We start from the raw sequence: 72,089 nt of genomic DNA, 5'->3' as shown, positions 1-72,089 counted from the left end.
ACTTTAGAACTTTTTTCTGAACCAGGGAAAATCTGATCATGTTTCTCTATAACAATAATAAAAAACTTTATTTTACATATCGCCTTTAAAAGTGGCATCTCAAAGCAATACAGTAGATCGAAAAACAGTTAAAAGGGACCAAATTAAATACCAGACAATCGCAAACGCGTTTTCAATAAAATTATTTTATTCATTCAGCAGTTTGTGAGAGGGACATCCAGCAGGGAGAGACACACACACCGGTTTTCATTGACAAAATTGTTTTTTTTCAATTCCTCTTGTCTAACAGGAATGTTTTGTTTGTGGACAGACTGTTAGACAAGAGGAAAAGACCGCCTCCTCCTACGAAGCATTAATCGCGTATCTAAGGAAAATTGCAGTATACCTTTGTTCATGCACATCATTATACAGTACAGTATCTCAATTTGTATTTCGATTAAAAAAAATCATTTGCCCAGCCACTACTGTTGTTATTGTTTTTATCCTGTAAAGCGTTTCCTTTTTCTGCGTTTTCCATTTCCTTTTTCTGATCACTCGCTTTCTGGATACACATCTCACCTGTCCTGTTCTTTGTTTTCCTGGTTTGCTGATTATGCCTGCTGCGGTCCACTCCTACCCTCACACCTAAAGAATACTATTTTAAATTTCTTGGCGCAGTTCATTAACCCTTGTATGTGCTGTCCGCGCCGAAAATGCAATTAAAAAAAAGTCAAAAAACGCGCTCAAAATACAATTTATAGCTTAATAAGATACACTCCACAGGCAAAATTAAAGACAAAATTAAAGACGATTAAAATCTGTAATCTTTCCACTTGTACTGTGAGTCATCGGACAGTTTCTGCTTTGTGTAAGGATGGTGAGAAAGCTGTGCTCAATGTATTTAAGGGACTTAAAAGTTAAAGGAGATGCTTCATATTGCTTGACTAATTTTAAAAACCAAGTTATAAATGCAGACGCTCCCTCGGTGCCGCGCCGGGTGTAAATATCAAAGTATACATTCCCAACAAGAATTGTACCCATCTGTCATGCAAATAAAACACCTTGAATTGAATTGAATTGAGGGAGAGAGGGGGGTAGTGGGACAGAGATACTGTAGACAGACTCAAGGCAAATAAAATACTTATGGGTACGCAGGCATTCACGACAGCAACATACGAAACGTTTGCATGTACTGTATAGTTAAGTTATTACTTGGTTTTCAAAATGCAACGACATACAATATTGTTGTTGCTGCTGTTCTGGTTGTTTTTATCCCGTAAAGCGTTTTGAGAAGCCACCTTTAAAGGCGATATATACTGTAAAACCGCTGATTCTTATGGAATGTGTTCCGCAGGAGATTCAAATTTTTATTTATTTATTTTTTAATCACGTATCTTAGGAAATCTCAGTATAACTTTGTTCATGAACAGTGGCATGTTACATTATCATTCGTTTTTTAACAAGGCTCGCCAGCTAATGTGAATCGAAACCTGTCTTGCTAGCTTTTAAAGTCGTGCATGTGTAAACTGTACTAGAGGGCATGCAAGTTACTCTGCCCCTTTCAGCTGCAGGGAGTCCCTCTGCTGCAACACACAGCAGACAGAACGGGAGACTATTGCCTTTCATATCTGACTCCAGTGAAGTAAAAGGGGTGTCTAAAGGGGTGATTTCAGACCACATTCTAGTTACTTTATTTTGTTTACTTTTAACATTTTTGTAATTTACAGTAGATGTCACAATAGAAGCCCGAAGCCTATTATACTCAGTCTAGCCTTGGATCCTCTGAGTCCCATGACTCAGTCTTGTCTGCTTTCCTAGAATAAAACCAGTTAAGTCTTGTGTACTATGCAATTTATATTTTCCGATTCCATGCATTCCCTTAATGTTTAGAGTTTACTATATTCTCCAGACTCAAACACATAAGTACTAATAGCTCTGTCCCTTTAGGAGACTCTTTGCAGTACTGTGTCCCACTACCCCCATGAATTCTTTAGGTTGGGTCTAATATTTTCCAGTAATATACTGAATGGGATACAAAATGCTGTCAGGCAGGTAACAGAAAAGAGAAAAATATAAATATTTCCATTTTACAGACGTTCACACATTTATAACATTTTGGCTCAATAAAAAGCTAACCCAATAATTAAATGTGATAAAGTATAGTTTGGATGTTTATACATTCATGTTAATCGTATTCTTGATTTATTTCATGTTTCATTTGCTAACTTAGAGCATATTGTGCAATGAAGAATAAAATAGCTGCATGACAAGTGACTTCCTTCTCTCAGTGGAAATTAAAAGATAGCCTGATAAATTATAATAAGACAGTAAGAAAGGTTCCAATCAGGAGGAGACAATTCTTTCCATTTTTTTGTTTGATTGCTGGTAGCAAACTGATCTGAGGATCTACTCCAGCTCTTTCTCTTTTTATCATACAGTAAATCTTATTTTCTTGCTTTCTGAAACACAATATAACAAAAAATAACCTCACAAAATCAAAGAAAAAATCCTTGCTCCCCCCCCTTCCCTTGGCAGTACTTCCTCCCATGCTTTTGTAGTGTTTCATAGCCGTTCAGAGACGCCAAATATGTAATCATAGTGGCTCTCTGAAGGCACCAGTTCTGTAGGGTTTGGGCATTTACTGAGACAATTATCAATTGTAGCAGTAAATCACAAAGTTGATTCTTTTGATGGCTTTAGAATCCAACCATGCGATATAACTCAAACAACGCACACACACAGGTACTAATACACGAGGATACATTTATTAATACATAGAATATGCATGTAAACCTAACAGATCTTATCGAGAGGGTTATCAGAATACAAAAGGTATATATTCAATCAGTTACGAAGTGTTACACATCAAGAGGACATACGTTCAGTATATCATTCATTAAGACCGTTTCGTAAAGTGAACTTGGTTACAACTTCTACATTAGATACTCAAAACAAGTACATAACTCTTAGGAATTAAATTGATATCAACTGGTTGGGATAACAATTGAATTCTCGAGCTGTAATGCATTGAAGTTGAATACTCATCCAATTTCTGGGGATTCAGATCTCCTGCAGGCACAAACAATCAGCTGCAGGCTTGTTGCTGTCCAATCCGCGCTCTCTGGCTCCGTGCCAGGCTGTGCTGTGCGGCTTGCGACGGTGCGCTGCTGATGCTCACTGACCGGCTAGTTAGTGTTGGCTTTAACTAGCAAAGTTTGTGCACAGGAGAAAAGATGACTGTGGATCCCAGCAAGTCAGGAAGAGGACCGGTTCGTTCCTGATGAAGAGCTAGTTCTGAATAGTGATTCAGCTGTCCACAGTTCTGACCTGTCCACGAGGCCTGCTGCTGGTTACTCTCTGGCAACCTCCACTCTAGACTCTTAGAACAAAGGAAAGTTCTGGCACTCGGACACACTGGCCGTTCCGTGGTTGTCCGGGCTGAGTCTCAGGATGGTCAGGAGGCGCGCTGCGTGATTGTCCTGCCCTTGGGAGCCTTCTGCTCCTGGGCCGTCCTGCCCTGGAATTCTCCTTTGAATTCCCTTTAGAACAGTCCACAGAATCCTCTCCAGAATCTTACTGAATCTCCCGAATCTGAATCTTGTTGAATCTTACTTACTGAATCTCCAGGCCTGTGTTGCCTGTTTTTACCTGGAGGAACTTCAGCTTGTTGATTGGCTGAAAGTTCCATGGGCATCAGAGTCCCACGTGGGTTACTCAGCCCTACCAGTCCCTGATTGGTTGACCACGGTGAGATATGAGTCACTTACTCCTGACACTTAGGAATGCAGTCCAGATGTCCATCCGGCACTCCCTAGACTGATAGGCGCCAGTGGATGACCATTGATCATGATAGCCAGACTTAGCTAAGTGCATCCCCCTTTGGGAGCTGTCCTAGGAAACCTTAAATCATCTTGCATGAATAGTTTCTCTGTGGCTGCACCACAGAGATGAACAGAGAAATGGGGCCTCATTTGGGAAGCTCAGAAACACTTAATTCTGCCTTATTATTAAGCCTCGCCGCTACATATCCCCCCTTTGAAGGTCACGAGGTCCTGAGGCGTTGTTGCCTTCAAAACAAAACAGAGTTAAGTGATGTCCCTTGCCATTAGAACATTAATCTTAAATGTCTACATTACTCCTCGAGAATTCATACCGGAACCAGCATTGGATACAAACAGGATGAATAACATCTGGAGTATGTATAAACACGGTAGGAGACATTATCTAAGTCTAGGAATTACACATCAGGAAGTTCACTGTCAATATCTGATACCTCTGTGGTAGATATTTGGGGAGAAGTCACTTCCTTTCTTTTGGCATGCTACCTTTGACTCATTCATGCTACCCGGAGTACATCTTGATGTAAGAGTACATCATTCAGAGTACACTGTCAGTCATGATCCAGCTACCCGGCAGCAGTGTTACAATAACACCAGTTCCTGTTCCCAGCCCCCCGATAAACCAGAACACCTGTGTTGGGTATCTGCTAGGGTGGTTTGGAGGTTTGTTCCATTAAAGCAAACTAACTACCTGTACCTCTTCAGGGCTTACTGTTTCTTGGATTTCTATCCAATTCCTTAGTGTGGCACCTGAAGGCATCCATGACCTCAAGTTTGGTCTTATGTTGTCTGGTTCTAGACCGTACAGTGTTAAGTTACCATGCTGTACTATGGCCTCCTCAGGAACTTAAAGGAACTGTTTTATTAGGTAGCTGCATCATGCCTGTCACAAGTCACAGTGTCAGTTAAACGTGGTGTGCTGACCAGCCATTTACTTCCCACCTGCTCTTCATGGGGTTCATTAACCTCCCTCTGCCCATTAGTAGCTTTACACCCTTCATTGGTGAATCGTTTAGACACAGCCAATGGATAGCTTTGGTAGCCATACCCATCTCAAGATTTGGAACCGAATTCAATCTTGGTTTGCCTTCTGGGTGAGCTATGAACGATGGGGTTAATGTCACACACTCCTCTACTGAGAAGAGTGGAATCAAGTGGGTTGGGAATTGTGCCGTGGTTAGACTGGCTACAGTGGCACTAAGCTCCCTTAACAGGTCTTGTGTCAACATTCTGGCCTGTTGCACACAAGCATAAACCCACTGTATAACACCAACAATCATGTCCACTGGTTGGGGAATAAGGTTTAACCCTGTTGCATAGGAAATTGCCTGTAGGGTTTTCCCTAAGCTTTCCAACTTTTGCTGCTGTCGATACAGTCTGTCACTACCCTCTGGTATCTCTGACACCTGCCTTCTTGGGGCAGTCAGGGTGAGAGTGCCAGTAGCACACAAACCTACCAGAAAAAGCAAACGTGCAACAGTGGCGGCAGCGATCAGTCCTCCCAAAAGTCTTTTCGGGTGGCTGATCCCAGTCATCTCCTTCTGAGTGACTGTCGCCTTTCTAAGCTGGCGCAGCGTGTACATGGTGTCTTTCTCAGTATGCCATGTGGCATCTTGGGCACCAACATCCTGGAAATCTGAGGAGATCTGACGCAGCTGCTGATGCTGCTCCTCCTTTTCCAGGGCATCTGCTTTTTCGATTTGTTCATGCCTGTGCTCTAGGAACCCTGCAGGGGGCGGTGCAGCGGTGGACCATGCCTGACCCTCGGCTGAGTGGTCATCTGGAGCACCTGAGTGATCTGGGATTGTTACCCCATTCTCACTGTTCAGGTCCACCCTGCACCCTTCCTGATTGAGGAATCCCTCTATCGGCATGTTTACAATCGTTCGCTGGGGGTAGGTGTAGGACACCTGCTCGCTCCCCCCTTCCCTCGCTAGGGGTTCAGGGAGCTGCCCCAGCACTGGGATAGCTAGTTCATTGTCTTTGAACTTACTATCACCCACCAGGCCCATGTCAGTGCAGGCGGGGATTCTGACACCCCTCTTTGCGATGTCCTGCACTGACAGGCGGGTGGCTTGACCATCCAGCTCCAGTCTGGGTGAACCACTGTTGGTCAGACTCAGACTGACAGACTGAGCTGGTGGCTGTAAGAAAACCGGCTCGGCTTTCATTCCCTGTCCCTTCTGGGGGACTGGGTGTGTTGGCAACCCTGCTGTCGAGGCAGGAACAATCAGGTCAGTCTCACTCACTACCTGGTAGTTGTGAGAAATAATGTTACCTGACTGCAGGTTCCCTGGGTCACAGCAGAGGGAATCGGCATCTGGGATCAGGTGTGTCCACAGCGCAGTAGTCTCAGCGTCCAGCTGGACCTCCTGTCTAACCTGTGAATGTTGCACCAGGGGCACCTGGCGGTGGCCCTGTGACAGCTGCTCAAGCAGATCCTCACTAATAGAGGACCTCTCAGGGCTAAGGGCGAGGGCTACATCACCAACCTGCTCTCCTGCCATCTGGATCCCTTCCACCACTGCAGGGTGGTGGTCCTGACGCCTCTTGGGTGCCAGGGTGCACAGGGAAAGCTCCTTTTCATCGCCAGGTGGGGAGATCTGCTCCTCTTTAGGGATGTAAAAGGTGTGTGCTTTACCTGGTGGATCAGGCGGCTGCTCGGAGCACCGCTCCTGTGGCATGGAGGCTGTTGGGACCTTGGCCAGGGCACGACTTCCCTGTATATCCGGGGAACAAGAAAATATTTTTATTTCTTGTCCAGAGGGAACAGAAGGAATCTCCGCATAGGCTTCTGTGTTCGGTGGGCACTGTGTAAGCACAGTCTGCCTCTTGGCCCCCCTTTCCTTCTGTACAGAAGGCTTAGGAGCCTTGACCTGTTTCCACACTTTGCCTTTCTGGTGATCCACCAAAGGTTCCACTCTGAGTCGCATACCCTTTTCTTTTTCTACCCGTTTGAGCTTGCCGTGTGACATCAAACACCTTTCAACCTCAGTGTCAATCAGTGTCTCACTGGGTAAGACATCTCCCATGGCAGCCTTGAGGTAAAAGCTTCCTGCTTTTCCTCTGTGTTTTACTGCCTGCTCTGTGACTTCAGGGGTGGAGTCAGCACTCGCTTGGGAGTGGCCGACCTCATCCAGGCAGGAACCCTTCCGCTCAATCAGATAGACTGAGGGAGGGAGAGGGGGCGGGTCTCCGCCTCCTCCAGTGGAGAGTATCAGCTCATTCACGCTTCCGGCAGCCTTGGGGAGCGGTTGTCCCTGTCCTAATAAAGCTTGTTCAAGCCTGGCCAGGCGGGCGGCTACTGAATCCTTTTGTTCAGCCTTTTCTAGCCCTTTCCCTTCCCCGGTGTTCTCATGGCACTTAGGACGCTGGGTGCGGTCCTGTGTGAGTGCTTTGGAACGGGGCTTAGCCAGCTCAGGAGCCTGTGCTCCTTCGAGCAGGGGGGAATTAACCCTGCTGGCTCTGACGGCGAACACAGTCGCTTTAGCAGCTTTTTGCTCAGAGCGACTTTGGACATCATACTCCCAGGCTTTCTGCGCGAATCTCTTAATATCAGTCATTTTCATGGTCTGTGCATCTGTATGCATTAAGATCATCTTTCTGACTGACGGGTGGAGATTCGCAATGAATAAACCCTTGAAATGTGTGTTCTCTTCGCAACCCTCATAATTTCGCCCTGCAAAATAAGTTCGTCTAAGTCTCTCGTAATATTCGCGAGGGGACTCTGCTCTCTCGTGCTTAATGTTAAGGGCGGCGGCTATCGCGGCAGTCGGGTCAATAAACGCACTGTATTCTTCGATAAGTGCTTGACATAGCTGCTCAAAGTCATTACAGACTTCTTTCATCTGCCTAGCCATCCACTCATGTACAGCTCTGCTGGTAGTTTTCCTGACCAGAAACACTTTCTCCTGTTCTGTGGCGTTTGGCAGGTACTGCAGGGTATACCTGAGGTCCTGAATATAACTCTCGATATTATTCTCTGACACTGCGGGGTCAAATCTCTCTATGTCCTTCGCTAGCTCTCTCAGAGAATGGAGATTTATCCTTCTAGCTTCTCCGCTGACGGAGATATGGAAGAGATCGTGGTCAGACTTGTCGCTGCTAGAGAGAGTGCTTAATAGCGACTCGAATTCAGACCTTTTAGCAACCATCGTTAAACTTAAAGAGTATTACTTTTAAGTACGAAATCACAGTTTTACCACAGAAAACCACAAGATCAGGTATGCAATCAACCCTGTAGATTGCAAAAGATCACAAAACAATCAAGCACTGCTTAAAGAGCAAGGGGAACTTTTTCTTTCGGCTTTCAGCACACTGTATTATCGTGTATGAAACCCGCGGCGTTTTATATGAATTATTCCGCTTGGTTGATTCATTTCAGTCTTGCCACGCCCGTGCCAGGGACGCCATAAAAATGTAGTGTTTCATAGCCGTTCAGAGACGCCAAATATGTAATCATAGTGGCTCTCTGAAGGCACCAGTTCTGTAGGGTTTGGGCATTTACTGAGACAATTATCAATTGTAGCAGTAAATCACAAAGTTGATTCTTTTGATGGCTTTAGAATCCAACCATGCGATATAACTCAAACAACGCACACACACAGGTACTAATACACGAGGATACATTTATTAATACATAGAATATGCATGTAAACCTAACAGATCTTATCGAGAGGGTTATCAGAATACAAAAGGTATATATTCAATCAGTTACGAAGTGTTACACATCAAGAGGACATACGTTCAGTATATCATTCATTAAGACCGTTTCGTAAAGTGAACTTGGTTACAACTTCTACATTAGATACTCAAAACAAGTACATAACTCTTAGGAATTAAATTGATATCAACTGGTTGGGATAACAATTGAATTCTCGAGCTGTAATGCATTGAAGTTGAATACTCATCCAATTTCTGGGGATTCAGATCTCCTGCAGGCACAAACAATCAGCTGCAGGCTTGTTGCTGTCCAATCCGCGCTCTCTGGCTCCGTGCCAGGCTGTGCTGTGCGGCTTGCGACGGTGCGCTGCTGATGCTCACTGACCGGCTAGTTAGTGTTGGCTTTAACTAGCAAAGTTTGTGCACAGGAGAAAAGATGACTGTGGATCCCAGCAAGTCAGGAAGAGGACCGGTTCGTTCCTGATGAAGAGCTAGTTCTGAATAGTGATTCAGCTGTCCACAGTTCTGACCTGTCCACGAGGCCTGCTGCTGGTTACTCTCTGGCAACCTCCACTCTAGACTCTTAGAACAAAGGAAAGTTCTGGCACTCGGACACACTGGCCGTTCCGTGGTTGTCCGGGCTGAGTCTCAGGATGGTCAGGAGGCGCGCTGCGTGATTGTCCTGCCCTTGGGAGCCTTCTGCTCCTGGGCCGTCCTGCCCTGGAATTCTCCTTTGAATTCCCTTTAGAACAGTCCACAGAATCCTCTCCAGAATCTTACTGAATCTCCCGAATCTGAATCTTGTTGAATCTTACTTACTGAATCTCCAGGCCTGTGTTGCCTGTTTTTACCTGGAGGAACTTCAGCTTGTTGATTGGCTGAAAGTTCCATGGGCATCAGAGTCCCACGTGGGTTACTCAGCCCTACCAGTCCCTGATTGGTTGACCACGGTGAGATATGAGTCACTTACTCCTGACACTTAGGAATGCAGTCCAGATGTCCATCCGGCACTCCCTAGACTGATAGGCGCCAGTGGATGACCATTGATCATGATAGCCAGACTTAGCTAAGTGCATCCCCCTTTGGGAGCTGTCCTAGGAAACCTTAAATCATCTTGCATGAATAGTTTCTCTGTGGCTGCACCACAGAGATGAACAGAGAAATGGGGCCTCATTTGGGAAGCTCAGAAACACTTAATTCTGCCTTATTATTAAGCCTCGCCGCTACACTTTTAACTAAGGGCATCTAAAATACTGTCAAACAGCTACAATGGTATCTCTGTACAAGGCTTTGACTGTGTCAATCACAGCACCTACCATTCCCTTACCAGCAACAACATGGATTCTAACACTCAGACATTAAAAAAAGTCAGGCCAAGAGAGAAAATACCGAGCTTTACAACATGCGGTACCAGTAACATTTTACCCACAGTAGACTCACCAACCAGATGTGTTTCAGTTTCTGTGATAAGCCTAGATTAATCATATCCTCTCCTCTAGTAGGAGCACCAAGTGTAAACATGTAACGCCCCTATTAAAAATAATGGCAAAACAGAAGTTCACTCTTTCTAGAACATACCTTCCTATGGACACTCCTAAAATGTATAAAATAGTGTCCACAGCATCTCATAATAGAGGCAAATGGGGAACTTCAAACTCATTTCATACAATGCCATCCATGAGGGGTTAAATACACCCTGAGAGAAATTAATTTCTGGATAATTCAACGGCTGTGATTTCTGGAATATGTATTATCCCAAATATTTTCAAAAGAAATTGAATCATTTAAGGGTTTATATGAAGCTTGCATTAAAAGACTTTAAAAAAATGTCATGTTCCCATAAAAAAGTCATGCCTTGGAGTATAGACCCCCAAAGGAATGCCATAGACTCAAACTGCAAAATAAACACATACAGAAAGAAAGTATTTGTATTGTGATTGCAAATCCTGGTATGAGTGATTGGTATGACTTTCCTCATTACAAATCTCTTATTAGAATTTAAATTTCTCTGTAACTCCAGGTCAGAACAGAGAAAATGTAACTGCCTTAAGGAGTTTACAATTATGAAAAATAGAAGGATAAGCATGATACGTATGTCTTCTGTCAGTTTCTAAGTCATGTTACTGAGCACCAAATCTTATTGAGAATATGAATCCATTTAAGGTTTATACCATTAAAGTAAAGGTTTATTCCATGCTGAAAATGTTTGTACCAGACTTTTTTGAGCCCTGTTTAATTGTGTCTGAAGTCTGATGTTGTAAATTTTATTGTTAAAAAGATCCATGAAAATGTCACTACTAAAGTTAGCTGGTACTGTTGGTATTGTAAGTGGCAAGTAGAGCTCATATTTTAGATTTTGTGTAGTTGCTAGCTTTGAACTGTGTGTTGGATGCACATGAATTGAAGGAATGGGCAAACATAGCTGATGCGGATCCACAGAGCCAGCATATTAAGATGTTTATAATTAGAGGCAATTTGTTTAAATAACTAGGTATGGATACTGATGTGCAAGAGAGGTGGAAAGGCTGTTTCCTTAAGCCAGCCCTATAAAATGTTTTATTCTCAGTGAGATGCTGCCATTTCATAGTGGGTTTCTAACACTGTGTATAGTTCCATCCACACAGTGCCTTTACTTCCATCCATTTCTAATCTCTTTATCCAGTACAGAGGATTTGGAGCCTATCCCAGTAAGCGACGGACACAAGGCAGAATACACCCTGGACATAGCGCCAGTCCATCACAGGACAGACAGACACAAACACACACACACCAGGGCCAGTTTAAATCTAACCTCAGAACCTTTCTTTTCAGAAGACTTAGTGTCTGTATCTGCTTCATTTTCGAATTTTGGTAGCACCTCTAACTGCTTGTCTTTCTTATATGCATTTACTTTGTAATCTGTGGTCCTTTTATCTGTTTTTACATCTACTGTATTGCTTTGAGATGCCACCTTTAATGGTGATATATCAAATAAAGTTTTTTATTATTGTTATAGGGAAACATGATCAGATTTAAAAAGATCTAAAGTATACTAGTTTGTCACTCTTCTCATTCCCTTTGCTAAATGACTTTTCATACTAGTCTGATCAATCTAACTGCCAGTTTTCTGTGCTTTCTCTATCCTGCTAGATTTGCAATTATTCTGAAAATTTTCATCTTGAAATAACTCATTTCTAAATACCTTTTTCACTGTTAACATCTTGCAGCAACTCTGCGACAAAATATACACTCTGACAGTTCATCCTGCTACCAACATTAAATAAAACAAATCTTAAGATTTCTAGATTTATGTCTTTATTTAGTGGTTTCATTAGTGACAAAGGCTAAACTTTCTTGGAAAAATGTCTTTTATGTGTTGCGGAAAAAACTGACTCGCTTTAACAAAATATGTTTACAAATCCTTTCACCTGGCATTTTCGTAGTTAGAAATTATGGAACGCTCTGTTAAAGGCAAGGGAGTTTTTATGTCCGTTGCAGTTCTTTTGCAACATGAACATAATTATATCGTTATTAATTTCTTGAGATATGCGATTCCATATTATATTCCCTTTTAATCAAATTCTAAAAGTATGCTTGTTGACTCCGGTATCGCGTTAGTTAAAGACTTCGATGCTTAAAATGTTTAGGGAGAAATGGAATACTGGTGTGTATGTTTTCTTTAAAGTACCGAGACCAGCCATATACTGTATGTTTAAGTTCCAAAATTAATATCGTTTATGGACTTCACACGCGTTGCAGTATGCTCCTATTCTTTTTATGCTTAGGCACTAAGATCTCCCTTCTGCTTTGTGTAAGGATGGTATCAAAAGGTACTGTGTATAGTTCCATCCACACAGTGCCTTTACTTCCATCCATTTCTAATCTCTTTATCCAGTACAGAGGATTTGGAGCCTATCCCAGTAAGCAACGGACACAAGGCAGAATACACCCTGGACATAGCGCCAGTCCATCACAGGACAGACAGACACAAACACACACACACCAGGGCCAGTTTTCCCATAAACCAATTAACTTACCAGTATGTTTTGGAGTGCGAGAGGGAGTCATATCACACATATGGAGAAAAACCATGTAACCCAGAGAGAACATGTAAAAACCCCACACACACAGGATGGCAGGAATTGAACCTAGGACCCCAGTGCTGCAAGATAGCAATGCTAACCACTTCGCCACCATTATAAAGGAATGGATATCTTAGTTATCTTTCTAGTTCACAGGTTTGCATGCATGATTTAATTTTGAAAGCCACTGAGACATCAGGTACTACTGTTGTATTTATGAAAAAGAAACAAAACAAAAAACATACTAACAACTGTGCCATCCTACTCCTTAGTTAATACATTTTATTATTCATAAACAGTTAACATTGTTAGCAAAATATTTTGAATTATATTTAACCCTATTTTTTCTTTAGTTTTGTATTTAACTTATTATATGATAGTCAGACTTAATGTATATTTGAACAATGAAATTATATTTTTACAAGATGCGGGGGAAAGTGCAACAGCTTATTACAGTGCTAAATTTAATATTATTGATTGCTAATAGTTTATGCTAACACCTAACTTTCTTAATTAGATGTATTTAAAACAGTGAACTAAGTGTAACATACTATTCAGAAATACAATCGAAAATAGTTTTGTGGTCTTTGTATGGATGAAACGTTTCTAAAATGTATAACGTAACAAAATTAAAGACGATTAAAATCTGCAATCTTTCCACTTGTAATGTCATTACACAGAACAACACGTTTCTGGTTTGTTTTAATTAGTATTAGTTAGTAGTTAGTAGTTTTAATTTAATTAGTATTGCAATTCGCACTGATTCCCTTGCGAAGATATGGACTTAAGAATATTCGTGCCTGGTCAAAAAATGGCATTAAGCACTTAAAATTAATATGGTTAATAATAGTAAACTGTAACATGCTGTAACAAGATCGGTTAAACTGCGAAGAAAATGCTTTCAGAGAAAATGTTTCAGGTGTGAAGAACATAGATCTCCAATGCAATTTCAACCAAACCTGTTCCCACACACCCTGCCCCCACTACCATTAGAATATACACAAAGCACTGAAATCTTTCGAGCTAATGATCAGGTGACCCGAGAGAGAGCGAGAGAAACACCAAGGGGTGCGGAACCAGGGAACTATTTACATGGAAAACGGGCGATCTCCCCAGACTGTCCGCCCATTTCACTGTTACCTGGATACCTCTTTATTTAGAACTCACTAACACTAATTTTTAGTTTAGAAGGATTCAAGTAGGGTTTTAGATGAAAGGCAGCGACCTTAATCAAGCCCAAATCATAATTGAACCCATTCAGAGCCTACATTACATTTTAGCGTTTCATTCTGAGCAGAAGACCCTCACACCTGAAGAAGGCTTGCGTTTTCTCTCTTCTCTTTTAAGCATGTGTACAATGTGTAATACAATTACAATGTGTAATTACAATGCGAATCGTATGAGGGTGGGGGGGAGGTGTCTTTCGCTGGAAATCTCGCCTGCTTCTACTTTACGAGCACAACCCCCTCTCTGCCGGAGTGCTGGCTGTGACGAATTAAACCGGTTTCACAGGTTTCAATCACAGACCATGTGACATGGGAGTCAGGAAACTAACACACAGCGCCACCGGATTTGATAACACTATAAAAACGCTATAAAATAATGTGACTAGGCACAGAACAAGTTTACAGCACAGTACAATAATAAATGCTGACCATGACTTTAGAAGCATAAATTGCCTTACACTCAATTTAAACACAAGCTGTCTTTAGCCCTCTAAGCTGGTTCATACAGAAATGTAGAGATCCAGGCTCAGAACACACAGCTTCATTAGCGAATACATATGCAGGACAACTAGAGAAGACGTTTTGCAGAGGATGGATTTTTAGAAACATCCCATCAGTGACATCACTGAAGTCAACTCCTAGGTACTGTAACTGTCGTGTGGATAGTTTCACAAGAATCAGACAAAGGTTTAAGCATCGCTTGTTCTAGATAAAACTGCAAAAAAAACAACAACAACCCATAATGTACTTCTTTGCGGCTCTGTTTGCCCAAATCATATATTCACAACGTGAAATCTAGAAAATAATATTACGTAACCAAAATCCGCAATATGGAAACAGAACCTGTGTAATTGTTGATAGATGATGTACTCGTAACATTTTTTCAAGACGAACTACAACATTTAAAAAATGACTTGTATGTACTTGATATCTCTAATCAATCTACGGGTCATAGCACAAAACGAAACTAAAACGCATACCGTTTCGCGCTTCTTATTAGTTGCTCAAAAGTAATTTGACCGTATGAAATGCATAATATGAACCAAGAAACATGTACGTGAGCAGTACTTAAGCACTGTAGTATCGGTGTTAAGACATACCTCTCAGTCTCCTCCTCTCTTGCCAAAACACGTTGCTTTCTTGCTGTGGTGAGATTGGTGGTAATGCAAAGACGCCACATACTGCCGACAGACGAGAGTGTTGCGGGAGAAGAGAGAAGTGATGGAAGATTGAAGAGTGTCCTAGGTGGAGCCAAGATGAAGTGTCACAATTGCATAGGGGAGGATTTCAAATATTTAAGATGGTAAAAATAACCGGAAGTGATCCCCCAGTCCGGCGCAGTCTGACGTACTTCTGTCATATAAAGTGAAACTAGATGTCGAACTGGAGCCTCACCATTTGCATAAGTGAGGCTCCAGTTATACATCTAGTTTCACTTTAAATGACAAAACTGAAGAGACTTAAAAGAGCTGGAGAGGATTTCTTACAACTTTTGAGCCGGCACAGTTTTCGAAAACGTTTTCTTCACGCTGCACTATACAACACTGACAGCCAAGAGTCTCCAAAACAAAACGAATTGACAGATAGGAGAAAAGTCCCACTCGTCCTAAAGTTCCCAAAATCCAGCACTGAGCGTAAACAAAGTGTTCAAGTAGCGTGGGAATGCTACCCCTAATCCTAGCTGGAGTTTGAGCGTCTGGTTCAGAGTTTGCTCAAGAGTTTACCTTTCACAGATGCGCAAAGATGAATGTTGAGGGTGCACGCTTCAAGGCGCCTTACAGTGCAGGGAGTGATTAGAGACGATTCGTGACGTGTGCTCGTTCCCATATACCGTACGCCCCGGGTTGCAGTGCTAGGATGACGTCCAATACCGCTTCGGCACGTAACGGCATTATATTCAAGTGCAGGACGTGAGGGTTTTATTTTGTTCGTTTTGTTCTGCTCTGCTTTGCTTTATTTTGCTTTCCATGGTGTTCGTAAGAACGTCAATAAAAAGGCGATTCCTGCGTCTAACACGAATATAAGAGCTATTTCAAGTGCGGCTTCTAAAATGCTTGTAGACATTTGTCTGTTGTTGATTGTTTTTTTGTGTCTAACAAAGTGCCATTTTCCTGTCCGGACGGGGAGACTTTATCATTCCCACATGAAGCAACCCTTAAGTCCTCTGAGGCGTGTCTGTCTGCAAGGTTTGTATTTTGGAAAGGTTTTTTTTTTTTTAACGGAGAACGACTTTGAAAAAGATTTCCGCCGGCGTCTCGCGATCCGTGTGTGATTGTAGCAAGAACATGGTGCGGCTTCTTAAATGCTTGTGGACATTTGTCTGTTGTTGATTGTTTCTTTGTGTCTAACAAAGTGCCATTTTCCTGTCCGGACGGGGAGGCTTTATCATTCCCACATGAAGCCACCCTTAAGTCCTCTGAGGCGTGTCTGTCTGCATGGCTTGTATTTTGGAAAGGTTTTTTTTTTAATGGAGACTGACTTTGAAAAATGTTTCCGCCGGCGCCTCGCGATCCATGTGAGATTGTAGCAAGAACGCAGCAACGGTGGTGCTCGCTGTAGTTGTGGCCGAGTGGTTAAGGCGATGGACTAGAAATCCATTGGGGTTTCCCCGCGCAGGTTCGAATCCTGCCGACTACGGTGTCCTCCTCACATCGTTGTGTGCTGGCGCAAGCAAGGAAAAGTGCCTTTCTGCTTTTCCTGGTGGTTTTAAAACGCGAGATCGCTTGTACCCGCTGCCTTGGAAAGAAATGTCTACATGTTTACTTGCACATTGTCTATTGTTTGTTTGTACATTGTCTTGATGCACTGTTTGCACTTTGTCTTGTTTTTTACACTTGTTTTACAATCGAGAGACCTTCTGTAAGTAAGAATTCCATTGTACCAGTACCGGTTACATATGGCAATAAAGTTCAAGTTCAAATGCTTCAGCGTCCGCAAACGGCATTTTGCAGCTGGAAGCAGACGGCGACGCTTTTTGCGGTCGCGTGTCTTGTGCCCCATTTCCGGCCTTTAACATCGAATCAATAAAGCTGTTAGAACCGACACCATAGGTGCTTTTCTTACAACTTTTGATCTGACTCAGTTTCGGAATGCAATTCCTGAACACTGCGAGAGACAACCTACAGATGCAGCCATTCAAAATGAGCGGTAAAAACCCGTAGTACAGTAACAAACCCGCAGGGCACCGTAGGGCACCGCGGTAAGTGATTGGCTGGTCAAAATGACCGACAGGGGCACTCGTGGTGCCTTTACTGTGCACCTTTACTAATGTCTTTACTGTGAACATTTCAATCCGCTTAGTTTTGAATATTTATATGGAATTTTACCACTAAAGGGAAATTTTAGTAGCTGAGCATAAAAAGAAGAGGAGCATAACGCATCTGAAGGTCATAAACGATATTAATTTAGGAACATAAACATTACTGTATGTACATAAACTGTACTGTGTATGGCTGGTCTTGATAGTTTAAAGAAAAAATACACACCAGTCTTCCATTTCTCCCTAAACATTTTAAGCATGAAAGTTTTATGAAACAGTACCCAAATATGTGATTGCTGTATAGAATGAATTTTAATTTTTAAAAATTATTTAACATGAAAATTAAGCTGTTTACATCTTCCGCCTGAGAACAGTCACCCGTTGCTACCCAACGCAGAAACACAGCCACTAACTAGCAAAGAGAGGACATTAGCTAGCCAATATGATAAAGAAATAAATGATTATTTTATTTCTTTTGCACATTTATTTGAACATTTCCATCGATTGTACAAGCACTTGGAAACTGTCCAATCCCTAGTTCATCAAGCATTTACCGGTCTGGTGCCGGTCTGTGTCTTCTAGGATATAATGCCAGCGAACTCTTGTTTTTATGTCCACTATAACTACGCTGGGCAAACGTTCCGAGGTCAAATTCTTCCAGCACGGGGGTACCTTTAAAGCGGAGACGACGGCACCGAAATTTTTTGGCGCGCCTTCTCTTTAAAGCCCTGGCCAAATATGAAGACAGTACGTACAGTTATAATTCAAACGGAATTAAAAACTACACATCCCAGTTACCATGGTGGTGCTTGTGATCATTGCGTTTAACCAACGAAACAGGGCGAAAAATCAGTCACATGACTTTGGGGCAGAGTTTCGAAAGCTTAACCTATCAGCAACAAAGCGAAATTTACACGATAGGCTACCTCAATCTGTCAGTTACACGACTGTGTATGTCGCTTAAGCCACTCCTATTTGGCATTTTAGTTATGGAGGCGAGAAGACGCCCCCCCCCTCCCCCCTCTGGGTGTCTGATTTGCCGCCATCTTTAACTGTTCGGTGTCTGAATCGGAGTAGCTACGCGTACGAAATAAAGTTAATCCTAGCTACAAAACATATATTTTTGTGGTAAGAGGGCGCAAAACATCAGTATTTACTGCTATTAATTACTGTACGATTTATAGTTGAAATCTGAGCCTAGATATAAAGTTAGATATAAAGTTAAAATCTCGACAAAGCAATGTAGGAAATACAGAGAAAATAAATCCTTTCTGACATCTAAAATCAGTTTCGATCGAGGTCTCTAAAACGAACAAGAAAAAGAGGATTTTCGGAGGGCAATTACGCTGTGTTTATATAGAATAACTGATTTATGAGCAATCTAATTTCTTGTTCGTTTAAAACAGTGAAATGTCAGCTGCAAAAGATCGCACCAGAAACAGCACTCTCTCTGCCTGTCATAGACGTTCAGGAAAGGCTGAATGAAGTCATGTCAAGTACAATAATTCGGTGATCAATAATAACAGTTGTAGGACAGTATATAAGGAGGATAAGGATTTTGAAGTTGACTCGAAATCTGATAGGTAACCAGTGCAAGGACTTGAAAACAGGTGTAATGCATCCCTGATAGGATTCTTGCCGTCATATTCTGAACATATTGAAGATTGCTCGGTGTGGACTTAATTTCCCCAGTGAACAGGATGTGCATTTATTAATTCTAGAAAAAAGCCTTTCTTGATTTCTCTAGTTCCCTTTAAAATAAACTATTATTCCACAATGCAGAGTATTACATGGCCAGTATTTACACATGATATTTGTGATTTAAAGAAATTAACACAAGCAGCTTTTGGAGATTTAAGTGTTGGCTGAGTTATTGCAGGATAAAAGACTAGAGATGTTGGCAAGAAGAAGATAATTTGGGGAAAGCTGAGGAATACACTTATAACAAGAACACTTCCTAATGGGGTTAGGCATACTTTTGATGAAGATGATGAAGTTAACAGACTATATGTTTACATAGATACTGAAATAAGGATTGTATTTTAGATTATGTGTAGGTGCTGGCATTGAACTGTGTGTTGGATGCACATGAATTGAAGGAATGGGCAAACATAGCTGATGCGGATCCACAGAGCCAGCATATTAAGATGTTTATAATTAGAGGCAATTTGTTTAAATAACTAGGTATGGATACTGATGTGCAAGAGAGGTGGAAAGGTGGAAAGGTTTCCTTAAGCCAGCACTATAAAATATTTTATTCTCAGTGAGATGCTGCCATTTCATCGTGGGTTTCTAACACTGTGTATAGTTCCATCCACACAGTGCGTTTACTTCCATCCATTTCTAATCTCTTTATCCAGTACAGAGGATTTGGAGCCTATCCCAGTAAGCAAAGGACACAAGGCAGAATACACCCTGGACATAGCGCCAGTCCATCACAGGACAGACAGACACAAACACACACACGCCAGGGCCAGTTTTCCCATAAACCAATTAACTTACCAGTATGTTTTGGAGTGCGAGAGGGAGTCATATCACACATATGGAGAAAAACCATCTAACCCAGAGAGAACATGTAAACCCCTCACACACAGGATGGCAGGAATTGAACCTAGGACCCCAGTGCTGTGTTGTAACAGAAGAAATAAGGTTCTTGATCCTGAGATGAAGTAAAACAGATGAGTTTATTGCATGCAAGGAACAATAAAGCCGAAGTCTTGTTTCCCGCAAGAAACAACAAAACCGAAGTATTGTTCAACGTACTGTTACAAACTTTTGGGTTATATAGTGTTTTCTTCTCCGTTTCTGACGTCACTCGGTCTGATGGTAAAGAGGGGGGTTCATGGTATTTGGCCAGTTTACGATGTTCTGGGCAAATGGTCAGTTTAACATTACACCCAGGGGGGTTCCTAGCTTGCATCTGCAATCCTTATCAGTTAACCCCCTTTCCTGCCATAAACCCCAGCTTGTGACTTAGAAGTCTAAACCCCCTACAGAAAGGATTAAATTCAAACCCCCGTCTTCACATCTTTCTTCATTCCCCCCTTATAAAATATGGCATACGTCAGTGTAGCCTATTTTTATACATACAATGTCAGGGCAGATCTTTCCTTTCTTGGCGAACAGGTATGTATTGCCATGTCATTGTACGTTCCACGGTTATAGCAAGATGTGATACATGTTTTTGTGAATGTGATGATTACAATTATACATATAAACAATACTACTCCTACAGATACACACTATAAAAAGGTTCCACCCCAGGCCCCAAACACAGACTTTACCCAAGACCCAATTCCCCAATTTTCAGTATAATAGTCCTGATATTTCTGTCCCTCATTGTAAATGTGTTGGGCCAGATCTGAGACGTGCTCAGAATTATCAGGAATATATGTGCAGCATTCAGTGTCAATTACTGCACAAGTTCCTCCTTGGGCCGCCAGTACATAATCTAAAGCTAGTCGGTTCTGCATGGCCACTGTTCTGAGGGCTACCATCTCATCATTAACAGCCTTCAGACTAGATGAGGTAGAATTTGCTAATTCTTCTAAAGTCGAGGCCATTTGAATTAACTCTCGACTCAGAAAGTTCATGCCGGCTTGTGGAAATATTATACCTAAATAATATTCCCAATCAGCCAATTTTCTTTGTGGTCTGTGGTTAGGTCCGAAGGGGCTGTGGATTTGAACACGGATATGAGGAACCACATATCCTAAATAACATGAGCCAGACCACTGGGCTGGCAACCATGGGTAGGCTCGTTTTCCACAAATGAAAGATGTTCCGTTTGGCGCTCCCCATGCCTCTGAAAACAAGAAGCTTATACTGAATTGTGGGGTGTGCCGATCCCATCCTGGAATTTGGAAGGTAGAGGTGGATATATTTGCAGCGATGGTAAGGTTGCAACGACTCCATCCAACCAAGTGCAGACCAATTAGTGTGCTGAAAACATATGTTTCCCTCACGTTCCTTATTGAGAGTCAGGTATGGTGGTGTATGGCTTCTGTTATATTTAGGAGCGTAAGAGCCTGTGAAACTCGTGGGCTCTAAGCCTCGCTCCTGTAGATATTGTAATGTTGTGCAGGTTAAAGTCGTGTTATGGCAACCCCCCATAGTTTGTCATATTAAAATCTCCTAAATTATCCCTCCAAATGATCATGCCTATGACTTCCTCGAGACGCCAAGGAATGGCTCCCATAGGAAGTCCTCCCTGTACATATTTGGGTAATGTGGCACACACCCAGCAGGCACTTTGGTTGGTTTTCTTAGCTGTCAGATAGGAGAGGCCTAAAAAGGAATTAATTCCATGTTCTCCTTTGTGGGAGAGATGATCATTAATTCCTGCGGAACATAGTCCTACAGCAACAATTATTCTTATAAACAGAAATGATTTCTTTCTGAGTCTGTAAATGGGGATGAGGCTCGTCGGCAGTGTGGCGCGTGGATCCAGCGATCTTTTCCTTCCACTCGAACCGCAGACTCGGTTGTCAACAGGATCTGGTAGGGTCCGTCCCACCTGGGCTGGAGAACCTGTGAAGGAAATTTCCTGATCCACACCCACTCTCCTGGGATGAGGTTGTGCCCTCCTTCAGGTGGTGGTCCCCACGCCTCCAGGACCTGCTCGCGGGATCCTTGGGTGGCCTCTGTCAGCAACTTGCAATAATACAAAGGAATGGTTGATCCATCTGAGGAAACCCCAGTCTCAGCACCTGTAAGAGAACTTGTTTCAAATTATTAAAGGCGGCTTTTGCTGCGGGAACCAAGGCAATCTTGTCCTTGTACTGCACTCCCCCCTTAAGCAGATCTGTTAAGAGTTGTGCTCACCCTGTAAAAAACATTGCACCCAGGCCCTGTTACAATTTCACAATGCTAGACACAAAAGGGCCTTATCATAACTGCTTCTATTAGACACTCTAAAGCTGAAGCAACTCAGACTTGTGGGTTTCCTCATCAGGGGAAGCACTCAGAATACCATCAACATACTGAGTGATCACAGCCAGTTGAAGCTACGTGATACCCTGTTCTGCATAGTCATTCTTTGTAATGCATAATATTCCAACCCAATAGATCTGGAATAAAACCACCCATTAAAATCTGGTACTCGGCAAGTAAAACTTGCTGTTCCAATACTCCTGTGGCCTCCTGCCATCTTCCCCTATACATTGCTCTATAGTACACTGTTGAACAGAGGAGTGAAACAAGCAGGACAGTAGTGCTCCAGTATCCCCTAACAGAGAAACCAACACTCCATTAACAGTACATTTTTATCCACTGGACTGGGACAGACTTAGGGAGGCTACAAGGGATTTACAGGATCTAATCGTTAGGTAAACAGATTTTCTCACAAGACGTTATTCTCCCCAGTCTCGATTCTAAACCTACAGCGTTTCAGCATGTCTGGTTTCGAGACATTCGAATAAAACCAAATTGTTTCCACTATTGCAACTAATTGTATAAATTACAATTTATAATAATTTATAATAATACAAAAACTGTTTAACTACTTTTACGTCCACCTGTACTGTACTTATACGTTTCAGACGCTCTTATATTTTCCAATCTCCTTAAGTTGATTTTCGTCAAGTCTCTTTAGTTACGTCTCTAGCCAGTCCCGCTGGCTAAACACACTCACACCGTCATTTAGTATACCAAAACTCACAGTTACACACATACATGCCGGCACACAAATTCATAAAACACACATACACATCGAGAATATATTTTTCTCTTCGTAATACAATGTGCTGTATTCTTGTTTTACTTCTACATGAATCCTTTTAATTCCTGAAGCGCACTCCAGGTTCGCTGCATTTCTAATTTCGGGTGCGGTACTTTAGCCCACCGGTCAATATCTTACGGTTTTGGATTTGATCGTATGGGGGAAATCAGGGAAGGTAGGTGCGATTGCAGACCCCCTCGACGGGGTGCGAGACAGTGTTAGAGTGGCGCTGTCATCAACGGCGCCAGCCCCTGCTACATCAAGTCCTTTCCCACTTCGAGTGAGAGTACAGATCTGCGGGCGCCCTCCCTCTAACAGGGAGACCCTGATCCGTCTTTATCACACTCATACCAAGTGTTATCCCAATCAGACCCCCCTTCTCCATATGGCCACTGAGGGAATTGATCCCAATTATTTTCGTTTCCTGCCTGTTTGTTCCCCTGTGGGAGAGCAGGATATAACTTAGTCGCTGGCTGCAGCACATTAACCAGTGCAGCGTGACCAGAAGTTAATTCCTTCTTTAGTTTCTCATTCTCCTGTACTGCCTCTTTTAGCTTTTTTTTTCTATACTCTTTCGTAGCGAGTAAAGTATATTTTCTTCCGGGTTTTTATTTTCCCCGTAAACACACTTTTAAGTCACATCCCAATTTCTTTCTTTTTCGTCATGTATCTGCCACTACTGGTGCCGGCCGTGCACCAGGGTGGGAGCTACATGCTTGTGCTTTTGCCAATCAATACTCATATGCTTTCTTTACAGGCGTCTTCGCCCCAAATTCCCTCTGACAAACATAGCTTTTTCCATATTTTTCTCCTTCTTTTCCGTCAACTTACACTTTTCCGATATTTAAACGGACCCTTCCACCACTTTCTCAAACCATCAGTTAGCGCACATGTTCGGTCTCTTTAAGATTTACTTTTGTCGTGTGTGAGGTAACAGCTCATTCAGTAGGGGGATGCTTTCACTTGAAAAACCTGTGCATTCCTGCACTCATTCAGCCAAGGGCGTCTGTTACCTCCGGATCTAAATACCTCTCAGAGACTTTAGAGAGGATTTACACCGCACTGTTCACAGGTAAGAAACGAGACCTCGAAAACCCCCTTTCTTGATCAGTAATTCACCATCCCCAGAACGCCAGCATCGCTGCTTTTGCCCCGGGGTGGACTTACGCACTGAGCTCAATCAGGGCGATTCTCGGGTCTCAACGTCCTTTAAATCCTGCTACTTAATGCTTTGCTCTTTTATTATGAGGTGTGTTTATGTTAGTGTCGTGCGTGTGTATATGTATTTCACAAACAAGGAAAACACCAAAAACATACATGCATATATCTCTTCTACTCCTGTTTCCTTTAAAACAAAAAAACCCACGCCACGCCAGAAACCACGCCACTCCAATCTGTGCACGATCAAGGCGTAGCTAATCTCAGGACCCCGGGCGTAATTAAAGCCCACACCAATCCTGGATTATACGTGCATTTAATGCACCACTCAGCTCCAGAACCCCGGGCGCAATTAAGGCCCACACCGATCCCGAGCCTCAGAACTCCGGGTGCAATTAAGACCCAAACCAGTTCTGACCTTCAGAACTCCGGGTGCAATTAAGACCCACACCAGTCCTGAACTTCACGGTAAGGGTCCAAAACCCGTTCAAAACTCCACGCGCAATTAAGGCATACACCAGCTTTGAACGCCTGTACACAATACCGCGGAACCCCTGCCAGACCAAATTCTGGGCTTACAGCAACCAACCCATTAAATACACCGGTGCCTTCCCCGGGCCAGAGGAATTCAGAAACTCACGTTTACTCCGTCATCTCGGGCGATTCTCGCAGGGAGCAGAGATTTCCCAATCGGTCAGAGAGAGTCGGGACTTTTAAATAAAAGAGGAGTCCTTACCTCTTAGTTATGTGCGCGCTGACCGTCTCTCCTGCCGATGGGAAGTTCTGCGCCTTCTGGAGCATCCGCCGACTACGCCAAATTTGTTGTAACAGAAGAAATAAGGTTCTTGATCCTGAGATGAAGTAAAACAGATGAGTTTATTGCATGCAAGGAACAATAAAGCCGAAGTCTTGTTTCCCGCAAGAAACAACAAAACCGAAGCATTGTTCAACGTACTGTTACAAACTTTTGGGTTAAATAGTGTTTTCTTCTCCGTTTCTGACGTCACTCGGTCTGATGGTAAAGAGGGGGGCTCATGGTATTTGGCCAGTTTACGATGTTCTGGGCAAATGGTCAGTTTAACATTACACCCAGGGGGGTTCCTAGCTTGCATCTGCAATCCTTATCAGTTAACCCCCTTTCCTGCCATAAACCCCAGCTTGTGACTTAGAAGTCTAAACCCCCTACAGAAAGGATTAAATTCAAACCCCCGTCTTCACATCTTTCTTCAGCTGCAAGATAGCAATGCTAACCACTTCGCCACCATTATAAATGGATGGATATTGAAGTGGAAATCTAATAAGTAAATTGATTCTTAAAAATGTAGAGAGCTTTGAAAAAAAATATATTGGTGCTTTTAGATAATATATTTCAAGGATGTAACTGCTGTGCTACAGTGCGTGCAGAATTTTAGAAAACAGTTCGTCAACAAAGTACACTGTTTAGGTTAGTTTAGAAGACAATGTACCAAAACAATATATGCTGTCTGGGTCATTAGAATTAGCTGAAAGTAACCGATAAGCTTTGAATAACAAATCTAGTTTTTCTTCTCTCGCTCTATGATGTAATCTGTTTTCTCTTAGAGAAAGGGGAAGTTTTAGAAGGGACCAAGTGCTGAACTTTTTTACAGCGCAACGTCTTATAAAAACCCTGTACTGCTTGTAACAAATTGAGTCTCTGGTTGCACTTTGCGAAGTGGCAGCAGGGCTCCCAATATTGCAATATTGAAATAAAGACCTTACTCAGGTGAGAACTCTCTTTTGTGGCTTCCTTGATAGTTATATTTCCATGACAATATCTTAGTTATCTTTCTAGTTCACAGGTTTGCATGCATGATTTAATTTTGAAAGCCACTGAGACATCAGGTACTACTGTTGTATTTATGAAAAAGAAACAAAACAAAAAACATACTAACAACTGTGCCATCCTACTCCTTAGTTAATACATTTTATTATTCATAAACAGTTAACATTGTTAGCAAAATATTTTGAATTATATTTAACCCTATTTTTTCTTTAGTTTTGTATTTAACTTATTATATGATAGTCAGACTTAATGTATATTTGAACAATGAAAATATATTTTTACAAGATGCGGGGGAAAGTGCAACATCTTATTACAGTGCTAAATTTAATATTATTGATTGCTAATAGTTTATGCTAACACCTAACTTTCTTAATTAGATGTATTTAAAACAGTGAACTAAGTGTAACATACTATTCAGAAATACAATCGAAAATAGTTTTGTGGTGTTTGTATGGATGAAACGTTTCTAAAATGTATAACGTAACAAAATTAAAGACGATTAAAATCTGTAATCTTTCCACTTGTAATGTCATTAGACAGAACAACACGTTTCTGGTTTGTTTTAATTAGTATTAGTTAGTAGTTAGTAGTTTTAATTTAATTAGTATTGCAATTCGCACTGATTCCCTTGCGAAGATATGGACTTAAGAATATTCGTGCCTGGTCAAAAAATGGCATTAAGCACTTAAAATTAATATGGTTAATAATAGTAAACTGTAACATGCTGTAACAAGATCGGTTAAACTGCGAAGAAAATGCTTTCAGAGAAAATGTTTCAGGTGTGAAGAACATAGATCTCCAATGCAATTTCAACCAAACCTGTTCCCACACACCCTGCCCCCACTACCATTAGAATATACACAAAGCACTGAAATCTTTCGAGCTAATGATCAGGTGACCCGAGAGAGAGCGAGAGAAACACCAAGGGGTGCGGAACCAGGGAACTATTTACATGGAAAACGGGCGATCTCCCCAGACTGTCCGCCCGTTTCACTGTTACCTGGATACCTCTTTATTTAGAACTCACTAACACTGATTTTTAGTTTAGAAGGATTCAAGTAGGGTTTTAGATGAAAGGCAGCGACCTTAATCAAGCCCAAATCATAATTGAACCCATTCAGAGCCTACATTACATTTTAGCGTTTCATTCTGAGCAGAAGACCCTCACACCTGAAGAAGGCTTGCGTTTTCTCTCTTCTCTTTTAAGCATGTGTACAATGTGTAATACAATTACAATGTGTAATTACAATGCGAATCGTATGAGGGTGGGGGGGAGGTGTCTTTCGCTGGAAATCTCGCCTGCTTCTACTTTACGAGCACAACCCCCTCTCTGCCGGAGTGCTGGCTGTGACGAATTAAACCGGTTTCACAGACCATGTGACATGGGAGTCAGGAAACTAACACACAGCGCCACCGGATTTGATAACACTATAAAAACGCTATAAAATAATGTGACTAGGCACAGAACAAGTTTACAGCACAGTACAATAATAAATGCTGACCATGACTTTAGAAGCATAAATTGCCTTACACTCAATTTAAACACAAGCTGTCTTTAGCCCTCTAAGCTGGTTCATACAGAAATGTAGAGATCCAGGCTCAGAACACACAGCTTCATTAGCGAATACATATGCAGGACAACTAGAGAAGACGTTTTACAGAGGATGGATTTTTAGAAACATCCCATCAGTGACATCACTGAAGTCAACTCCTAGGTACTGTAACTGTCGTGTGGATAGTTTCACAAGAATCAGACAAAGGTTTAAGCATCGCTTGTTCTAGATAAAACTGCAAAAAAAACAACAACAACCCATAATGTACTTCTTTGCGGCTCTGTTTGCCCAAATCATATATTCACAACGTGAAATCTAGAAAATAATATTACGTAACCAAAATCCGCAATATGGAAACAGAACCTGTGTAATTGTTGATAGATGATGTACTCGTAACATTTTTTCAAGACAAACTACAACATTTAAAAAATGACTTGTATGTACTTGATATCTCTAATCAATCCACGGGTCCCAGCACAAAACGAAACTAAAACGCATACCGTTTCGCGCTTCTTATTAGTTGCTCAAAAGTAATTTGACCGTATGAAATGCATAATATAAACCTAGAAACATATACGTGAGCAGTACTTAAGCACTGTAGTATCGGTGTTAAGACATACCTCTCAAATACTGTAAATCAAGTTAAAAATATCTCAAGACCGATTCTGGTCATAATGAAACCATGTTTCGTGTATGTTTTCTTTAAAGTACCGAGACCAGCCATATACTCTATGTTTATGTTCCAAAATTAATATTGTTTATGGCCTTCACACGCGTTGCAGTATGCTCCTATTCTTTTTATGCTCAGCTACTAAGATTTCCCTTCAGTGGTAAAATCAGATATGAATATTCAATACTTAAACGGGCACAGTTAAGACATTAAATATACATATACATACTGTATACAGTACAGTTTTCATACGGTAATATGTTTATGTTCCTAAATCAATCTCTTTTATGAGCATGTGAAAGGCATGGTGAATCGATTCTCAAAAATTACTGTACTTTGCATGATTGGAAACAAATGCGTGATTGCAAAATGCTGTGGTGTTACTTTTACAAAGACGGTCAATGAAAAAAAGAATGTTGACCAGGGCAATACTTTGAGTTTACACTTACAGCTTGTCCAAGGTCATTCATTATTAATACTATTAGTAATATCTTCGTTAAAGACTTTGATGGCCACAGCTCAAACATGAGAGGTTGAGCTTTATTAGCTCCACCTTGCGGAAATTCCGGATACTATTATTTTGCTTGTCGTATTATAGGAGAATTTACGGTAACTCGCGGTATTTACCGGTAGCTTGCGGTAGACTGCGTACAGCGTACCGCAAAATAATGCGGTATCGCCCGCGCATTTTGAATGGCTGCATCTGTAGGCTGCCAAAAGTCTCCGAAACCAAATTTTGATAGCAGAAAATTCTCACTCGTCCAGAAGTTCCCTTGGGACCCAACATCCAGCACAGAGTGGTAAAAAAGCGTCTTTTTTGTAGACCCTTGCAGCGTGCATTGGTGGTTCAGTGGTAGAATTCTCGCCTGCCACGCGGGAGGCCCGGGTTCGATTCCTGGCCAATGCAGTGGCTTTTGCAGCGAGCGGCTCCATCACTTGCATCCCCTTTCAACTCGCAACTGAAAACCCACTGAAGCTTAGAAGCTGTGAGCCAGGTCAGTACCCAGATGAGGATGACCTACAGGGAAAAGCAAAGCTTACAGCTGGAAGCGGTGTTAATGGAGCCAGCGGTGGGACGCTCACCCTGACGTCTGTGCGGGTCCCAATGCCCCAGTATAGTGACGGAGACGCTGTGTGGTAAAAAGGCGCTGTCTTTTGGATGAGATGTAAAACCGAGGTCATAGCTCTCTGTGGTCATTAAAAGTGACCACCAAAACCTTTGACAAAAGCTCTTGGTAATTGATGGTCTTCAATAATGCTTCTCCTTTAGGTACATTTAAATCAGCTGAAAAATGCTGTGAAATGGGGGGGCACTTCAGGCCAGTGTAGGATTTGAATTTGAATTTTTGAAGAACCATTAAACAGCACGAGAAAGCCCGTACACTGAATTGCAGGGCTTTCTATTGAAAGAAGGACAAAAGAAACTTCCCTGAATTCCATTTTTTGCAGCACAGAGAGGACAGTGGGAACAAGGCCTGTTAGCTCAGTTGGTTTGAGCGTGGTGCTAGTGACGCCAAAGTCTCTGGTTCGATCCCTGTTTGGGCCAGGCAGTCTCCTCCTCTCTTGCCAAAACCTGTTGCTTTCTTGCTGTGGTGAGATTGGTGGTAATGCAAAGACGCCACATACTACCGACAGACGAGAGTGTTGCGGGAGAAGAGAGAAGTGATGGAAGATTGAAGAGTGTCCTAGGTGGAGCCAAGATGAAGTGTCACAATTGCCTAGGGGAGGATTTCAAATGTTTAAGATGGTAAAAATAACCGGAAGTGATCCCCCAGTCCGGCGCAGTCTGACGTACTTCTGTCATATAAAGTAAAACTAGATGTCGAACTGGAGCCTCACCATTTGCATAAGTGAGGCTCCAGTTATACATCTAGTTTCACTTTAAATGACAAAACTGAAGAGACTTAAAAGAGCTGGAGAGGATTTCTTACAACTTTTGAGCCGGCACAGTTTTCGAAAACGTTTTATTTAAGCTGCACTATACAACACAGACAGCCAAGAGTCTCCAAAACAAAACGAATTGACAGATAGAAGAAAAGTCCCACTCGTCCTAAAGTTCCCAAAATCCAGCACTGAGCGTAAACAAAGTGTTCAAGTAGCGTGGGAATGCTACCCCTAATGCTAGCTGGAGTTTGAGTGTCTGGTTCAGAGTTTGCTCAAGACTTTACCTTTCACAGATGCGCAAAGATGAATGCTGAGGGTGCACGCTTCAAGGCGCCTTACAGTGCAGAGAGTGATTAGAGACAATTCGTGACGTGTGCTCGTTCCCATATACCGTACGCCCCGGGTTGCAGTGCTAGGATGACGTCCAATACCGCTTCGGAACGTAATGGCATTATATTCAAGTGCAGGACGTGAGGGTTTTATTTTGTTCGTTTTGTTCTGCTCTGCTTTGCTTTGTTTTGCTTTCCATGGCGTTCGTAAGAGCGTCAATAAAAAGGCGATTCCTGCGTCTAACACGAATGTAAGAGCTATTTCAAGAGCGGCTTCTAAAATGCTTGTAGACATTTGTCTGTTGTTGATTGTTTTTTTGTGTCTAACAAAGTGCCATTTTCCTGTCCGGACGGGGAGACTTTATCATTCCCACATGAAGCAACCCTTAAGTCCTCTGAGGTGTGTCTGTCTGCAAGGCTTGTATTTTGGAAAAGTTTTTTTTTTAATGGAGAACGACTTTGAAAAAGGTTTCCGCCGGCGCCTCGCGATCCATGTGAGATTGTAGCAAGAACGCAGCAATGGCGGCGCTCGCTGTAGTCGTGTCCGAGTGGTTAAGGCAATGGACTAGAAATCCATTGGGGTCTCCCCGCGCAAGTTCGAATCCTGCTGACTACGGTGTCCTCCTCACGTCGTTGTGTGCCGGCGCAAGCAAGGAAAAGTGCCTTTTTGCTTTTCCTGGTGGTTTAAAAACGCGAGATCGCTTGTACCCGCTGCCTTGGAAAGAAATGTCTACATGTTTACTTGCACATTGTCTATTGTTTGTTTGTACATTGTCTTGATGCACTGTTTGCACTTTGTCTTGTTTTTTACACTTGTTTTACAATCGAGAGACCTTCTGTAAGTAAGAATTCCATTGTACCAGTACCGGTTACATATGGCAATAAAGTTCAAGTTCAAATGCTTCAGCTTCCGCAAATGGCATTTTGCAGCTGGAAGCAGATGGCGACGCTTTTTGCGGTCGCGTGTCTTGTGCCCCATTTCCGGCCTTTAACATCGAATCAATAAAGCTGTTAGAACCGACACCATAGGTGCTTTTCTTACAACTTTTGATCTGACTCAGTTTCGGAATGCAATTCCTGAACACTGCGAGAGACAACCTACAGATGCAGCCATTCAAAATGAGCGGTAAAAACCCGTGGTACAGTAACCAACCCGCAGGGCACCGTAGGGCACCGCGGTAAGTGATTGGCTGGCCAAAATGACCGACAGGGGCACTCGTGGTGCATTGGTTGGTAGTGAAAAGATTTCATCATCTAATGTCTTTACTGTGCACATTTCAATCCGCTTAGTTTTGAATATTTATATGGAATTTTACCACTAAAGGGAAATTTTAGTAGCTGAGCATAAAAAGAAGAGGAGCATAACGCATCTGAAGGTCATAAACGATATTAATTTAGGAACATAAACATTACTGTATGTACATAAACTGTACTGTGTATGGCTGGTCTTGATAGTGTAGTGGTTTGATGGGTTTACTGAGACAATTATCAATTGTAGCAGTAATCACGAGGTTGTTCGTTGGGGCTTTTAGAAAATCAATCGTCAGAACAACTAACAACGCACACACACGGGTTCAATACACGAGATACATTTATTAATATAAACTGTGCACCAAACATATACTAGTCTGCCTGGATACGAGCGGCAGACCTTACTGTGAGGGTTATCAATATACAAGGTATATAATCTCGAAGAGATGCAAACACAAAGAGATACACAACAGAGAATATATGTCAATATATATCGTTCGGTTACCAAATCGCTAATCAGTGTTATTACCCACTGTTACTCTAAACTCGGAAGTAAATACATTACTCATGAATTAAATTGATAACAACTTGTGTTGAGGTACAATTAAATTCTCGAGACGCAATGTAGAACATGGGGTTTACTTATCCACTGTGTTTGGATTTGGAATTTCCCGGCACGAACACCAAACCAGCTGACAGGCTCTGTTGCAGCGGTTGTCCAATGGGCGTTGTGTCAGCGTCCTCTGGCTACCGGCCAACCAGTCGAGGTGCAGCTCGGAGTAGGAAGGCCGGAGGAATCTGACTGCGGCGCGCAGGGCAGTCGTTGCTCCGAGGGGATCTACCAGCAGTCCGGCTGGCTAGTAGAAAGTCTCTATGCACAGAGTGTGACCGCGAGTCCTCACAAGTCACTCTTTTGCCTGGGAAGAAGCTGGTTCGTTCCCAGTCCAGCGCTGCTTCTGAATAAGCTATTCAGGTTGTCGACGAGGGTCCAACTGTAGGCTGCTGTTGATCAAGCGGAGCATTCACGTTGGTAGAATTCTGAATACGTACGGGATCCTCGGCCTCGCGCTTAGAACAAAGTCCAAGTCCTTTTGCAGACAACAGCAGTTGTCACGTGATTGTCTCTGAGGATGCGCGAAAATGGCCAAGGAGAGCCCAGAACTGAGCTTGCGCTCCCTTTTTGATCAAGACCCAGATGTGTGCTGATTGGTTGAGAGTTTGGCGGGCATTGGAGACCCACGTGGTATTACCACGCCCTGCCAGTCCCTGATTGGTTGGTCAAGGTGAGATATAAGTCACTTACTCTTGACACTTAGAAATGCAGTCCAGATGTCCATTCGGCACTCCCTAGACAGATAGGCGCCAGTGGATGACCATTGATCATTATAGCCAGGCTTAGCTAATTGCATCCCCGTCTGGGAGCTTGCTTCTTATCAAAAGAAAAACATCTTAAATCAGCTTGCATGAATTCTTTCTCTGTGGCTGCACCACAGAGATGGAGGGTGAGATGGGGCCTCCTTTAGGAGCATACCAACGCTTAATTCTGTCTTATTAACAAGCATTGCCGCTACATATCCCCCCTTTTTGAAGGTCACGAGGTCCTGAGGCGTTGTTGCCTTCAAAACAAAAACAGAGTTAAGTGATGTTTGTTGTACCACGGTGGATTCTACCACCCAATATTCACATTACCTCTCGAGAATTTGTACAGGAAATAGTGTTGGAAAGAACGTTGCGTATACCTGCTCTCAGTTATAAGGTACCTAGGAATGAGGCATTGGGCATCATCATTAGCTCTAGACCTTAAACTTCCGGCAGTTCACTATCAGTATCGGATAGCTCTGCAGCAGGCAGACGTTTGGGAGTGGTTACCTGATTTCGGTGATAAACCATTGCTCCCTTTGTCTCATTTAAACTACCCCGCAAGGCTTTGATACAAGAGAACAGCATCCAACACATTACCCCAGCCATGATCCAGCTACCCAGCAGCAGTGTCAAGATGACCACGTTTATTGTTCCTAGCGCCCCAGAGGATCCACAACGACTGTGCTTGGGACCTACCAGTGTAGTTTTTAAGTTTGTGTCGTTAAGAACAAATTCGACTACCTGTACACCCTCAAGACTTACTGTCTCTTGGATTCTCTCATCCAAGTCAATGCCGTGTCCTCTGAAAGCGTCCACAATCTCGAGTTCCGTTTCGTATAGTTCTGACTCCAGGTGATACAGTGCTAAATCGTTGAGATGCACTATCGCTCCTTCAGGAACTTGTAGAAAAACTGTTTGGTTGGGTAGCTGCACTTCGGTAGCTGTATCATGCCTGTCATATGTTATTGTAACCGTTAACTGTGGTGTGCTGACCAGCCATTTCTTTCCCACCTGCTCAACCTGGGGTTCGTTAACCTCACTTTTGCTCGTCACTGTGGCTTTACACTTTTCAGTGGCAGCCCCCTTTCTGATACCACACAACCTCTGAGTTGTGTCCCTAAGGAATGGCTTACTTGGGCATACCCAGTGGATATCCTTGGTTGATATACACAGTTCCAGGTTTGGAACAAGATACAAATTTGGATCATCCTCCTGGTAAGCTACGAGCGGTGGGGTGGTCAACTTCACATGCATGTCCCCCCTCCAGAAGCCAACGTTCGATATAGACTTGAGTCTATAGATATCCTTGCCACTCACGATGGGAAGGTTCAACAGGAAACCTATTTCCTTGGCTTCAGGGTTGACATGTATAGGAATGGCACTGCCTAGACTGTATGCAAAATGTACCTGTAATGGCTGCACCATCTCAGAAGTGGTTGTCCTAAGTACTTCTTCTACTAAGGACAGTGGAACCAAGTAAGTTGGAATCTGTCCCATGGCTAAGCTAGTTATCGTGGCACTAAGCTCCCTAAGCAAATCCTGCATCAGCATCCTGACCTGTTGCACGTAAGCATAATCCCACTGTAACACGTCGACAATCCTGCCCACGGTGTGGAGGGTGTTATTTAACACTGCTGCATGAAGGTTTACTGCTAATATTGTGCCCTGTAAGGTTTTCCCTAGGCTTTCCAGCCGCTGCTGCTGTTGATACAGCCTGTCCTGAATTTCTGGCATTTCCTTAAGTAACCCAGACACCTGCCTTCTCAGGGTGGTCAGGGTGACAGTGTAAGCAGCAAACAGACCAGCTGAAAATAGCGAGCCCACGGCGGAGGCCGCAGCAATCAGACCCCCCAAGAACCTTTTGGGGCGGCTGAGGCCTGTCATCTCCTCCTGGCTGACTGTTGCCTTCCTCAGCTGGCGGAGCATGTGTATAGTGTCTAGCTGGGCATGCCATACAGCATCCTTAGCCCACTGCCTGCCATGATGGGACACCCTACTGTTCATGTTGATGTGCTTCCGAAACACATCACTTGGGTCCAGCCGCACATACACTCGCTGAGTATATGTTCTGCAATTTGTTAACAACAATCCGGGAGCGTCCTGCAGGACTATGCCGGTAGGAGGACCGGGTTCCACAACTTCAAGGGGCTGTGTCGAAGCGATCCACAGCACTGTCAGGACCAACCGTGGCAGTTTTAGGATTCCCATTCTGGAACACAGATGAGGCACATGGTACAGTTCCACTATAATTTTGAATATATTTTCCTAGGAGGACCTACACTACAGTACCTAACTACCTGCAGCTACAAAGGGGCACCCCCCTCTTGATCGGGTTTAGACTTTTAACCCTATTCTGTGTCCTCCGGCGCCATTTGAGGTGGGCGATACAACCGGAGGTGGTTGCGATGCACCCACTTATAGACCAGAGATTGCCTTCCTTTTTCAATCCGAATTCGATAAGCTACCGGTGATACCTTATCGACAATCTCGTGGGGTCCTGTCCAACTGGGTAAGAATTTCCGGGCCACCCCTGTGGGTTTGGCAAATTGGAAGTACAGGACCTTGTCTCCTACTTGGAGTTCCTGGTTAACTGCCTTTCGGTCATAGTATGCTTTCCTACCCTCTGCACTCCTTCCCAGATTGTTCTGGGCAAAAGCAAAGGTTGCCTGCAGATGTGCTTGCTGACACATACTGATGGGCCGTAGCAGCCCCCGTCGTGCTCAGGTCCTCCACCCCATAAAGACAGTGTAGGGGAAGAGTCATCTTCCGACCTGTCATCATCTCAAAAGGTGGGACCCCCGTAGAGCAATGGGGCGTGGCTCGGATGGCCATCAGAACCAGGGGCAGCTTAATGTCCCAGTCCCTACTGCTGGTGGAGACAAACTTTTTGAGCATACTAACCACCGTTCGGTTTGCCCTTTCTGCCTGGCCCGAGGATTGAGGGTGGTAGGAGATATGCAACTGGGCCTTGACCCCAAGCATATTCCACAGGGTTGCCATTACTGTAGCTGTGAAATGGGTTCCCCGATCCGAGTCCACGGTCAGGGGGAGTCCCCATCGACTGAACACATGGTTCACCAACAGCACTGCAGTTGTCTCTGCCGTGTCGTTGGGTGCTGGGAGGCACTCAATCCATTTTGTGAATGCACACGTAACCGTGAGGAAATATTTGTTCCCTCTGGATGACCTCACCAGCGGCCCCACCCAATCCATTTGTAGATTGGACCAGGGGAATGTCATGCCCTTTTTCTGGAGTGGTGCACGGTGCAAGGGCCGTGATGGTTGGAACTGGCTACACGTCAGACACCCCTTTACATACGCGGCGATGTCTTGGCCCATGTGAGGCCAGAATGCCACCTGCTGGATAGTGTCGTACGTGGCCTTGATTCCCCGGTGACCCCCACAGGGCTCGTCATGAGCGTGTTGGATCATGACCCCCCGATGGCAGCGGGGAACTACCCACTTTGGGACACCTTGTGCAACTGGTACACAAACCAACAACCCCTTTATAATTTTTAGGTTGTCTTTCACCTCTGCCAGCTCCTTCAGCTCTGGAGACTGGCTCAGCACCTGCTCCGAAAGAGGTTGACGCACTGGGTCAGCGATATGCTGATACATTAGCCCAATTGCTGGGTCCTGTTTCTGCATTTCCGCAAGATCGGTGTTAAAACCCTGTGACCCAAGCACTACAGATTGAGGGTCAGCTCCGACATCCTGTCTAGCCCTGCTTCGGGTGACCGCCTTGACCTCAGCCACGGTTTCTGGGGGTAGCCATTCCTGCTGGAACTGCCAGGGTTCACCCTCTAAGGCGCCAGATTTAGCCAGCCGGTCGGCCTCATCATTCCCGTCTTTGTCGGGTCCCTTCACCTGGGAGTGTCCCTTCACCTTCCTCCAGTAAACCATCATTCCAGCCTCGGTCGTGAGCTTGTCACTGGCCAGGAACAACTCTTTGTTCTTTACTTCCTTGCCCCGGGCATTTTTCATGCCGGTACCCTTCCAATACGGAAGATGGGACACGAAGCTATGTCGGGCGTAGTTCGAGTCACTACAGATGACAAATTGTTTAAGGCCATTTGTCAGGGCCTGCTGGAGGGTGATCAGCACCCCAGCTACTTCCGCATACTGACTAGTCTTTGGTCCTAGCTTATAGCGGGTCGGCCCACAGGGAGTATTGTCTTGCCAGACTACTCCTACCCCTGCTAGCACCTGCTGTTCGTGGCGAAAAGAGCAACCGTCAACATAGGCCATGGGTAAGCCCTGGCCCACGTTTTCATCGTAGTACCGGTGATTGTTCGGTAGCTCAGCAGCGGGAATTGTTTCTGGAGCTTCCATGTCAGTGTCACAGCCGTGACACACTTGGCCCAAAGCCAGGCCCTGTCCCAGGTACATTTTCTTGCTCTGTGCATAACGTACCTCTATCTCATAGCCTTGTAGGGCCATCATCCATGCCACAATCCTGCTATTTGACACCCTGCCCGCTTTCAGTCTCTGGCTATGCAGGAATGTCACAGGTTGGTGGCAGGTTTCGATGATGATCTTTTGTCCCCCTACATAACTACGGAAGTGTTCTACCGACCAGACCGTAGACAACAGGGCCTTCTCGCAGTCCAAGAACTTTTGCTCCACTGGGTTCAGGGCTCGACTGGCATACGCCACCACCCTTCGCTCTTGGTCATATTCCTGACTCAGAGCAGCCCCAAGGCAGTGCTCTGAGAACCCTGCTTCAAGGTAGAAGACCTTATTTTTGTCAGGGTAGGCCAAGCACGGCGCACTACCGAGTCTGCGCTTCAGCTCCATCACAGCCTGTTCTGAGGAAGGTCCCCACTCAAAGGGCACGTCTTTCTGCAGCAGCTTGTGGAGGGGCCTTGCTATTTCAGCGTAATCCTCAATGAACTGCCGGGAATAATTACATACTCCCAGAAAGCTGCGCAGTTCAGACAGGTTAGTGGGCGACTTCATATTCTGGATAGCTTGGACTCTGCTGGACTGTGGCTGTATGCCTTGGGCTCCAACCAATAGTCCCACGTACTCCACTTGGGTCCTACACCACTGTCCCTTAGCCAGAGACAGTTTGGCCCCTGCACGGGAGAGCTGGGTCAACACATGCCTGATCTCGGCCAGCATCCATCCTCTGTCCCTTCTTTAGGACAAGGCGTACCGGAAACCCTGCTGTTGACGCAGGAACGATCAGGTCCGATTCGTTTACTACCTGGCAGGCCTGAGGAATCGTCTGACCTGACCGAATGTTCTCGGGGTCGCCGCTTAGAGAGTGGGCATCTGGGTTCACCCGTGTCCACAGCACACTGTTTACTGTGTCCAGCTGGGCGCCCAGTCGAACCAACAGGTCTGCACCAATACAGACCGAATGGGTCAGCTGAGGTGCTACCTGGAAGTAGTGAGCAAACTTCCTTTTTCCGATGGAGATGGAAGCTGCACAGCTTCCTTTGCTCCAAATGGACCTATGAGGTGGGGGTGCCCACCACAGACCCTGTGATTGCGTCACCAGGGTCACCTGACGGCTTCGCGACAGGTCCTCGAACAGACCTTCACTGATTATGGACTTCTCAGAGCTGAGGCTGAGAATTACATCATCAACCTGCACTTCTGCCACCTGGACCCCTCCCACCACCATGGGGTGGTAGTCCTTGTCCCCCTGAGGTACCAGGGCGCACAGAAAGGACTCCCATTCATTACCGGACAGGGAGATCCACTCTTCTTCAGGGATGAAAAAGGGGTGTGCTTTACCTGGCGGGTCAAGCAGCTGCTCGGAGCACTGCTCCTGTAGTTGGGAGACCGTGGGAGTGCTGGCCTGGGCAGGACTTCCCTGTAGTTTTGGAAAGCAAGAAGAGACATTTATTTCTCGTCCAGAGGAACCAGGAGAATCCTCCAACTCAGCTATGGTGTTCAGTGGGCACTGTGTGATCACAGCATAACCACTGAACCCCCCTTTTTGCTGTACGACAGGCTTAGGGTGCTTGACCTGAGCCCACAATTTTCCACGCTGGCAGTCCACCAGAGGCTCCAGCCTGTCAAGCAGGTCTTGGCCAATGAGTAGTGGCTCTGTTTTAAACCTAGAGATGTAAACAGGATGCACCACGTTCATTGGCCCGAACCTAAGTGCCACCCACACTCGGTGTGTGATCCTGGCATGATCCTGGGTATAGCTGGAAATATCTATCTTACACGGTTCTACCTTAAGTCTGATGCCTTTTCCTTTCGCTACTCGTTTGAGCTCGCTGAGTAGATCGGCTGACATCAAACTAATTTCAGCCCCAGTGTCAACCAGTGCTTCTCTATCTAAGACGTTTTCAAGAGAAACCTTGATATAAATACGCCTTGCTTTGCCTTTCTGGCTGAGATTCCCTAAGAATTGTTGGAAGCCTGCCTTTTCTTTGACTTCAGGGGCGGGGTCAGCGCCCAACTCAGAGTCACAGCCTTCTTCCAGGCAGGAACCCTCCCACCCAATCAGATAGACTGAGGGAGGGGTTTGGGATGGATCCCCGCCTCCTCCAGTGAGAAGGGGCGTGGTCCCACTAAGCTCATTCACGCTTCCGGCATTCAGTGCGGAAGGTTTACCCTGTCCTGATCTCTCAAGCAGGGCTTGTTCAAGCCTGTCCAGGCGGGTTGCAGTCGACTCCCTTCGTCCAGCCTTCTGATAGGCTCTGCCTGTGCCCTTGCCTTCCCCGTAGCGCTCACGGCGGCTCTGACGCTTAGTGCGGTCCTGCCTGCCTATTTTGCGCCGGGGCTTAGCGGGCTCAGGAACCTCAGCTCCCTCGAGCTGAGGCGAGTCGTCAACCCTGCTGGCTTTAGTGGCGAACACGGCCGTTTTAGCAGGTTTTCGCTCTGAGGAAGCAGAGACTTCAGCTCCCCAGGCTTTTTGAGCCAACCTTCTAATGTCAGCCATTTTCATCGCTTTTGCATCAGTGTGCATCACAATCATTTTCCTGATTGAGGGATGCAGATTAGCAATGAATAAACCTTTGAAATTCACGTTCTCTTCGCAACCCTCTTCATTCCGCCCTGCAAAATAAGTGCGCCTAAGCCTCTCATAATAGTCGCGAGGGGCTTCAGCTTTTTCGTGCTTAATATGGTGCGCAGCGGCCACGGCAGCTATGGGATCGATAAAAGCCGAAAATTCTCCGATCATTGCCTGACACAGCTCCTCAAAGCTATTACAGACCTCCGGTCCTTGTCTAGACATCCACTCGTGGACCGCTCGGCTAGTAGTTTTCCTTACTAACATAGCCTTTTCCTGTTCGGACGCTCCGGGCATAAACTGCAAAGTATGTCTCAGCTCATCGATGTAGGTTTCCACATTATTCCCTGACACTGACGGGTCAAACCTTTCTACATCTTTGGCTAACTGCCTCAGGGAGTGGAGGTTAATTTTTACGGTTTCTCCGCGGGCAGGGGGACGGCCGTGATCAGGAGCAGGGGGTCTATGCCTGAATTGCATCGCCCTTGCGTCTCGCGCAGGACTCGGCGATCTCCCCCATGCCGATCCGACCACAGACCCTGGCCGGGAGAAACCTCCTCCCGGCGCGCTGGGTGAGCGCTCCGGGCTGCTAGGTGGGCTGGCATGCAAGTGGGATCTAGCCTGTTTTGCTTCCAGTACGGCAGCATCTAACTCCTTTTGCCTTTCCTGGCTGAGCTCATTTAAACGCTCAATTTCTTTTTCTTTTTCTTTCAAGCTCGCTTCCAGGTCTCTCCTAGCTACCTCAGCCGCAGTTTCTCTAGCAGACAGGTCATCTAATTTACCTAAAACTTCCCTGAGTCTGTCTTCACTTTCCTCATTTTTCACTCTCTTTTCTCTGATTATATCCAACAACTCAACTCGCTCCGCCTTATATCTTTCTAGCTTTCCCTGAAGCTTTTGAAACTTTGTCAGCTCGGACAAAGACAGTTCCAGCTGTTTAGCTAGATTTAAGGCGAAACTCGATAGGACCTGAACTGCGTTCACGGACCCTCCTGTGTTAAGCTGGTTCGCTACCTTAGCTACTAAATCTACTTGCAGCTTCTCAATATCATCAAAGTTCAACTTTTCGATACCGCTCCAGTAACCAGGATTGTCATCGCTAGAAATAGTACTTATAAGCGACTCCACTTCAGACATTTTAGCAGCCATTGTCATTACGTCAGAGAAACTTTAAGAGTATTACTTTTTTTTCTTTTACCAAAATACAGTATGGAATCTAAACACCCGAGCAGATGGATTTCCAATCAGTACACGTTACACTAAACGCTAGAAAACAGGGGGATTTCTTTACGCAGTTATCAGCACACCCGGTATTCGCGTATAGAAGCCGCGGTGCTGTGCTGAACTTGAACTCACAGCAATATCAGTTATTCTGTGCGATTGATTCTCATTTCATTCTAAACTCGCCCACCCAGGGACGCCATTAAATGTAGTGGTTTGATGGGTTTACTGAGACAATTATCAATTGTAGCAGTAATCACGAGGTTGTTCGTTGGGGCTTTTAGAAAATCAATCGTCAGAACAACTAACAACGCACACACACGGGTTCAATACACGAGATACATTTATTAATATAAACTGTGCACCAAACATATACTAGTCTGCCTGGATACGAGCGGCAGACCTTACTGTGAGGGTTATCAATATACAAGGTATATAATCTCGAAGAGATGCAAACACAAAGAGATACACAACAGAGAATATATGTCAATATATATCGTTCGGTTACCAAATCGCTAATCAGTGTTATTACCCACTGTTACTCTAAACTCGGAAGTAAATACATTACTCATGAATTAAATTGATAACAACTTGTGTTGAGGTACAATTAAATTCTCGAGACGCAATGTAGAACATGGGGTTTACTTATCCACTGTGTTTGGATTTGGAATTTCCCGGCACGAACACCAAACCAGCTGACAGGCTCTGTTGCAGCGGTTGTCCAATGGGCGTTGTGTCGGCGTCCTCTGGCTACCGGCCAACCAGTCGAGGTGCAGCTCGGAGTAGGACGGGCGGAGGAATCTGAATGCGGCGCGCAGGGCAGTCGTTGCTCCGAGGGGATCTACCAGCAGTCCGGCTGGCTAGTAGAAAGTCTCTATGCACAGAGTGTGACCGCGAGTCCTCACAAGTTACTCTTTTGCCTGGGAAGAAGCTGGTTCGTTCCCGGTCCAGCGCTGCTTCTGAATAAGCTATTCAGGTTGTCGACGAGGGTCCAACTGTAGGCTGCCGTTGATCAAGCGGAGCATTCACGTTGGTAGAATTCTGAATACGTACGGGATCCTCGGCCTCACGCTTAGAACAAAGTCCAAGTCCTTTTGCAGACAACTGCAGTTGTCACGTTATTGTCTCTGAGGATGCGTGAAAATGGCCAAGGAGAGCCCAGAACTGAGCTTGCGCTCCCTTTTTGATCAAGACCCAGATGTGTGCTGATTGGTTGAGAGTTTGGCGGGCATTGGATACCCACGTGGTATTACCACGCCCTGCCAGTCCCTGATTGGTTGGTCAAGGTGAGATATAAGTCACTTACTCTTGACACTTAGAAATGCAGTCCAGATGTCCATTCGGCACTCCCTAGACAGATAGGCGCCAGTGGATGACCATTGATCATGATAGCCAGGCTTAGCTAATTGCATCCCCGTCTGGGAGCTTGCTTCTTATCAAAAGAAAAACATCTTAAATCAGCTTGCATGAATTCTTTCTCTGTGGCTGCACCACAGAGATGGAGGGTGAGATGGGGCCTCCTTTAGGAGCATACCAACGCTTAATTCTGTCTTATTAACAAGCATTGCCACTACAATAGTTTAAAGAAAAAATACACACCAGTCTTCCATTTCTCCCTAAACATTTTAAGCATGAAATTTTTATGAAACGGTACCCAAATATGTGATTGCTGTATAGAATGAATTTTAATTTTTAAAAATTATTTAACACGAAAATTAAGCTGTTTACATCTTCCGCCTGAGAACAGTCACCCGTTGCTACCCAACGCAGAAACACAGCCACTAACTAGCAAAGAGAGGACATTAGCTAGCCAATATGATAAAGAAATAAATAATTATTTTGTTTATTTCTTTTGCACATTTATTTGAACATTTCCATCGATTGTACAAGCACTTGGAAACTGTCCAATCCCTAGTTCATCAAGCATTTACCGGTCTGGTGCCGGTCTGTGTCTTCTAGGATATAATGCCAGCGAACTCTTGTTTTTATGTCCACTATAACTACGCTGGGCAAACGTTCCGAGGTCAAATTCTTCCAGCACGGGGGTACCTTTAATGCGGAGACGACGGCACCGAATTTTTTTGGCGCGCCTTCTCTTTAAAGCCCTGGCCAAATATGAAGACAGTACGTACAGTTATAATTCAAACGGAATTAAAAACTACACATCCCAGTTACCACGGTGGTGCTTGTGATCATTGCGTTTAACCAACGAAACAGGGCGAAAAATCAGTCACATGACTTTGGGGCAGAGTTTCGAAAGCTTAACCTATCAGCAACAAAGCGAAATTTACACGATAGACTACCTCAAACTGTCAGTTACACGACTGTGTATGTCGCTTAAGCCACTCCTATTTGGCATTTTAGTTATGGAGGCAAGAAGACGCCCCCCCCCCCCCCTCTCTGGGTGTCTGATTTGCCGCCATCTTTAACTGTTCGGTGTCCGAATCGGAGTAGCTACGCGTACGAAATAAAGTTAATCCCAACTACAAAACATATATTTTTGTGGTAAGAGGGCGCAAAACATCAGTATTTACTGCTATTAATTACTGTACGATTTATAGTTGAAATCTGAGCCTAGATATAAAGTTAAAATCTCGACAAAGCAATGTAGGAAATACAGAGAAAATAAATCCTTTCTGACATCTAAAATCAGTTTCGATCAAGGTCTCTAAAACGAACAAGAAAAAGAGGATTTTCGGAGGGCAATTACGCTGTGTTTATATAGAATAACTGATTTATGAGCAATCTAATTTCTTGTTCGTTTAAAACAGTGAAATGTAGGCTGCAAAAGATCGCACCAGAAACAGCACTCTCTCTGCCTGTCATAGACGTTCAGGAAAGGCTGATTGAAGTCATGTCAAGTACAATAATTCGGTGATCAATAATAACAGTTGTAGGACAGTATATAAGGAGGATAAGGATTTTGAAGTTGACTCGAAATCTGATAGGTAACCAGTGCAAGGACTTGAAAACAGGTGTAATGCATCCCTGATAGGATTCTTGCTGTCATATTCTGAACATATTGAAGATTGCTCAGTGTGGATTTAATTTCCCCAGTGAACAGGATGTGCATTTATTAATTCTAGAAAAAAAGCCTTTCTTGATTTCTCTAGTTCCCTTTAAAATAAACTATTATTCCACAATGCAGAGTATTACATGGCCAGTATTTACACATGATATTTGTGATTTAAAGAAATTAACACAAGCAGCTTTTGGAGATTTAAGTGTTGGCTGAGTTATTGCAGGATAAAAGACTAGAGATGTTGGCAAGAAGAAGATAATTTGGGGAAAGCTGAGGAATACACTTATAACAAGAACACTTCCTAATGGGGTTAGGCATACTTTTGATGAAGATGATGAAGTTAACAGACTATATGTTTACATAGATACTGAAATAAGGATTGTATTTTAGATTATGTGTAGTTGCTGGCATTGAACTGTGTGTTGGATGCACATGAATTGAAGGAATGGGCAAACATAGCTGATGCGGATCCACAGAGCCAGCATATTAAGATGTTTATACTTAGAGGCAATTTGTTTAAATAACTAGGTATGGATACTGATGTGCAAGAGAGGTGGAAAGGCTGTTTCCTTAAGCCAGCACTATAAAATATTTTATTCTCAGTGAGATGCTGCCATTTCATCGTGGGTTTCTAACACTGTGTATAGTTCCATCCACACACTGCCTTTACTTCCATCCATTTCTAATCTCTTTATCCAGTACAGAGGATTTGGAGCCTATCCCAGTAAGCAACGGACACAAGGCAGAATACACTCTGGACATAGCGCCAGTCCGTCACAGGACAGACAGACACAAACACACACACACCAGGGCCAGTTTTCCCATAAACCAATTAACTTACCAGTATGTTTTGGAGTGCGAGAGGGAGTCATATCACACATATGGAGAAAAACCATGTAACCCAGAGAGAACATGTAAACCCCACACACACAGGATGGCAGGAATTGAACCTAGGACCCCAGTGCTGCAAGATAGCAATGCTAACCATTTCGCCACCATTATAAATGGATGGATAGCTTAGTTATCTTTCTAGTTCACAGGTTTGCATGCATGATTTAATTTTGAAAGCCACTGAGACATCAGGTACTACTGTTGTATTTATGAAAAAGAAACAAAACAAAAAACATACTAACAACTGTGCCATCCTACTCCTTAGTTAATACATTTTATTATTCATAAACAGTTAACATTGTTAGCAAAATATTTTGAATTATATTTAACCCTATTTTTTCTTTAGTTTTGTATTTAACTTATTATATGATAGTCAGACTTAATGTATATTTGAACAATGAAAATATATTTTTACAAGATGCGGGGGAAAGTGCAACAGCTTATTACAGTGCTAAATTTAATATTATTGATTGCTAATAGTTTATGCTAACACCTAACTTTCTTAATTAGATGTATTTAAAACAGTGAACTAAGTGTAACATACTATTCAGAAATACAATCGAAAATAGTTTTGTGGTGTTTGTATGGATGAAACGTTTCTAAAATGTATAACGTAACAAAATTAAAGACGATTAAAATCTGTAATCTTTCCACTTGTAATGTCATTAAACAGAACAACACGTTTCTGGTTTGTTTTAATTAGTATTAGTTAGTAGTTAGTAGTTTTAATTTAATTAGTATTGCAATTCGCACTGATTCACTTGCGAAGATATGGACTTAAGAATATTCGTGCCTGGTCAAAAAATGGCATTAAGCACTTAAAATTAATATGGTTAATAATAGTAAACTGTAACATGCTGTAACAAGATCGGTTAAACTGCGAAGAAAATGCTTTCAGAGAAAATGTTTCAGGTGTGAAGAATATAGATCTCCAATGCAATTTCAACCAAACCTGTTCCCACACACCCTGCCCCCACTACCATTAGAATATACACAAAGCACTGAAATCTTTCGAGCTAATGATCAGGTGACCCGAGAGAGAGCGAGAGAAACACCAAGGGGTGCGGAACCAGGGAACTATTTACATGGAAAACGGGCGATCTCCCCAGACTGTCCGCCCGTTTCACTGTTACCTGGATACCTCTTTATTTAGAACTCACTAACACTGATTTTTAGTTTCGAAGGATTCAAGTACGGTTTTAGATGAAAGGCAGCGACCTTAATCAAGCCCAAATCATAATTGAACCCATTCAGAGCCTACATTACATTTTAGCGTTTCATTCTGAGCAGAAGACCCTCACACCTGAAGAAGGCTTGCGTTTTCTCTCTTCTCTTTTAAGCATGTGTACAATGTGTAATACAATTACAATGTGTAATTACAATGCGAATCGTATGAGGGTGGGGGGGAGGTGTCTTTCGCTGGAAATCTCGCCTGCTTCTACTTTACGAGTACAACCCCCTCTCTGCCGGAGTGCTGGCTGTGACGAATTAAACCGGTTTCACAGGTTTCAATCACAGACCATGTGACATGGGAGTCAGGAAACTAACACACAGCGCCACCGGATTTGATAACACTATAAAAACGCTATAAAATAATGTGACTAGGCACAGAACAAGTTTACAGCACAGTACAATAATAAATGCTGACCATGACTTTAGAAGCATAAATTGCCTTACACTCAATTTAAACACAAGCTGTCTTTAGCCCTCTAAGCTGGTTCATACAGAAATGTAGAGATCCAGGCTCAGAACACACAGCTTCATTAGCGAATACATATGCAGGACAACTAGAGAAGACGTTTTACAGAGGATGGATTTTTAGAAACATCCCATCAGTGACATCACTGAAGTCAACTCCTAGGTACTGTAACTGTCGTGTGGATAGTTTCACAAGAATCAGACAAAGGTTTAAGCATCGCTTGTTCTAGATAAAACTGCAAAAAAAACAACAACAACCCATAATGTACTTCTTTGCGGCTCTGTTTGCCCAAATCATATATTCACAACGTGAAATCTAGAAAATAATATTACGTAACCAAAATCCGCAATATGGAAACAGAACCTGTGTAATTGTTGATAGATGATGTACTCGTAACATTTTTTCAAGACGAACTACAACATTTAAAAAATGACTTGTATGTACTTGATATCTCTAATCAATCCACGGGTCCCAGCACAAAACGAAACTAAAACGCATACCGTTTCGCGCTTCTTATTAGTTGCTCAAAAGTAATTTGACCGTATGAAATGCATAATATAAACCTAGAAACATATACGTGAGCAGTACTTAAGCACTGTAGTATCGGTGTTAAGACATACCTCTCAAATACTGTAAATCAAGTTAAAAATATCTCAAGACCGATTCTGGTCATAATGAAACCATGTTTCGTGTATGTTTTCTTTAAAGTACCGAGACCAGCCATATACTGTATGTTTATGTTCCAAAATTAATATCGTTTATGGCCTTCACACGCGTTGCAGTATGCTCTTATTCTTTTTATGCTCAGCTACTAAGATTTCCCTTCAGTGGTAAAATTAGATATGAATATTCAATACTTAAACGGGCACAGTTAAGACATTAAATATACATATACATACTGTATACATTACAGTTTTCATATGGTAATATGTTTATGTTCCTAAATCAATCTCTTTTATGAGCATGTGAAAGGCATGGTGAAGCGATTCTCAAAAATTACTGTACTTTGCATGATTGGAAACAAATGCGTGATTGCGAAATGCTGTGGTGTTACTTTTACAAAGATGGTCAATGAAAAAAAAAATGTTGACCAGGGCAATACTTTGAGTTTACACTTACAGCTTGTCCAAGGTCATTCATTATTAATACTATTAGTAATATTTTCGTTAAAGACTTTGATGGCCACAGCTCAAACATGAGAGGTTGAGCTTTATTAGCTCCACCTTGCGGAAATTCCGGATACTATTATTTTGCTAGTCGTATTATAGGAGAATTTACGGTAACTCGCGGTATTTACCGGTAGCTTGCGGTAGACTGCGTACAGCGTACCGCAAAATAATGCGGTATCGCCTGCGGATTTTGAATGGCTGCATCTGTAGGCTGCCAAAAGTCTCCGAAACCAAATTTTGATAGCAGAAAATTCTCACTCGTCCAGAAGTTCCCTTGGGACCCAACATCCAGCACAGAGTGGTAAAAAAACGTCTTTTTTGAAGACCCTTGCAGTGTGCATTGGTGGTTCAGTGGTAGAATTCTCACCTGCCACGTGGGAGGCCCGGGTTCGATTCCCGGCCAATGCAGTGGCTTTTGCAGTTAGCGGCTCCATCACTTGCATCCCCTTTCAACTCGCAACTGAAAACCCACTGAAGCTTAGAAGCTGTGAGCCAGGTCAGTAACCGCATGAGGGTGACCTACAGGGAAAAGCAAAGCTTACAGCTGGAAGCGGTGTTAATGGAGCCAGCGGTGGGACGCTCACCCTGAGGTCTGTGCGGGTCCCAATGCCCCAGTATAGTGACGGAGACGCTGTGTGGTAAAAAGGCGCCGTCTTCTGGATGAGATGTAAATCCGAGGTCATAGCTCTCTGTGCTCATTAAAAGTGACCACCAAAACCTTTGACAAAAGCTCTTGGTAATTGATGGTCTTCAATACTGCTTCTCCTTTAGGTACATTTGAAATCAGCTGAAAAATGCTATGAAATGGGGGGGCACTTCAGGCCAGTGTAGGATTTGGGTTACAAGAACCATTAAACAGCACGAGAAAGCCCGTACACTGAATCGCAGGGCTTTCTATTCAAAGAAGGACAAAAGAAACTTCCCTGAATTCCATTTTTTGCAGCACAGAGAGGACAGCAGGCACGAGGCCTGTTAGCTCAGTTGGTTAGAGCGTGGTGCTAATAACGCCAAGGTCGCGGGTTCGATCCCCGTTCGGGCCAGGCAGTCTCCTCCTCTCTTGCCAAAACCCGTTGCTTTCTTGCTGTGGTGAGATTGGTGGTAATGCAAAGACGCCACATACTGCCGACAGACGAGAGTGTTGCGGGAGAAGAGAGAAGTGATGGAAGATTGAAGAGTGTCCTAGGTGGAGCCAAGATGAAGTGTCACAATTGCCTAGGGGAGGATTTCAAATGTTTAAGATGGTAAAAATAACCGGAAATGATCCCCCAGTCCGGCGCAGTCTGACGTACTTCTGTCATATAAAGTGAAACTAGATGTCGAACTGGAGCCTCACCATTTGCATAAGTGAGGCTCCAGTTATACATCTAGTTTCACTTTAAATGACAAAACTGAAGAGACTTAAAAGAGCTGGAGAGGATTTCTTACAACTTTTGAGCCGGCACAGTTTTCGAAAACGTTTTCTTCACGCTGCACTATACAACACAGACAGCCAAGAGTCACCAAAACAAAACGAATTGACAGATAGGAGAAAAGTCCCACTCGTCCTAAAGTTCCCAAAATCCAGCACTGAGCGTAAACAAAGTGTTCAAGTAGCGTGGGAATGCTACCCCTAATGCTAGCTGGAGTTTGAGCGTCTGGTTCAGAGTTTGCTCAAGAGTTTACCTTTCACAGATGCGCAAAGATGAATGTTGAGGGTGCACGCTTCAAGGCGCCTTACAGTGCAGGGAGTGATTAGAGACGATTCGTGACGTGTGCTCGTTCCCATATACCGTACGCCCCGGGTTGCAGTGCTAGGATGACGTCCAATACCGCTTCGGCACGTAACGGCATTATATTCAAGTGCAGGACATGAGGGTTTTATTTTGTTCGTTTTGTTCTGCTCTGCTTTGCTTTGTTTTGCTTTCCATGGCGTTTGTAAGAGCGTCAATAAAAAGGCGATTCCTGCGTCTAACACGAATGTAAGAGCTATTTCAAGTGCGGCTTCTAAAATGCTTGTAGACATTTGTCTGTTGTTGATTGTTTTTTTGTGTCTAACAAAGTGCCATTTTCCTGTCCAGACGGGGAGACTTTATCATTCCCATATGAAGCAACCCTTAAGTCCTCTGAGGCGTGTCTGTCTGCAAGGTTTGTATTTTGGAAAGGTTTTTTTTTTTAACGGAGAACGACTTTGAAAAAGATTTCCGCCGGCGTCTCGCGATCCATGTGAGATTGTAGCAAGAATGCAGCAATAACAGCGTTTGCTGTAGTCGTGGCTGAGTGGTTAAGGCGATGGACTACTAATACGTTGTGCTCTGCATGCATGGGTTCAAATCACACACTTGTCGCTCTCCATGTCTGACACGTGTGGTACTAGAGCAGTACGTTTTCCAGCGGTGGCTGAACATGGTATAGTAGGCTAACGTTGGTATCAAGCAGTGACAATAACAGTGGTTAAGTGCCGCTACTGCCAAGTGACTCTGGGTTGAGACTGTTTCCATTTACTTGCAACGCAAATGGAGAAAGAGATTTTTGACAGTCTCTCGAGAGACTGCGCTAGGTGTTTAGAGATAGACTTTGTCAGTTCCCCCTGGAATGATGGCTTCTCAAATAGTTTGTGATTCCTCTAGACGTTTATACAGTAGAAGCATGGTTCGTGGCTTAAATTCAAGCTGACCAAGACTTAGGAAACGAGTTAGAGGTCTGATGCAGAACTGCGAATTCAGTGAACGGGAACACTACAGTACATTGCACTGCATGTGTGAGGAAAGCTGCCCACTTCAGTCCCTTGTCGACCGAACAGAGGACTGTAAAGGATACCACCAAGAAACTTTAGGATGCTGGTTGGAATTCAGCTCCAAAGAAGCCCCTTTGGATGTTATGTCATCAAAAAGTAAGAACAACGAATCTCCCTTTGATCAAAAGCGCAACAAAACTGTTTTCTGTGGAGCAGGTTTCAGACCCGTAGACCTGTTTTATTTTTAGGGCAGGGCGCATTCCCAAACGCGAATCTCCTGTTTTAGAAATGCTTTGGGCGGCGTGAAGTGAAAATAAGAAATGAACTCCAGATGCACATGGAAGCAATCAAGTGTTTCATCCGAGCTGTTTCAAAACTGCTCAAGAGCTTTCCTTTCACAGAGGCGCAACGATTAATGATGGCGGTGCACCCTTCAATGCGCCTTACAACTCTAGGGAGTGATTGAGACGATTCATAGCGTGTGCTCATTTCCCTATATTCCCCGTGCTGCAGTGGTAGGATGACGTACGTTACTGCTTCGACACGTAACGGCATTATATTCAACTGCAGGAGCTGAGGGCTTTCGTAAGCGCGTAAACCAAAGGCAATTCCTGCGTCTAACACTAATTTAAATGCTTTTCAAAGTGCAGTGTGGTGCAGCTTGTAAAATCCTTGTCCACATTTGTGGTTTGTTGATGTTTTTTCTGTCTGCCAAAGTTGCATTTTGACATCAGGACGGGGAGACTTTATCCTTTGAACGTGAAGCCACCCTTAAACCCTCGGAGGCGTGTCTGTCTGCCGGCACGTATTTTGTCAAAGGTATTTTTTTTTAACGGGGAGCGACTCTGAAAAGGTTTCCCCAGCCACCTCGCACTCGTGTTAGATTATAGGAGGAATGCGGCAGTGGCAAGCTTGCCGTAGTCGTGGCCGAGTGGTTAAGGTGATGGACTCGAAATCTGGTGGGGACTCCCCGCGCAGGTTCAAATCCTGCCGTCTACGGCGGCTGCCGCACATTGTAGTGTGCCTGCGCGGCAGAGGCGAAGTGCCGCTTCTCCTTTTCTGGTACTATAAAAACGCTAAATCGCTTGGACCCGCTGCCATGGAAATCAATTCTTCAGATAACCACACATTTTGCGTTCGCACGTCTGGTGCTCTACTTATGCCTTTGAAAATCGGATCAATAAAGCTCAAAGAACCGACAAGATAGGTGCTCGTAAAGCACGCAGTAAAGAATTCTTATCAGCGAGGGTTTCAGTGGGTTAACTGAGGAGAAGGCGTGATCGCTAATTGTTGAGTTTTTATTTGGTGTTAGAAACACTCTTACTGTGCATGAAGTGCAACAAATGTAGCCACAGAAATTGCATCGTGCTTTCATTTATGCTATTGCAGACACCAACGTTGCCTAGATAGAAAACCGAAAAAGCCGTGGGTTTGCTTGCCAGTCTGAAGGATCTCTCTTCGAATCTCTATCATTTGTCAATGGAAGTAAAAGGCGCTGCAATCTGATACGTTCACATTCAAACCCTCAGCTGTTGTTCGACTTTATTTCTTGACTAATTACAACTGAGTGTCGCATGAGCAGTTACGTAAACTTGTCTGCTATATTTGAACACAAATGCCGTTCTTCAATTAAAACTAACAGTACATTGTCAGGGACATTCAGTTATATACAAACAAGAGACAGACAAGAGAATATTTCTACCTTTCATGTGGACTACGTGTTGACTTACTGATCGGAATAATTGAAATGTTCGGGTTCATAGCCGATGCAGTGCGTGCTAATTAGAACAGCAACGCTGGGCTCTCAGCACCGTACTGAGCCCAGGTGCAGTTCATTTACATGAAGGAAATCTTGTACTGGGTACGATTACACCCACATACAGTAAGTAGCACAGGCTACTTAGGGAGTAGCCTGATGCGTTTAAAAGTGACCCGAGCCAGGCAGGAGTCGAACCTACAATCTCCTGATCCGTAGTCAGACGCGTTATCCATTGCGCCACTGGCCCTGGTGTCACACTGCACGACTGCAACCCAGTGAGCTCAGCACTGCAACTAGTAAAACATTACCCCTGGTCCATTCTTTTCCAAAAGTGAGAAACACCTGTTTTCTACATTGTGTCTGTTTAAAACCATATCTCTTTAAACCAAACCAAGAGTTTGTCCTTTGCACTGATATTCTGATTCATTTCGATTTCAAAGAAAAAAAAAACACTTTCTTCCAAAGCATCATAAAATTGTCCCTTCTTCCAGACTCTACTTCTCTCTTGTAGTAGTACAGCAGACCTTTCCAGGTGAGCAGATCACAGAGTCCGAAATGAGCTTCCTCCATCCAGCAAAGTACCTGAACATGACTCTGTCATCATAAAAGCACCCCTGTAGTAAAGCAATTAAATCCGAAATCAAGAGGGCAATTGCCTACTGAAGTTCAAGAAGTCATCAATTTTAACCTAGCAACACATTAAAGGCTGCATCTATACAAGTACGATTCTAGAAATGCTCACCAGATTACGTTTTAAGAAGGAACTGCGGCTCAGGTTCCGCCGAGATCTAAACTCGGATGGCAGGATTCAGAGTCCAGAGTTTGGACGGGTGGCGCACAGAGGGTCCATATACTGTAGATCCCTCAGTGATCTTCCGCGTGTTCAAACCGCCAGCGTGTGACTCCCCTGTCCCCGTGACCTCATTGCTCTGCTCTCGCCTGTGTGCAACCGAGCCCGACTCACGGTAAAGTGGAAAAAAAATGCCCTCAACGTGTGATTTACTCTGGAGCGAGGACAGATGTCACCTTCTTATCATTGAACAGGATGTATGTGATGTGGCGACTAGGTTCAATTTTTTATCCTCTTTAAAAGATTAAGGACTGGGTGAGCCTGATTTACTACCCTTTCAGCTAAGAACCCGACGTGCGGACCGTTTAAGCTACGTAGACTCGGTCGTTTAACTCTTCTCCATTAGCAGGGTTAAGGTTAAAGAAAAAACATTGCTGACTTCTTTTTTGTTTTCCAGCCGCGAGCGCTGATTAGCAAGGTTTGCATTTCATGTTTTGCAAGTTGCATTCTAAGAAAAACAAGTCGTTCAAGACAGGAAATGAATACTTGCATTTAATTAAGTCTAGCCGTAGGCGGTTGTCCATAATGACCAGTCCTGTTCGAGAAGACAGAACAAAAAAAGGAACCGCTGGGATTCGGACCCGGGATCTCCTGTTTACTAGGCAGGCGCTTTAACCAACTAAGCCACAGCGCGCCGGGAGCGCTGTCCTTTTGCAGCCACTTGGACACACAACTCAGACACATCTGCATTCGCTGTGCGCTCCGCCTGCTCGCTGAGCAAGTTGCCACCTTTACATACAATAGCAACATCGACACCAAGAGAAAGGATGACAAATGGCTTTTAACTGGAACTTTTCATGTCCAAGGAGCTCAATGTGCTTTCCGTGTACAACAGGGCCACTGAACTCCACACCGGCCACTGAAGCACAGCAGTGGCTTGCTGGCTTGACATCTCCCAAGGAAGATGTTGAAATTGCATGTGGAACAGGAAAATGACCCTCGAGTACGAGGGAAAAAAAAGAAAAAGAAAATCTGGAGCGCGCCAACTCATGTCCGGACAGCCTGGTTTCCTTGGCGAGGTGGCCGAGTGGTTAAGGCGATGGACTGCTAATCCATTGTGCTCTGCACGCATGGGTTCGAATCCCATTCTCGTCGCTCTCCATGGCTGACGCGTGTGCCTGTTCAAAGTCGGCCCTCGGTACTAGAGCAGTATGTTTTCCAGCGGTGGCTGAACATGGTATAGTAGGCTAACGTCGGTATCAGTAGTGCAGTGACAGAAACAGTATTTATGTGCTGCTGCTGCCAAGTGGCTCTGGGTTGAGACCGCGTTTTCACTTACTTGCAACACAAACGGCGAAAGTGTTTTTTGACAGTCTCTCGAGAGACTGCGCTAGGTGTTTAGAGATAGACTTTGTCAGTTCCCCCTGGGATGATGGCCTCTCAAATAGTTTGTGATTCCTCTAGACGTTTATACAGTAGAAGGATGGTTCGTGGCTTAAATTCAAGCTGACCAAGACTAAGGAAACGAGTTAGAGGTCTGATGCAGAACTGCGAATTCAGTGAACGGGAACACTACAGTACATTGCACTGTATGTGTGAGGAAAGCTGCCCACTTCAGTCCCTTGTCGACCGAACAGAGAACTGTAAAGGATACCGCCAATAAACTTTAGGATGCTGGTTGGAATCCAACTCCAAAGAAGCCCCTTTGGGTGTTATGTCATCAAAAAGTAAGAACAACGAATCTCCCTTTGATCAAAAGCGCAACAAAACTGTTTTCTGTGGAGCAGGTTTCAGACCCGTAGACCTGTTTTATTTGTAGGGCAGGGCGCATTCCCAAACGCGAATCTCCTGTTTTAGAAATGCTTTGGGCGGCGTGAAGTGAAAATAAGAAATTAACTCCAGATGCACATGGAAGCAATCAAGTGTTTCATCCGAGCTGTTTCAAAGACTGCTCAAGAGCTTTCCTTTCAAGAGGCGCAACGATTAATGATGGCGGTGCACCCTTCAATGCGCCTTACAACTCTAGGGAGTGATTGAGACGATTCGTAGTGTGTGCTCGTTTCCCTATATTCCCCGTGCTGCAGTGGTAGGATGACGTACGTTACTGCTTCGACACGTAACGGCATTATATTCAACTGCAGGAGCTGAGGGCTTTCGTAAGCGCGTAAACCAAAGGCAATTCCTGCGTCTAACACTAATTTAAATGCTTTTCAAAGTGCAGTGTGGTGCAGCTTGTAAAATCCTTGTCCACATTTGTGGTTTGTTGATGTTTTTTCTGTCTGCCAAAGTTGCATTTTGACATCAGGACGGGGAGACTTTATCCTTTGAACGTGAAGCCACCCTTAAACCCTCGGAGGCGTGTCTGTCTGCCGGCACGTATTTTGTCAAAGGTATTTTTTTTTAACGGGGAGCGACTCTGAAAAGGTTTCCCCAGCCACCTCGCACTCGTGTTAGATTATAGGAGGAATGCGGCAGTGGCGAGCTCGCCGTAGTCGTGGCCGAGTGGTTAAGGTGATGGACTCGAAATCTGGTGGGGACTCCCCGCGCAGGTTCAAATCCTGCCGTCTACGGCGTCTGCCGCACGTTGTAGTGTGCCTGCGCGGCAGAGGCGAAGTGCCGCTTCTCCTTTTCTGGTACTATAAAAACGCTAAATCGCTTGGACCCGCTGCCATGGAAATCAATTCTTCAGATAACCACACATTTTGCGTTCGCATGTCTGGTGCTCTACTTATGCCTTTGAAAACCGGATCAATAAAGCTCAAAGAACCGACACGATAGGTGCTCGTAAAGCACGCAGTAAAGAACTCTTATCAGCGAGGGTTTCAGTGGGTTAACTGAGGAGAAGGCGTGATCGCTAATTGTTGAGTTTTTATTTGGTGTTAGAAACACTCTTACTGTGCATGAAGTGCAACAAATGTAGCCACAGAAATTGCATCGTGCTTTCATTTATGCTATTGCAGACACCAACGTTGCCTAGATAGAAAACCGAAAAAGCCGTGGGTTTGCTTGCCGGTCTGAAGGATCTCTCTTCGAATCTCTATCATTTGTCAATGGAAGTAAAAGGCGCTGCAATCTGATACGTTCACATTCAAACCCTCAGCTGTTGTTCGACTTTATTTCTTGACTAATTACAACTGAGTGTCGCATGAGCAGTTACGTAAACTTGTCTGCTATATTTGAACACAAATGCCGTTCTTCAATTAAAACTAACAGTACATTGTCAGGGACATTCAGTTATATACAAACAAGAGACAGACAAGAGAATATTTCTACCTTTCATGTGGACTACGTGTTGACTTACTGATCGGAATAATTGAAATGTTCGGGTTCATAGCCGATGCAGTGCGTGCTAATTAGAACAGCAACGCTGGGCTCTCAGCACCGTACTGAGCCCAGGTGCAGTTCATTTACATGAAGGAAATCTCGTACTGGGTACGATTACACCCACATACAGTAAGTAGCACAGGCTACTTAGGGAGTAGCCTGATGCGTTTAAAAGTGACCCGAGCCAGGCAGGAGTCGAACCTACAATCTCCTGATCCGTAGTCAGACGCGTTATCCATTGCGCCACTGGCCCTGGTGTCACACTGCACGACTGCAACCCAGTGAGCTCAGCACTGCAACTAGTAAAACATTACCCCCGGTCCATTCTTTTCCAAAAGTGAGAAACACCTGTTTTCTACATTGTGTCTGTTTAAAACCATATCTCTTTAAACCAAACCAAGAGTTTGTCCTTTGCACTGATATTCTGATTCATTTCGATTTCAAAGAAAAAAAAACACTTTCTTCCAAAGCATCATAAAATTGTCCCTTCTTCCAGACTCTACTTCTCTCTTGTAGTAGTACAGCAGACCTTTCCAGGTGAGCAGATCACAGAGTCCGAAATGAGCTTCCTCCATCCAGCAAAGTACCTGAACATGACTCTGTCATCATAAAAGCACCCCTGTAGTAAAGCAATTAAATCCGAAATCAAGAGGGCAATTGCCTACTGAAGTTCAAGAAGTCATCAATTTTAACCTAGCAACACATTAAAGGCTGCATCTATACAAGTACGATTCTAGAAATGCTCACCAGATTACGTTTTAAGAAGGAACTGCGGCTCAGGTTCCGCCGAGATCTAAACTCGGATGGCAGGATTCAGAGTCCAGAGTTTGGACGGGTGGCGCACAGAGGGTCCATATACTGTAGATCCCTCAGTGATCTTCCGCGTGTTCAAACCGCCAGCGTGTGACTCCCCTGTCCCCGTGACCTCATTGCTCTGCTCTCGCCTGTGTGCAGCCGAGCCCGACTCACGGTAAAGTGGAAAAAAAATGCCCTCAACGTGTGATTTACTCTGGAGCGAGGACAGATGTCACCTTCTTATCATTGAACAGGATGTATGTGATGTGGCGACTAGGTTCAATTTTTTATCCTCTTTAAAAGATTAAGGACTGGGTGAGCCTGATTTACCACCCTTTCAGCTAAGAACCCGACGTGCGGACCGTTTAAGCTGCGTAGACTCGGTCGTTTAACTCCTCCATTAGCAGGGTTAAGGTTAAAGAAAAAACATTGCTGACTTCTTTTTTGTTTTCCAGCCGCGAGCGCTGATTAGCAAGGTTTGCATTTCATGTTTTGCAAGTTGCATTCTAAGAAAAACAAGTCGTTCAAGACAGGAAATGAATACTTGCATTTAATTAAGTCTAGCCGTAGGCGGTTGTCCATAATGACCAGTCCTGTTCGAGAAGACAGAACAAAAAAAGGAACCGCTGGGATTCGGACCCGGGATCTCCTGTTTACTAGGCAGGCGCTTTAACCAACTAAGCCACAGCGCGCCAGGAGCTCTGTCCTTTTGCAGCCACTTGGACACACAACTCAGACACATCTGCATTCGCTGTGCGCTCCGCCTGCTCGCTGAGCAAGTTGCCACCTTTACATACAATAGCAACATCGACACCAAGAGAAAGGATGACAAATGGCTTTTAACTGGAACTTTTCATGTCCAAGGAGCTCAATGTGCTTTCCGTGTACAACAGGGCCACTGAACTCCACACCGGCCACTGAAGCACAGCAGTGGCTTGCTGGCTTGACATCTCCCAAGGAAGATGTTGAAATTGCATGTGGAACAGGAAAATGACCCTCGAGTACGAGGGAAAAAAAAGAAAAAGAAAATCTGGAGCGCGCCAACTCATGTCCGGACAGCCTGGTTTGAACAAAGTGTTCAAGTAGCATGGGAATGCGACCCCTAATCCTAGCTGGAGTTTGAGCGTCTGGTTCAGAGTTTGCTCAAGAGTTTACCTTTCACAGATGCGCAAAGATGAATGTTGAGGGTGCACGCTTCAAGGCGCCTTACAGTGCAGGGAGTGATTAGAGACGATTCGTGACGTGTGCTCCTTCCCATATACCGTACGCCCCGGGTTGCAGTGCTAGGATGACGTCCAATACCGCTTCGGCACGTAACGGCATTATATTCAAGTGCAGGACGTGAGGGTTTTATTTTGTTCGTTTTGTTCTGCTCTGCTTTGCTTTATTTTGCTTTCCATGGTGTTCGTAAGAACGTCAATAAAAAGGCGATTCCTGCGTCTAACACGAATATAAGAGCTATTTCAAGTGCAGCTTCTAAAATGCTTGTAGACATTTGTCTGTTGTTGATTGTTTCTTTGTGTCTAACAAAGTGCCATTTTCCTGTCCGGACAGGGAGACTTTATCATTCCCACATGAAGCCACCCTTAAGTCCTCTGAGGCGTGTCTGTCTGCAAGGCTTGTATTTTGGAAAGGTTTTTTTTTTAATGGAGAACGACTTTGAAAAAGGTTTCCGCCGGCGTCTCGCGATCCGTGTGAGATTGTAGCAAGAACATGGTGCGGCTTCTTAAATGCTTGTGGACATTTGTCTGTTGTTGATTTTTTCTTTGTGTCTAACAAAGTGCCATTTTCCTGTCCGGACGGGGAGACTTTATCATTCCCACATGAAGCCACCCTTAAGTCCTCTGAGGCGTGTCTGTCTGCAAGGCTTGTATTTTGGAAAGGTTTTTTTTTAATGGAGAACGACTTTGAAAAATGTTTCCGCCAGCGCCTCGCGATCCATGTGAGATTGTAGCAAGAACGCAGCAACAGCGGTGCTCACTGTAGTCGTGGCCGAGTGGTTAAGATGATGGACTAGAAATCCATTGGGGTTTCCCCGCGCAGATTCGAATCCTACCGACTACGGTGTTCTTCTCACGTCGTCGTGTGCTGGCGCAAGCAAGGAAAAGTGCCTTTCTGCTTTTCCTGGTGGTTTTAAAACGCGAGATCGCTTGTACCCGCTGCCTTGGAAAGAAATGTCTACATGTTTACTTGCACATTGTCTATTGTTTGTTTGTACATTGTCTTGATGCACTGTTTGCACTTTGTCTTGTTTTTTACACTTGTTTTACAATCGAGAGACCTTCTGTAAGTAAGAATTCCATTGTACCAGTACCGGTTACATATGGCAATAAAGTTCAAGTTCAAATGCTTCAGCGTCCGCAAACGGCATTTTGCAGCTGGAAGCAGATGGCGACGCTTTTTGCGGTCGCGTGTCTTGTGCCCCATTTCCGGCCTTTAACATCGAATCAATAAAGCTGTTCGAACCGACACCATAGGTGCTTTTCTTACAACTTTTGATCTGACTCAGTTTCGGAATGCAATTCCTGAACATTGCGAGAGACAACCTACAGATGCAGCCATTCAAAATGAGCGGTAAAAACCCGTGGTACAGTAACCAACCCGCAGGGCACCGTAGGGCACCGCGGTAAGTGATTGGCTGGCCAAAATGACCGACAGGGGCACTCGTGGTGCATTGGTTGGTAGTGAAAAGATTTAATCATCTAATGTCTTTACTGTGCACATTTCAATCTGCTTAGTTTTGAATATTTATATGGAATTGTACCACTAAAGGGAAATTTTAGTAGCTGAGCATAAAAAGAAGAGGAGCATAACGCATCTGAAGGTCATAAACGATATTAATTTAGGAACATAAACATTACTGTATGTACATAAACTGTACTGTGTATGGCTGGTCTTGATAGTTTAAAGAAAAAATACACACCAGTCTTCCATTTCTCCCTAAACATTTTAAGCATGAAAGTTGTATGAAACGGTACCCAAATATGTGATTGCTGTATAGAATGAATTTTAATTTTTAAAAATTATTTAACACGAAAATTAAGCTGTTTACATCTTCCGCCTGAGAACAGTCACCCGTTGCTACCCAACGCAGAAACACAGCCACTAACTAGCAAAGAGAGGATATTAGCTAGCTAATATGATAAAGAAATAAATGATTATTGTGTTTATTTCTTTTGCACATTTATTTGAACATTTCCATCGATTGTACAAGCACTTGGAAACTGTCCAATCCCTAGTTCATCAAGCATTTACCGGTCTGGTGCCGGTCTGTGTCTTCTAGGATATAATGCCAGCAAACTCTTGTTTTTATGTCCACTATAACTACGCTGGGCAAACGTTCCGAGGTCAAATTCTTCCAGCACGGGGGTACCTTTAAAGCGGAGACGACGGCACCGAAATTTTTTGGCGCGCCTTCTCTTTAAAGCCCTGGCCAAATATGAAGACAGTACGTACAGTTATAATTCAAACGGAATTAAAAACTACACATCCCAGTTACCATGGTGGTGCTTGTGATCATTGCGTTTAACCAACGAAACAGGGCGAAAAATCAGTCACATGACTTTGGGGCAGAGTTTCGAAAGCTTAACCTATCAGCAACAAAGCGAAATTTACACGATAGGCTACCTCAAACTGTCAGTTACACGACTGTGTATGTCGCTTAAGCCACTCCTATTTGGCATTTTAGTTATGGAGGCGAGAAGACGCCCCCCCTCTGGGTGTCTGATTTGCCACCATCTTTAACTGTTCGGTGTCCGAATCGGAGTAGCTACGCGTACGAAATAAAGTTAATCCCAACTACAAAACATATATTTTTGTGGTAAGAGGGCGCAAAACATCAGTATTTACTGCTATTAATTACTGTACGATTTATAGTTGAAATCTGAGCCTAGATATAAAGTTAGATATAAAGTTAAAATCTCGACAAAGCAATGTAGGAAATACAGAGAAAATAAATCCTTTCTGACATCTAAAATCAGTTTCGATCAAGGTCTCTAAAACGAACAAGAAAAAGAGGATTTTCGGAGGGCAATTACGCTGTGTTTATATAGAATAACTGATTTATGAGCAATCTAATTTCTTGTTCGTTTAAAACAGTGAAATGTCAGCTGCAAAAGATCGCACCAGAAACAGCACTCTCTCTGCCTGTCATAGACGTTCAGGAAAGGCTGAATGAAGTCATGTCAAGTACAATAATTCGGTGATCAATAATAACAGTTGTAGGACAGTATACAGATGCAGCCATTCAAAATGAGTGAGGTATTTCGCGGCATACCCCGGTGGGCGTGTCGCAGTATCACGCAGTATGACGCAGTTAACGTGGTGTCACGTGGTTAACTATCCGGCGTCGCCTTGTAAAACCGCCAGGGGGAGCTTAACCTCTCATGTACAGCATTTGAGCCTTTAATTTTGAACTGTGTATTACAGCATGTTAATCATCAGTCATTAAAATGTTGGTATATTTTATGAAAGCAAGATTGCTCAGTTGGACAAAAGTACACAACCTACCTTTATCAGAAATATTTATGCATCAAAGCCTTTACTGAAGATATTACTAATAGTATTAATAATGGATGACTTTGGACAAGCTGTATACTCAAAGTATAATTTCTTTAGCACATTTGTACAAGCACTTGGAATCTGTCCAAGCCATACTTTGTCAGGCATTTTGTTTTACTTCAACGGGCATAAAAACTTCCTTGCTTTTAACAGGGCGTTTCATAATTTCTAACTACGAAAATGATTTAAAATGCGACACCTATCATTCAACTAGAGCTTAAAATATCACAAGGATCCTCAAGAGCACAGCAAAGAGTGTATTAAAAGACACTTGTATTTATCAACGCTTTCTTTTCCGTATACCAGATTTTATGGAACCACTTCAGAGGGGTGTCAGCCAGTCAGATTCCAGGAATCGGCACTTTAAAGGAAAAATACACACCAGTATTCCATTTCTCCCTAACGATTTTAAGCATCGAAGTATTTAACTAGCATGTGAAATAGCGTGTGAAAAAGTGGTAGTTTTAAGCTTTTCTGCTAATATAATATGGAATCGCGTATCTAAAGGATTTAATAACGGTATTCGTGTGCTGCGACAGGGCTGTGTAGGGCTGTTTCGCCTGCCTGTTCATGCGTGCTATCTTGTAGCCGACTGGTCTAGGTGCGTGACTACCAGCTGGCAGGTTGTGTGTTCGAATCCAGCTGGTGCTAGACTTTTCTTTTAACAAACATTTCTTCGAAAAAATAGAATAGCGATATTATGGACAATCAATTGACTTTTATATTTCAAAATATCGCAACATGATCGATATTTGCGATATTTTGAACATATCTTCCCTTCTGACAGTGGTTCCTGCTTCTATTGTGTGTGTGTGTGCAACAGAGTAAATTTTTATAGAGAAATGGAGGCTGGACAGTATGCGTTACAATATAAACATTTATATTGATTTAAATCGTGTTCTGATTTAAATCGCAAACGCATGTTTAATTATATGTGTTTTTTAATCATTATCAGGCAAATGCAACATAAATTGATACAGTATCTTTGTCTTCTAAGTATCTTAATAAACTTTCAGCATAGCTTTCTACCCATCAAGATTTATATTTCTTGGGATTTTGGGATCAAATGTGGAAGGATTAGATTATAATCGTTTTTATTTGTCAAATACGTGATTGTATTTCTGAATGTTATGTGACACCTAAAGTAGTTCACTGCTTTAAATACATCGAATTAAGAAAGTTATGTGTAGCACTTTAGAACTTTTTTCTGAACCAGGGAAAATCTGATCATGTTTCTCTATAACAATAATAAAAAACTTTATTTTACATATCGCCTTTAAAAGTGGCATCTCAAAGCAATACAGTAGATCGAAAAACAGTTAAAAGGGACCAAATTAAATACCAGACAATCGCAAACGCGTTTTCAATAAAATTATTTTATTCATTCAGCAGTTTGTGAGAGGGACATCCAGCAGGGAGAGACACACACACCGGTTTTCATTGACAAAATTGTTTTTTTTCAATTCCTCTTGTCTAACAGGAATGTTTTGTTTGTGGACAGACTGTTAGACAAGAGGAAAAGACCGCCTCCTCCTACGAAGCATTAATCGCGTATCTAAGGAAAATTGCAGTATACCTTTGTTCATGCACATCATTATACAGTACAGTATCTCAATTTGTATTTCGATTAAAAAAAATCGTTTGCCCAGCCACTACTGTTGTTATTGTTTTTATCCTGTAAAGCGTTTCCTTTTTCTGCGTTTTCCATTTCCTTTTTCTGATCACTCGCTTTCTGGATACACATCTCACCTGTCCTGTTCTTTGTTTTCCTGGTTTGCTGATTATGCCTGCTGCGGTCCACTCCTACCCTCACACCTAAAGAATACTATTTTAAATTTCTTGGCGCAGTTCATTAACCCTTGTATGTGCTGTCCGCGCCGAAAATGCAATTAAAAAAAAGTCAAAAAACGCGCTCAAAATACAATTTATAGCTTAATAAGATACACTCCACAGGCAAAATTATAGACAAAATTAAAGACGATTAAAATCTGTAATCTTTCCACTTGTACTGTGAGTCATCGGACAGTTTCTGCTTTGTGTAAGGATGGTGAGAAAGCTGTGCTCAATGTATTTAAGGGACTTAAAAGTTAAAGGAGATGCTTCATATTGCTTGACTAATTTTAAAAACCAAGTTATAAATGCAGACGCTCCCTCGGTGCCGCGCCGGGTGTAAATATCAAAGTATACATTCCCAACAAGAATTGTACCCATCTGTCATGCAAATAAAACACCTTGAATTGAATTGAATTGAGGGAGAGAGGGGGGTAGTGGGACAGAGATACTGTAGACAGACTCAAGGCAAATAAAATACTTATGGGTACGCAGGCATTCACGACAGCAACATACGAAACGTTTGCACGTACTGTATAGTTAAGTTATTACTTGGTTTTCAAAATGCAACGAAATACAATATTGTTGTTGCTGCTGTTCTGGTTGTTTTTATCCCGTAAAGCGTTTTGAGAAGCCACCTTTAAAGGCGATATATACTGTAAAACCGCTGATTCTTATGGAATGTGTTCCGCAGGAGATTCAAATTTTTATTTATTTATTTTTTAATCACGTATCTTAGGAAATCTCAGTATAACTTTGTTCATGAACAGTGGCATGTTACATTATCATTCGTTTTTTAACAAGGCTCGCCAGCTAATGTGAATCGAAACCTGTCTTGCTAGCTTTTAAAGTCGTGCATGTGTAAACTGTACTAGAGGGCATGCAAGTTACTCTGCCCCTTTCAGCTGCAGGGAGTCCCTCTGCTGCAACACACAGCAGACAGAACGGGAGACTATTGCCTTTCATATCTGACTCCAGTGAAGTAAAAGGGGTGTCTAAAGGGGTGATTTCAGACCACATTCTAGTTACTTTATTTTGTTTACTTTTAACATTTTTGTAATTTACAGTAGATGTCACAATAGAAGCCCGAAGCCTATTATACTCAGTCTAGCCTTGGATCCTCTGAGTCCCATGACTCAGTCTTGTCTGCTTTCCTAGAATAAAACCAGTTAAGTCTTGTGTACTATGCAATTTATATTTTCCGATTCCATGCATTCCCTTAATGTTTAGAGTTTACTATATTCTCCAGACTCAAACACATAAGTACTAATAGCTCTGTCCCTTTAGGAGACTCTTTGCAGTACTGTGTCCCACTACCCCCATGAATTCTTTAGGTTGGGTCTAATATTTTCCAGTAATATACTGAATGGGATACAAAATGCTGTCAGGCAGGTAACAGAAAAGAGAAAAATATAAATATTTCCATTTTACAGACGTTCACACATTTATAACATTTTGGCTCAATAAAAAGCTAACCCAATAATTAAATGTGATAAAGTATAGTTTGGATGTTTATACATTCATGTTAATCGTATTCTTGATTTATTTCATGTTTCATTTGCTAACTTAGAGCATATTGTACAATGAAGAATAAAATAGCTGCATGACAAGTGACTTCCTTCTCTCAGTGGAAATTAAAAGATAGCCTGATAAATTATAATAAGACAGTAAGAAAGGTTCCAATCAGGAGGAGACAATTCTTTCCATTTTTTTGTTTGATTGCTGGTAGCAAACTGATCTGAGGATCTACTCCAGCTCTTTCTCTTTTTATCATACAGTAAATCTTATTTTCTTGCTTTCTGAAACACAATATAACAAAAAATAACCTCACAAAATCAAAGAAAAAATCCTTGCTCCCCCCCCTTCCCTTGGCAGTACTTCCTCCCATGCTTTTAACTAAGGGCATCTAAAATACTGTCAAACAGCTACAATGGTATCTCTGTACAAGGCTTTGACTGTGTCAATCACAGCACCTACCATTCCCTTACCAGCAACAACATGGATTCTAACACTCAGACATTAAAAAAAGTCAGGCCAAGAGAGAAAATACCGAGCTTTACAACATGCGGTACCAGTAACATTTTACCCACAGTAGACTCACCAACCAGATGTGTTTCAGTTTCTGTGATAAGCCTAGATTAATCATATCCTCTCCTCTAGTAGGAGCACCAAGTGTAAACATGTAACGCCCCTATTAAAAATAATGGCAAAACAGAAGTTCACTCTTTCTAGAACATACCTTCCTATGGACACTCCTAAAATGTATAAAATAGTGTCCACAGCATCTCATAATAGAGGCAAATGGGAACTTCAAACTCATTTCATACAATGCCATCCATGAGGGGTTAAATACACCCTGAGAGAAATTAATTTCTGGATAATTCAACGGCTGTGATTTCTGGAATATGTATTATCCCAAATATTTTCAAAAGAAATTGAATCATTTCAATGAATCTGTGCCATTCAAGTACCTGCTCCAGACAGTAACCACTGCTAAGGGTTTATATGAAGCTTGCATTAAAAGACTTTAAAAAAATGTCATGTTCCCATAAAAAAGTCATGCCTTGGAGTATAGACCCCCAAAGGAATGCCATAGACTCAAACTGCAAAATAAACACATACAGAAAGAAAGTATTTGTATTGTGATTGCAAATCCTGGTATGAGTGATTGGTATGACTTTCCTCATTACAAATCTCTTATTAGAATTTAAATTTCTCTGTAACTCCAGGTCAGAACAGAGAAAATGTAACTGCCTTAAGGAGTTTACAATTATGAAAAATAGAAGGATAAGCATGATACGTATGTCTTCTGTCATTTTCTAAGTCATGTTACTGAGCACCAAATCTTATTGAGAATATGAATCCATTTAAGGTTTATACCATTAAAGTAAAGGTTTATTCCATGCTGAAAATGTTTGTACCAGACTTTTTTGAGCCCTGTTTAATTGTGTCTGAAGTCTGATGTTGTAAATTTTATTGTTAAAAAGATCCATGAAAATGTCACTACTAAAGTTAGCTGGTACTGTTGGTATTGTAAGTGGCAAGTAGAGCTCATATTTTAGATTTTGTGTAGTTGCTAGCTTTGAACTGTGTGTTGGATGCACATGAATTGAAGGAATGGGCAAACATAGCTGATGCGGATCCACAGAGCCAGCATATTAAGATGTTTATAATTAGAGGCAATTTGTTTAAATAACTAGGTATGGATACTGATGTGCAAGAGAGGTGGAAAGGCTGTTTCCTTAAGCCAGCCCTATAAAATGTTTTATTCTCAGTGAGATGCTGCCATTTCATAGTGGGTTTCTAACACTGTGTATAGTTCCATCCACACAGTGCCTTTACTTCCATCCATTTCTAATCTCTTTATCCAGTACAGAGGATTTGGAGCCTATCCCAGTAAGCGACGGACACAAGGCAGAATACACCGTAGACATAGCGCCAGTCCATCACAGGACAGACAGACACAAACACACACACACCAGGGCCAGTTTAAATCTAACCTCAGAACCTTTCTTTTCAGAAGACTTAGTGTCTGTATCTGCTTCATTTTCTAATTTTGGTAGCACCTCTAACTGCTTGTCTTTCTTATATGCATTTACTTTGTAATCTGTGGTCCTTTTATCTGTTTTTACATCTACTGTATTGCTTTGAGATGCCACCTTTAATGGTGATATATCAAATAAAGTTTTTTATTATTGTTATAGGGAAACATGATCAGATTTAAAAAGATCTAAAGTATACTAGTTTGTCACTCTTCTCATTCCCTTTGCTAAATGACTTTTCATACTAGTCTGATCAATCTAACTGCCAGTTTTCTGTGCTTTCTCTATCCTGCTAGATTTGCAATTATTCTGAAAATTTTCATCTTGAAATAACTCATTTCTAAATACCTTTTTCACTGTTAACATCTTGCAGCAACTCTGCGACAAAATATACACTCTGACAGTTCATCCTGCTACCAACATTAAATAAAACAAATCTTAAGATTTCTAGATTTATGTCTTTATTTAGTGGTTTCATTAGTGACAAAGGCTAAACTTTCTTGGAAAAATGTCTTTTATGTGTTGCGGAAAAAACTGACTCGCTTTAACAAAATATGTTTACAAATCCTTTCACCTGGCATTTTCGTAGTTAGAAATTATGGAACGCTCTGTTAAAAGCAAGGGAGTTTTTATGTCCGTTGCAGTTCTTTTGCAACATGAATATAATTATATCGTTATTAATTTCTTGAGATATGCGATTCCATATTATATTCCCTTTTAATCAAATTCTAAAAGTATGCTTGTTGACTCCGGTATCGCGTTAGTTAAAGACTTCGATGCTTAAAATGTTTAGGGAGAAATGGAATACTGGTGTGTATGTTTTCTTTAAAGTACCGAGACCAGCCATATACTGTATGTTTAAGTTCCAAAATTAATATCGTTTATGGACTTCACACGCGTTGCAGTATGCTCCTATTCTTTTTATGCTTAGGCACTAAGATCTCCCTTCTGCTTTGTGTAAGGATGGTATCAAAAGCAATCTTAAGTGATGACAAACCACTACAATAACAACAGTAGTGGCTGGCTCAATGTATTTAAGGGACTTAAACGTAAAAGGAGATGCTTCATATTGCTTGACTAATTTTAAAAACTAAGTTATAAATGCAGACGCTCCCTCAGTGCGCTCCTCTGGTGCGCCGGCTCTTACACAGTGCCTGTCTGCCGAAAGCATTACAATATACATACCCAACACTGCTTGTACCCATCTGTCATGCAAATATAACACCTTGAATTGAATTGAATTGAGGGGAGAGGGGGGGAATACTAAAGACAATACTGGCTCAATACCAATACGGGCTTTGACGTGCTAATGCGTTGGTTTAACAGTCCGGGTGTGGCAGGCTTCCAATGTCAACTCGACTCGATTGGAAGACAATGAACGTATTTTAGCCCTAAATGAATTAATAGCAAACATGGTTTACATAAAATACATTTTTCCAAGAAAGTTTATAATAATACGATCTATAGTTGAAATCTGAGCCTACTTTAAAAATAAAGGAAAAGCATTTTCAGAGAGCAATCACGCTGTGTTTATGTAGAAAAAGCGATTAGGTTTATGAGCAATCTAATTACCTATTCGCATAAAACGCTATATAAAATAAAGTTTATTTAGTGATGAATGATCAGTGTCGCAGTTTAAATAATGGGAGTCAGGAAACTAACACACAATTAAATTTGCCTGTGGAGTGTATCTTATTAAGCTATAAATTGTATTTTGAGCGCGTTTTTTGACTTTTTTTTAATTGCATTTTCGGCGCGGACAGCACATACAAGGGTTAATGAACTGCGCCAAGAAATTTAAAATAGTATTCTTTAGGTGTGAGGGTAGGAGTGGACCGCAGCAGGCATAATCAGCAAACCAGGAAAACAAAGAACAGGACAGGTGAGATGTGTATCCAGAAAGCGAGTGATCAGAAAAAGGAAATGGAAAACGCAGAAAAAGGAAACGCTTTACAGGATAAAAACAATAACAACAGTAGTGGCTGGGCAAACGATTTTTTTTAATCGAAATACAAATTGAGATACTGTACTGTATAATGATGTGCATGAACAAAGGTATACTGCAATTTTCCTTAGATACGCGATTAATGCTTCGTAGGAGGAGGCGGTCTTTTCCTCTTGTCTAACAGTCTGTCCACAAACAAAACATTCCTGTTAGACAAGAGGAATTGAAAAAAAACAATTTTGTCAATGAAAACCGGTGTGTGTGTCTCTCCCTGCTGGATGTCCCTCTCACAAACTGCTGAATGAATAAAATAATTTTATTGAAAACGCGTTTGCGATTGTCTGGTATTTAATTTGGTCCCTTTTAACTGTTTTTCGATCTACTGTATTGCTTTGAGATGCCACTTTTAAAGGCGATATGTAAAATAAAGTTTTTTATTATTGTTATAGAGAAACATGATCAGATTTTCCCTGGTTCAGAAAAAAGTTCTAAAGTGCTACACATAACTTTCTTAATTCGATGTATTTAAAGCAGTGAACTGCTGTAGGTGTCACATAACATTCAGAAATACAATCACGTATTTGACAAATAAAAACGATTATAATCTAATCCTTCCACATTTGATCCCAAAATCCCAAGAAATATAAATCTTGACGGGTAGAAAGCTATGCTGAAAGTTTATTAAGATACTTAGAAGACAAAGATACTGTATCAATTTATGTTGCATTAGCCTGATTATGATTAAAAAACACATATAATTAAACACGCGTTTGCGATTTAAATCAGAACACGATTTAAATCAATATAAATGTTTATATTGTAACGCATACTGTCCAGCCTCCATTTCTCTATAAAAATTTACTCTGTTGCACACACACACACAATAGAAGCAGGAGCCACTGTCAGAAGGGAAGATATGTTCAAAATATCGCAAATATCGATCATGTTGCGATATTTTGAAATATAAAAGTCAATTGATTGTCCATAATATCGCTATTCTATTTTTTCGAAGAAATGTTTGTTAGAAGAAGAGTCTAGCACCAGCTGGATTCGAACACACAACCTGCCAGCTGGTAGTCACGCACCTAGACCAGTCGGCTACAAGACAGCACGCGTGAACAGGCAGGCGAAACAGCCCTACACAGCCCTGTCGCACCATACGAATACCGTTATTAAATTCTTTAGATACGCGATTCCATATTATATTAGCAGAAAAGCTTAAAACTACCACTTTTTCACACGCTATTTCACATGCTAGTTAAATACTTCGATGCTTAAAATCGTTAGGGAGAAATGGAATACTGGTGTGTATTTTTTTCTTTAAAGTACCAAGACCAGCTATATACTGTATGTTTATGTTCCAAAATTAATATCATTTATGGCCTTCACACGCGTTACAGTATGCTCCTATTCTTTTTATGCTCAGCTACTAAGATTTCCCTTCAGTGGGAAAATTCAATATCTACAACGGGCACAGCAAAGACGTTTACTGTACTGTAAGTCTTTCTACGACAGACCAACGGACCACGAGTGCCCCTGTTGGTCAACCAATCACGTACTGCGGTGCCACGCGTCATCTTGCGTCACACTGAGCGACGCCACCTGCGGTACGTGTCTGTAACGCGCACTTTGAATGGCTGCATCTGTATAAGGAGGATAAGGATTTTGAAGTTGACTCGAAATCTGATAGGTAACCAGTGCAAGGAGCTCATATTTTAGATTTTGTGTAGTTGCTAGCTTTGAACTGTGTGTTGGATGCACATGAATTGAAGGAATGGGCAAACATAGCTGATGCGGATCCACAGAGCCAGCATATTAAGATGTTTATAATTAGAGGCAATTTGTTTAAATAACTAGGTATGGATACTGATGTGCAAGAGAGGTGGAAAGGCTGTTTCCTTAAGCCAGCACTATAAAATATTTTATTCTCAGTGAGATGCTGCCATTTCATCGTGGGTTTCTAACACTGTGTATAGTTCCATCCACACAGTGCCTTTACTTCCATCCATTTCTAATCTCTTTATCCAGTACAGAGGATTTGGAGCCTATCCCAGTAAGCAACGGACACAAGGCAGAATACACCCTGGACATAGCGCCAGTCCATCACAGGACAGACAGACACAAACACACACACGCCAGGGCCAGTTTTCCCATAAACCAATTAACTTACCAGTATGTTTTGGAGTGCGAGAGGGAGTCATATCACACATATGGAGAAAAACCATGTAACCCAGAGAGAACATGTAAAAACCCCACACACACAGGATGGCAGGAATTGAACCTAGGACCCCAGTGCTGCAAGATAGCAATGCTAACCACTTCGCCACCATTATAAAGGAATGGATATCTTAGTTATCTTTCTAGTTCACAGGTTTGCATGCATGATTTAATTTTGAAAGCCACTGAGACATCAGGTACTACTGTTGTATTTATGAAAAAGAAACAAAACAAAAAACATACTAACAACTGTGCCATCCTACTCCTTAGTTAATACATTTTATTATTCATAAACAGTTAACATTGTTAGCAAAATATTTTGAATTATATTTAACCCTATTTTTTCTTTAGTTTTGTATTTAACTTATTATATGATAGTCAGACTTAATGTATATTTGAACAATGAAAATATATTTTTACAAGATGCGGGGGAAAGTGCAACATCTTATTACAGTGCTAAATTTAATATTATTGATTGCTAATAGTTTATGCTAACACCTAACTTTCTTAATTAGATGTATTTAAAACAGTGAACTAAGTGTAACATACTATTCAGAAATACAATCGAAAATAGTTTTGTGGTGTTTGTATGGATGAAACGTTTCTAAAATGTATAACGTAACAAAATTAAAGACGATTAAAATCTGTAATCTTTCCACTTGTAATGTCATTAGACAGAACAACACGTTTCTGGTTTGTTTTAATTAGTATTAGTTAGTAGTTAGTAGTTTTAATTTAATTAGTATTGCAATTCGCACTGATTCCCTTGCGAAGATATGGACTTAAGAATATTCGTGCCTGGTCAAAAAATGGCATTAAGCACTTAAAATTAATATGGTTAATAATAGTAAACTGTAACATGCTGTAACAAGATCGGTTA

The 72,089-nt window shown here is 42.7% G+C and overlaps 8 non-coding genes across 8 annotated transcripts; 6 read left to right on the top strand and 2 right to left on the bottom strand.

Annotated features, from left to right (window-relative positions):
• Positions 1-16,322: 16,322 nt before the first annotated feature.
• On the top strand, positions 16,323-16,404 carry trnas-aga (transfer RNA serine (anticodon AGA)). The gene has a single exon. It is a non-coding gene; the product is annotated as a tRNA-Ser (tRNA).
• Positions 16,405-28,766: 12,362 nt separating this feature from the next.
• On the top strand, positions 28,767-28,837 carry trnag-gcc (transfer RNA glycine (anticodon GCC)). The gene has a single exon. It is a non-coding gene; the product is annotated as a tRNA-Gly (tRNA).
• A 19,863-nt stretch (positions 28,838-48,700) lies between these two features.
• Positions 48,701-48,774, top strand: trnai-aau (transfer RNA isoleucine (anticodon AAU)). Its single transcript has one exon. It is a non-coding gene; the product is annotated as a tRNA-Ile (tRNA).
• A 2,590-nt stretch (positions 48,775-51,364) lies between these two features.
• On the top strand, positions 51,365-51,446 carry trnas-cga (transfer RNA serine (anticodon CGA)). Its single transcript has one exon. It is a non-coding gene; the product is annotated as a tRNA-Ser (tRNA).
• Positions 51,447-52,380: 934 nt separating this feature from the next.
• trnar-acg (transfer RNA arginine (anticodon ACG)) lies at positions 52,381-52,453 on the bottom strand. Its single transcript has one exon. It is a non-coding gene; the product is annotated as a tRNA-Arg (tRNA).
• A 1,616-nt stretch (positions 52,454-54,069) lies between these two features.
• On the top strand, positions 54,070-54,151 carry trnas-gcu (transfer RNA serine (anticodon GCU)). The gene has a single exon. It is a non-coding gene; the product is annotated as a tRNA-Ser (tRNA).
• A 1,333-nt stretch (positions 54,152-55,484) lies between these two features.
• On the top strand, positions 55,485-55,566 carry trnas-cga (transfer RNA serine (anticodon CGA)). The gene has a single exon. It is a non-coding gene; the product is annotated as a tRNA-Ser (tRNA).
• A 934-nt stretch (positions 55,567-56,500) lies between these two features.
• On the bottom strand, positions 56,501-56,573 carry trnar-acg (transfer RNA arginine (anticodon ACG)). The gene has a single exon. It is a non-coding gene; the product is annotated as a tRNA-Arg (tRNA).
• Positions 56,574-72,089: the final 15,516 nt, after the last annotated feature.

This window comes from Atractosteus spatula (genome assembly GCF_055471065.1).
Source record: "Atractosteus spatula isolate fAtrSpa1 chromosome 16 unlocalized genomic scaffold, fAtrSpa1.hap1 SUPER_16_unloc_2, whole genome shotgun sequence".
In the NCBI taxonomy this organism is placed as follows: domain Eukaryota; kingdom Metazoa; phylum Chordata; class Actinopteri; order Semionotiformes; family Lepisosteidae; genus Atractosteus; species Atractosteus spatula.
The sequence above is the reverse complement of the archived record's forward strand: the minus strand, read 5'-3'. Positions and strand labels throughout refer to the sequence as shown.